This window comes from Leuresthes tenuis, unplaced genomic scaffold, assembly GCF_036924035.1.
Source record: "Leuresthes tenuis unplaced genomic scaffold, fLeuTen1.0.hap1 SCAF_5, whole genome shotgun sequence".
In the NCBI taxonomy this organism is placed as follows: Eukaryota; Metazoa; Chordata; class Actinopteri; order Atheriniformes; family Atherinopsidae; genus Leuresthes; species Leuresthes tenuis.
In genome coordinates, this window is record NW_027325359.1 from 21,874,294 (window position 1) to 21,946,382 (window position 72,089).

The following is a 72,089-nucleotide window of genomic DNA, read 5'->3' on the forward strand; positions in this document are numbered from 1 at the left end:
AAGAAGGTCTGAATGTCCACCAATAATTACTGAAAAATGGGTAAGAAAAGGTATGAATGCCCAACTATACATCATCAAAAGCAGAAGTGGATGTGTTCGGCCACAAGAAGGTTTGAATGTCCGACCATAGTTTGTAAAAGGCGGGTAAGAAAAGGTTCGAATGCCCGAACATACACAATCAAAAGAGGGAGCGGAGGTGTTTCGCTGTAAGAAGGTGTGAATGTCCGACCATAGTTGGTAAAAAGCGGGTAAGAAAAGGTTAAATTACCCGACTCTACACAATCAATAGCAGGAGCGGAGTTGTTCGGCTAAAAGAAGGTGTGAAAGTCCGACCATGGTTTGTAAAAAGCGGGTAAGAAAAGGTTCGAATGCCAAAATATACACCATCAAAAGCGGAAGCCGAGGTGTTCGGCTGCAAGTAGGTGTGAATGTCAGATCATAATTTGCAAAAAGCTGATGAGAAAGGTGTGAATGACCGACAATAATTGCTGAAAAATGTGTTAGAAAAGGTAAGAATGCCGGACAATTCATCATCAAAAGCGGGAGAAGAGGTGTTCGGCTGCAAGAAGCTGTGAATGTCCAGCCATAATTACCTAAAAACGGGTAAGAAAAGGTAGTATTGCCAGACCATAAATGATCAAAACAGGGAGCGGAGGTGTTCCGCCGAAAGAAGGTGTGAATGTCCGACCATAATTGGTAAAAAGCGGGTAAGAAAAGGTTAAAATACCCGACTGTACACAATCAATAGCGGGAGCGGAGTTGTTTGGCTACTAAAAGGTGTGAAAGTCCGACCATGGTTTGTAAAAAGCGGGTAAGAAAAGGTTCGAATGCCAAAATATACACCATCAAAAGAGGGAGCGGAGGTGTTCAGCTGAATGTCCATCAATAATTGTTAGAAAACATGAAAAAAAAATTTCGAATATCCAACCGCACATGATCATAAGTGGGAGAGGAGGTGTTCAGCTGCAAGAAGGTGTGAATGTCCACCCATAATTCCTCAAAAATGGGTAAAAAAAAAGGTGCGAATGCCTAACCATACATCATCGAAAGAGGGAGCGGAGGTGTTCCGCTGTAAGAAGGTGTGAATGTCCGACCATAGATGGTAAAAAGCGGGTAAGAAAAGGTTAAATTACCCGACTGTACACAATCAAAAGAGGGAGCGGAGTTGTTCAGCTAAGAGAAGGTGTGAAAGTCCGACCTTGGTTTGTAAAAAGCGGGTAAGAAAAGTTTCGTATGCCCGAATATACACCATCAAAAGCGGAAGCGGAGGTGTTCGGCTGCAAGATATTGTGAACGTCCGACCAAAGTTTGTAAAAAGCAGTTAAGAAAAGGTTCGAATATCTAACCAAACATAATCAAAAGCGGGAGCAGAGCTGTTCGACTGGAAGTAGGTGTGAATGTCAGATCATAATTTGCAAAAAGCTGATGAGAAAGGGTGAGAGTGCCCGACTATACACCCTCAAATGCGGTAGCGGAGTTGTTCGGCTGTGAGTAGGTGTGAATCTCCAACCATAATTGCTGAAAAATGTGTTAGAAAAGGTAAAAATGCCGGTCCATACATCATCAAAATCGGGAGAGGTGGTGTTCAGCTGCAAGAAGGTCTGAATGTCCATCAATAATTGCTAGAAAACATGAAAGAAAATTTTCGAATATCAAACCACACATCATCATAAGCGGGAGAGGAGGTGTTCAGCTACAAGAAGGTGTGAATGTCCGACCATAGCTTGTAAAAAATGGGTAAGAAAAGGTGCGAATGCTCAACCATACATCATAAAAAGCAGGAGTGGATGTGTTCGGCTAAAAGAAGGTTTGAATGTCCGACCATAGTTCGTAAAATGCGGGTAAGAAAAGGTTCGAATGCCTGAACATACACCATCAAAAGAGGGAGCGGAGGTGATCCGCTGTAAGACGGTGTGAATGTCCAACAATAGTTGGTAAAAAGCGGGTAAGAAAAGGTTAAAATACCCGACTGTACACAATCAATAGCGGGAGCGGAGTTGTTCGGCTACAAGAAGGTGTGAAAGTCCAACCATGGTTTGTAAAAAGCGGGTAAGAAAAGGTTCGAATGCCCGAATATATACCATCAAAAGCGGGAGCAGAGCTGTTCGACTGCAAGTAGGTGTGAATGTCAGATCATAATTTGCAAAAAGCTGATGAGAAATGGTGAGAATGCCCGACTATACACCATCAAATGCGGGAGCGGAAGTGTTCGGCTGTGAGTAGGTGTGAATGTCAAACCATAATTGCTGAAAAATGTGTTAGAAAAGACTAGAATGCCGGACCATACATCATCAAAAGCGGGAAAAGTGGTGTTCGGCTGCAAGTAGGTGTGAATGTCCAGCCATAATTACTCACAAACGGGGGAAGAAAAGGTAGTATTGCCAGACCATACATGATCAAAACAGGGAGCGGAGGTTCAGCTGCAAGGTGTGAATGTCTGACTATAGTTTGTAAAAAGCGGGTAAGACAAGGTGCGAATGCCCAACAATATATGATCAAAAGAGAGAGCGGAGGTGTTCGGCTGCAAGGTCTGAATGTCCAACCATAATTTGTAAAAACCGGGTAAGAAAAGGCTCGAAAGCCCGACTATACATCATCAAAAGCGGGACTTGAGGTCTTCAGCTGCAAGAAGGTGTGAATGTTCGACTAAAATTTGTAAAAAGCTGGTAAGACAAGGAGCGATGTCCCGACATTGTATGATCAAAAGCGGGAGCGGAGGTGTCCAGCTGTGAGTAGGTGTGAATGTCCGACCATAATTGCTGAAAAATGTGTTAGAAAAGGTAACAATACTGGACCATACATCATCAAAATTGGGAGAGGTGGTGTTCGGCTGCAAGAAGGTGTGAAAGTCTGACAATGGTTTGTAAAAAGCGGGTAAAAAAAGGTTCGAATGCCCGAATATACATCATCAAAAGCGGAAGCGGAGGTGTTCGGATGCAAGAAGGTGTGAACGTCCGACCAAAGTTTGTAAAAAGCAGTGAAAAGCGAGAAAAAGCATTTCGTGAGTTCTGCATGATTTGGGATTTTGCTTATAAAATGCATTACTTCACTCAAACTATGTTAAAACTGATTTTTCCTTCATATTTACCATGTCTAGAAATATTTAAACAAGAAAACAACGTTGTCTTTGCAGTAAAAGAAAGAGCAAATCTAAAGTTTCAGGAATCCGAGTATAAGCCTGCTTTCATGAGTTCTGCACGATTTCGGATTTTGCTATAAAATGAATTGCTTTGCTCAAACCAAGTTAAAACTGCTTTGTCCTTCCATATTCATCAATGTCTAGATCGACTTCAACAAAGAAAAACATTGGACTTTGCAGTAGAAGAAGTTGAAATCCATCTACACATTGATAATTATGAAGGACAATGCAGTTCCCACTTGCCCATAAGAAAATAAGCTTATTCTCGGATTCCTGATCCTTCAGTGTTGCTCTTTCTTCTACTGCAAAATACAATGTTGTTCTTTGTTGAAGTCGATCTAGACATTGATAAATATGAAGGAAAAAGCAGTTTTAACTTGGTTTGAGTGAATGAATTCATTTTATACATAAAATCCGAAATCGTGCAGAACTCATGAAAATAAGCTTATTCTCGGATTCCTAAAACTTTTGATTGGCTCTTTCTTTTACTGCAAAGTACAACGTTGTTTTTTTGTTTAAATCTATCGAGACATTGATAAATATGAAGGTAAAAGCCGTTTTAACATAGTTTGAGTGAAGGAATTGATTTTATAGATAAAATCCCAAATCATGCAGAACTCCTCAAAAGGGGCGTATGGCTTAATCACAAGTGTGGTTCTTTCTCATTCAGGGTAGTATGAGGAAGTTTATGCTTGAAATATATGTAGAAATGGGTACATATGAAGGACAAAGCAGTGTTAACTTAGTTTGAGTGAAGGAATTCATTTTATACATAAAATCCCAAATCATGCAGAACGTATGAAAAGAAGCTTATTCTCGGATTCCTGATCCTTCAGTTTTGCTCTTTCTTATACTGCAAAATACAATGTTGTTCTTTGTTGAAGTCGATCTAGACATTGATAAATATGAAGGAAAAAGCAGTTTTAACTTGGTTTGAGTGAATGAATTCATTTTATACATAAAATCCGAAATCGTGCAGAACTCATGAAAATAAGCTTATTCTCGGATTCCTAAAACTTTTGATTTGCTCTTTCTTTTATTGCAAAGTACAACGTTGATTTTTTCTTTAAATCTATCGAGACATTGATAAATATGAAGGTAAAAGCCGTTTTAACATAGTTTGAGTGAAGGAATTAATTTTATAGATAAAATCCCAAATCATGCAGAACTCCTCAAAAGGGAGGTATGGCTTAATCACAAGTGTGGCTCTTTCTCATTCAGGGTAATATGAGGAAGTTTATGCTTGAAATATATGTAGAAATGGGTACATATGAAGGACAAAGCAATGTTAACTTAGTTTGCGTGAAGAAATTCATTTTATACATAAAATCCGAAATCGTGCAGAACTCATGAAAATAAGCTTATTCTCGGATTCCTAAAACTTTTGACTTGCACTTTCTTTTACTGCAAAGTACAACGTTGTTTTTTGTTGAAATCTATCTAGACATTGATAAATACCAGCCGAAACTCTGCTGCCGCTTATGATAATTTATGGTTGGGCATTCTTACCTTTTCTTACCCGCTTTTTACAAATTATGATCTTACATTCACACCTACTTGCAGTCGAACACCTTCTCATCCACTTATGATCATGTGCGGTTGGGCTTTCGCACCTTTTCTTACCCATTTTTCAGTAATTATGGGTGGACATTCAGACCTTCTTGCAGCCGAAAACCTCCGCTCCTCTTTTGATCATACATTGTCGGGCATTCACACCTTGTCTTACCCGCTTTTTACAAACTTTAGTCGGACATTCAAACCTTCTTGCAGCTGAACCACCTCCGCTCCCTGTTTTGATCATATATGGTCTGGCAATAGTACCTTTTCTTACCCGTTTGTGAGTAATTATGGCTGGACATTCACACCTTCTTGCAGCCGAACACAACCTCTCCCGCTTTTGATGATATATGGTCCGGCATTCTTACCTTTTCTAACACATTTTTCAGCAATTATGGTCGGAGATTCACACCTACTCACAGACGAACACCTCCGCTCCCACATTTGATAGTGTATAGTCGGGCATTCTCACCCTTTCTCATCAGCTTTTTGCAAATTATGATCTGATATTCACACCTACTTGCAGTCGAACAGCTCTGCTCCCGCTTTTGATTATGTTTGGTTGGATATTCGAACATTTTCTTAATGCTTTTTACAAACTTTGGTCGGACGTTCACACCGTCTTGCAGCCGAACACCTCCGCTTCCGCTTTTGATGGTGTATAGTCGGGCATTCGAGCCTTTTCTTACCCACCTATTACTTACTATGGTTGGACATTCAAACCTTCTTGTAGCCGAACACATCCGCTCCTGCTTTTGATGATGTATGATTTGGCATTCGCACCTTGTCTTACCCATTTTTCGGTTATTATTGGTCGGACGTTCAGACCTTCTTGCACCTGAACACCTCTGCTCCCGCTTTTGATGGTGTATAGTCGGGCTTTCGAGCCTTTTCTTCCCCGATTTTTACAAATTATGGTTGGACATTCAGACCTTGCAGCCGAAAACCTCCGCTCCCTCTTTTGATCATACATTGTCGGGCATTCGCCCCTTGTCTTACACGGTTTTTACAAACTTTAGTCAGACATTCACACCTTGCAGCTGAACCACCTCCATTCCCTGTTTTGATCATGTGTGGTCTGGAAATACTACCTTTTCTTCCCCCGTTTGTGAGTAATTATGGCTGGACATTCACATCTACTTGCAGCCGAAAAACCACCTCTCCCGCTTTTGATGATGTATTGTCCGGCATTCTAGTCTTTTCTATCACATTTTTCAGCAATTATGATCTGACATTCACACCTACTTGCAGTCGAACAGCTCTGCTCCCGCTTTTGATTATGTTCGGTTGGATATTCAAACCTTTTCTTAACTGCTTTTTACAAACTTTGGTCGGACGTTCACAATATCTTGCAGCCGAACACCTCCGCTTCCGCTTTTGATGGTGTATATTCGGGCATACGAACCTTTTCTTACCCGCTTTTTACAAACCAAGGTTGGACTTTCACACCTTCTCTTAGCTGAACAACTCCGCTCCCTCTTTTGATTGTGTACAGTCGTGTAATTTAACCTTTTCTTACCCGCTTTTTACCATCTATGTTCGGACATTCACACCGTCTTACAGCGGAACACCTCCGCTCCCTCTTTTGATGATGTATGGTTAGGCATTCGCACCTTTTCTTACCCATTTTTCAGTAATTATGGGTAGACATTCACACCTCTTGCAGCTGAACACCTCCTCTCCCGCTTATGATCATGTGCAGTTTGATATTCGAAAATTTTCTTTCATGTTTTCTAGCAGTTATTGATGGACATTCAGACCGTCTTGCAGCTGAACACCTCCGCTCCCACTTTTGATGGTGTATAGTCGGGCTTTTGAGCCTTTTCTTCCCCGGTTTTTACAAATTATGGTTGGACATTCAGACCTTCTTGCAGCCGAAAACCTCCACTCCCTCTTTTGATCATACATTGTCGGGCATTCGCACCTTTTCTTACCCGCTTTTTACAAACCATGGTCGGACTTTCACACCTTTTAGTAGCCGAACAACTCCGCTCCCGCTATTGATTGTGTACAGTCGGGTATTTTAACCTTTTCTTACCCGCTTTTTACCAACTATGGTTGGACATTCACACCTTCTTACAGCAGAACACCTCCGCTCCCTGTTTTGATTATGTATGGTTTGACATTCGCACCTTCTCTCACCCGCCTTTTACTATGGTCGGCCATTCACAGCTTCCTCTCCACCATACTTGTATGGTGGGATATTCACACCCACCTGCATCCGAAGACCTCCGCCCCCACTTTTGTTGATATTTAGTCGGTCATTCGCACCTTACCCGCTTTTGGCAAACTATGGCCTTCTTGCAGCCCAACACCTCTGATCTTGCTTTTGATGATGTAAGGTTGGGCATTCAGACCTTGCTTCACCTGCTTTTCACCAAATATAGTCGGACATTCACACCCACTTGCATCCGAAGACCTCCGCCCCAAATTTTGTTGATATTTAGTCGGACATTCGCACCTTACCCGCTTTTGGCAAACTATGGCCTGCTTGCAGCCAAACACCTCTGATCTCGCTTTTGATGATGTAAGGTTGGGCATTCAGACCTTGCTTCACCTGCTTATCAATCAATAGCGGGAGCGGAGTTGTTTGGCTACTAAAAGGTGTGAAAGTCCGACCATGGTTTGTAAAAAGCGGGTAAGAAAAGGTTCGAATGCCAAAATATACACCATCAAAATAGGGAGCGGAGGTGTTCAGCTGCAAGAAGGTCTGAATGTCCATCAATAATTGCGAGAAAACATGAAAAAAATTTTTCGAATATCCAACCGCACATGATCATAAGTGGGAGAGGAGGTGTTCAGCTGCAAGAAGGTTTGAATGTCCGACCATAGTTTGTAAAAAGCGGGTAAGAAAAGGTTCAAATGCCCGAACATACACCATCAAAAGAGGCAGCGGAGGTGTTCCGCCATAAGAAGGTGTGAATGTCCGACCGTAGTTGGTAAAAAGTGGGTAAGAAAAGGTTAAAAAACCCGACTGTACACAATCAATAGCGGGAGCGGAGTTGTTCGGCTACAAGAAGGTGTGAAAGTCCGACCATAGTTTGTAAAACGCGGGTAAGACAAGGTGCGAATGCCCGACAATGTATGATCAAAAGAGGGAGCGGAGATTTTAGGCTGCAAGGTCTGAATTTCCAACCATAATTTGTAAACACCGTTGAAGAAAAGCCTCCAAAGCCCGACTATACACCATCAAAAGCGGGAGCGGAGGTATTCAGCTGCAAGAAGGTCTGAATGTCCACCAATAATTACTGAAAAATGGGTAAGAAAAGGTATGAATGCCCAACTATACATCATCAAAAGCAGAAGTGGATGTGTTCGGCCACAAGAAGGTTTGAATGTCCGACCATAGTTTGTAAAAGGCGGGTAAGAAAAGGTTCGAATGCCCGAACATACACAATCAAAAGAGGGAGCGGAGGTGTTTCGCTGTAAGAAGGTGTGAATGTCCGACCATAGTTGGTAAAAAGCGGGTAAGAAAAGGTTAAATTACCCGACTCTACACAATCAATAGCAGGAGCGGAGTTGTTCGGCTAAAAGAAGGTGTGAAAGTCCGACCATGGTTTGTAAAAAGCGGGTAAGAAAAGGTTCGAATGCCAAAATATACACCATCAAAAGCGGAAGCCGAGGTGTTCGGCTGCAAGTAGGTGTGAATGTCAGATCATAATTTGCAAAAAGCTGATGAGAAAGGTGTGAATGACCGACAATAATTGCTGAAAAATGTGTTAGAAAAGGTAAGAATGCCGGACAATTCATCATCAAAAGCGGGAGAAGAGGTGTTCGGCTGCAAGAAGCTGTGAATGTCCAGCCATAATTACCTAAAAACGGGTAAGAAAAGGTAGTATTGCCAGACCATAAATGATCAAAACAGGGAGCGGAGGTGTTCCGCCGAAAGAAGGTGTGAATGTCCGACCATAATTGGTAAAAAGCGGGTAAGAAAAGGTTAAAATACCCGACTGTACACAATCAATAGCGGGAGCGGAGTTGTTCGGCTACAAGAAGGTGTGAAAGTCCGACCATGGTTTGTAAAACGCGGGTAAGACAAGGTGCGAATGCCCGACAATGTATGATCAAAAGAGGGAGCAGAGGTGTTCGGCTGCAAGGTCTGAATTTCCAACAATAATTTGTAAACACCGTTGAAGAAAAGCCTCGAAAGCCCGACTATACACCATCAAAAGCGGGAGCAGAGGTGTTCAGCTGCAAGAAGGTCTGAATGTCCACCAATAATTACTGAAAAATGGGTAAGAAAAGGTGTGAATGCCCCACTATACATCATAAAAAGCAGAAGTGGATGTGTTCGGCCACAAGAAGGTTTGAATTTCCAACCATAGTTTGTAAAAGGCGGGTAAGAAAAGGTTTGAATGCCCGAACATACACAATCAAAAGAGGGAGCGGAGGTGTTTCGCTGCAAGAAGGTGTGAATGTCCGAGCATAGTTTATAAAAAGTCGGTAAGAAAAGGTTCGAATGCCAGAACATACACCATCAAAAGAGGGAGCGGAGGTGTTCCGCTGTAAGAAGGTGTGAATGTCCGACCATAGTTGGTAAAAAGCGGGTAAGAAAAGGTTAAAATACCCGACTCTACACAATCAATAGCGGGAGCGGAGTTATTCGGCTAAAAGAAGGTGTGAAAGTCCGACCATGGTTTGTAAAAAGCGGGTAAGAAAAGGTTCGAATGCCAAAATATACACCATCAAAAGCGGAAGCCGAGGTGTTCGGCTGCAAGTAGGTGTGAATGTCAGATCATAATTTGCAAAAAGCTGATGAGAAAGGTGTGAATGCCCGACAATAATTGCTGAAAAATGTGTTAGAAAAGGTAAGAATGCCGGACCATTCATCATCAAAAGCGGGAGAAGAGGTGTTCGGCTGCAAGAAGCTGTGAATGTCCAGCCATAATTACCTAAAAACGGGTAAGAAAAGGTAGTATTGCCAGACCATAAATTATCAAAACAGGGAGCGGAGGTGTTCCGCTGAAAGAAGGTGTGAATGTCCGACCATAATTGGTAAAAAGCGGGTAAGAAAAGGTTAAAATACCCGACTGTACACAATCAATAGCGGGAGCGGAGTTGTTTGGCTACTAAAAGGTGTGAAAGTCCGACCATGGTTTGTAAAAAGCGGGTAAGAAAAGGTTCGAATGCCAAAATATACACCATCAAAATAGGGAGCGGAGGTGTTCAGCTGCAAGAAGGTGTGAATGTCCATCAATAATTGCGAGAAAACATGAAAAAAATTTTTCGAATATCCAACCGCACATGATCATAAGTGGGAGAGGAGGTGTTCAGCTGCAAGAAGGTTTGAATGTCCGACCATAGTTTGTAAAAAGCGGGTAAGAAAAGGTTCAAATGCCCGAACATACACCATCAAAAGAGGCAGCGGAGGTGTTCCGCCATAAGAAGGTGTGAATGTCCGACCGTAGTTGGTAAAAAGTGGGTAAGAAAAGGTTAAAAAACCCGACTGTACACAATCAATAGCGGGAGCGGAGTTGTTCGGCTACAAGAAGGTGTGAAAGTCCGACCATAGTTTGTAAAACGCGGGTAAGACAAGGTGCGAATGCCCGACAATGTATGATCAAAAGAGGGAGCGGAGATTTTAGGCTGCAAGGTCTGAATTTCCAACCATAATTTGTAAACACCGTTGAAGAAAAGCCTCCAAAGCCCGACTATACACCATCAAAAGCGGGAGCGGAGGTATTCAGCTGCAAGAAGGTCTGAATGTCCACCAATAATTACTGAAAAATGGGTAAGAAAAGGTATGAATGCCCAACTATACATCATCAAAAGCAGAAGTGGATGTGTTCGGCCACAAGAAGGTTTGAATGTCCGACCATAGTTTGTAAAAGGCGGGTAAGAAAAGGTTCGAATGCCCGAACATACACAATCAAAAGAGGGAGCGGAGGTGTTTCGCTGTAAGAAGGTGTGAATGTCCGACCATAGTTGGTAAAAAGCGGGTAAGAAAAGGTTAAATTACCCGACTCTACACAATCAATAGCAGGAGCGGAGTTGTTCGGCTAAAAGAAGGTGTGAAAGTCCGACCATGGTTTGTAAAAAGCGGGTAAGAAAAGGTTCGAATGCCAAAATATACACCATCAAAAGCGGAAGCCGAGGTGTTCGGCTGCAAGTAGGTGTGAATGTCAGATCATAATTTGCAAAAAGCTGATGAGAAAGGTGTGAATGACCGACAATAATTGCTGAAAAATGTGTTAGAAAAGGTAAGAATGCCGGACAATTCATCATCAAAAGCGGGAGAAGAGGTGTTCGGCTGCAAGAAGCTGTGAATGTCCAGCCATAATTACCTAAAAACGGGTAAGAAAAGGTAGTATTGCCAGACCATAAATGATCAAAACAGGGAGCGGAGGTGTTCCGCCGAAAGAAGGTGTGAATGTCCGACCATAATTGGTAAAAAGCGGGTAAGAAAAGGTTAAAATACCCGACTGTACACAATCAATAGCGGGAGCGGAGTTGTTTGGCTACTAAAAGGTGTGAAAGTCCGACCATGGTTTGTAAAAAGCGGGTAAGAAAAGGTTCGAATGCCAAAATATACACCATCAAAAGAGGGAGCGGAGGTGTTCAGCTGAATGTCCATCAATAATTGTTAGAAAACATGAAAAAAAAATTTCGAATATCCAACCGCACATGATCATAAGTGGGAGAGGAGGTGTTCAGCTGCAAGAAGGTGTGAATGTCCACCCATAATTCCTCAAAAATGGGTAAAAAAAAAGGTGCGAATGCCTAACCATACATCATCGAAAGAGGGAGCGGAGGTGTTCCGCTGTAAGAAGGTGTGAATGTCCGACCATAGATGGTAAAAAGCGGGTAAGAAAAGGTTAAATTACCCGACTGTACACAATCAAAAGAGGGAGCGGAGTTGTTCAGCTAAGAGAAGGTGTGAAAGTCCGACCTTGGTTTGTAAAAAGCGGGTAAGAAAAGTTTCGTATGCCCGAATATACACCATCAAAAGCGGAAGCGGAGGTGTTCGGCTGCAAGATATTGTGAACGTCCGACCAAAGTTTGTAAAAAGCAGTTAAGAAAAGGTTCGAATATCTAACCAAACATAATCAAAAGCGGGAGCAGAGCTGTTCGACTGGAAGTAGGTGTGAATGTCAGATCATAATTTGCAAAAAGCTGATGAGAAAGGGTGAGAGTGCCCGACTATACACCCTCAAATGCGGTAGCGGAGTTGTTCGGCTGTGAGTAGGTGTGAATCTCCAACCATAATTGCTGAAAAATGTGTTAGAAAAGGTAAAAATGCCGGTCCATACATCATCAAAATCGGGAGAGGTGGTGTTCAGCTGCAAGAAGGTCTGAATGTCCATCAATAATTGCTAGAAAACATGAAAGAAAATTTTCGAATATCAAACCACACATCATCATAAGCGGGAGAGGAGGTGTTCAGCTACAAGAAGGTGTGAATGTCCGACCATAGCTTGTAAAAAATGGGTAAGAAAAGGTGCGAATGCTCAACCATACATCATAAAAAGCAGGAGTGGATGTGTTCGGCTAAAAGAAGGTTTGAATGTCCGACCATAGTTCGTAAAATGCGGGTAAGAAAAGGTTCGAATGCCTGAACATACACCATCAAAAGAGGGAGCGGAGGTGATCCGCTGTAAGACGGTGTGAATGTCCAACAATAGTTGGTAAAAAGCGGGTAAGAAAAGGTTAAAATACCCGACTGTACACAATCAATAGCGGGAGCGGAGTTGTTCGGCTACAAGAAGGTGTGAAAGTCCAACCATGGTTTGTAAAAAGCGGGTAAGAAAAGGTTCGAATGCCCGAATATATACCATCAAAAGCGGGAGCAGAGCTGTTCGACTGCAAGTAGGTGTGAATGTCAGATCATAATTTGCAAAAAGCTGATGAGAAATGGTGAGAATGCCCGACTATACACCATCAAATGCGGGAGCGGAAGTGTTCGGCTGTGAGTAGGTGTGAATGTCAAACCATAATTGCTGAAAAATGTGTTAGAAAAGACTAGAATGCCGGACCATACATCATCAAAAGCGGGAAAAGTGGTGTTCGGCTGCAAGTAGGTGTGAATGTCCAGCCATAATTACTCACAAACGGGGGAAGAAAAGGTAGTATTGCCAGACCATACATGATCAAAACAGGGAGCGGAGGTTCAGCTGCAAGGTGTGAATGTCTGACTATAGTTTGTAAAAAGCGGGTAAGACAAGGTGCGAATGCCCAACAATATATGATCAAAAGAGAGAGCGGAGGTGTTCGGCTGCAAGGTCTGAATGTCCAACCATAATTTGTAAAAACCGGGTAAGAAAAGGCTCGAAAGCCCGACTATACATCATCAAAAGCGGGACTTGAGGTCTTCAGCTGCAAGAAGGTGTGAATGTTCGACTAAAATTTGTAAAAAGCTGGTAAGACAAGGAGCGATGTCCCGACATTGTATGATCAAAAGCGGGAGCGGAGGTGTCCAGCTGTGAGTAGGTGTGAATGTCCGACCATAATTGCTGAAAAATGTGTTAGAAAAGGTAACAATACTGGACCATACATCATCAAAATTGGGAGAGGTGGTGTTCGGCTGCAAGAAGGTGTGAAAGTCTGACAATGGTTTGTAAAAAGCGGGTAAAAAAAGGTTCGAATGCCCGAATATACATCATCAAAAGCGGAAGCGGAGGTGTTCGGATGCAAGAAGGTGTGAACGTCCGACCAAAGTTTGTAAAAAGCAGTGAAAAGCGAGAAAAAGCATTTCGTGAGTTCTGCATGATTTGGGATTTTGCTTATAAAATGCATTACTTCACTCAAACTATGTTAAAACTGATTTTTCCTTCATATTTACCATGTCTAGAAATATTTAAACAAGAAAACAACGTTGTCTTTGCAGTAAAAGAAAGAGCAAATCTAAAGTTTCAGGAATCCGAGTATAAGCCTGCTTTCATGAGTTCTGCACGATTTCGGATTTTGCTATAAAATGAATTGCTTTGCTCAAACCAAGTTAAAACTGCTTTGTCCTTCCATATTCATCAATGTCTAGATCGACTTCAACAAAGAAAAACATTGGACTTTGCAGTAGAAGAAGTTGAAATCCATCTACACATTGATAATTATGAAGGACAATGCAGTTCCCACTTGCCCATAAGAAAATAAGCTTATTCTCGGATTCCTGATCCTTCAGTGTTGCTCTTTCTTCTACTGCAAAATACAATGTTGTTCTTTGTTGAAGTCGATCTAGACATTGATAAATATGAAGGAAAAAGCAGTTTTAACTTGGTTTGAGTGAATGAATTCATTTTATACATAAAATCCGAAATCGTGCAGAACTCATGAAAATAAGCTTATTCTCGGATTCCTAAAACTTTTGATTGGCTCTTTCTTTTACTGCAAAGTACAACGTTGTTTTTTTGTTTAAATCTATCGAGACATTGATAAATATGAAGGTAAAAGCCGTTTTAACATAGTTTGAGTGAAGGAATTGATTTTATAGATAAAATCCCAAATCATGCAGAACTCCTCAAAAGGGGCGTATGGCTTAATCACAAGTGTGGTTCTTTCTCATTCAGGGTAGTATGAGGAAGTTTATGCTTGAAATATATGTAGAAATGGGTACATATGAAGGACAAAGCAGTGTTAACTTAGTTTGAGTGAAGGAATTCATTTTATACATAAAATCCCAAATCATGCAGAACGTATGAAAAGAAGCTTATTCTCGGATTCCTGATCCTTCAGTTTTGCTCTTTCTTATACTGCAAAATACAATGTTGTTCTTTGTTGAAGTCGATCTAGACATTGATAAATATGAAGGAAAAAGCAGTTTTAACTTGGTTTGAGTGAATGAATTCATTTTATACATAAAATCCGAAATCGTGCAGAACTCATGAAAATAAGCTTATTCTCGGATTCCTAAAACTTTTGATTTGCTCTTTCTTTTATTGCAAAGTACAACGTTGATTTTTTCTTTAAATCTATCGAGACATTGATAAATATGAAGGTAAAAGCCGTTTTAACATAGTTTGAGTGAAGGAATTAATTTTATAGATAAAATCCCAAATCATGCAGAACTCCTCAAAAGGGAGGTATGGCTTAATCACAAGTGTGGCTCTTTCTCATTCAGGGTAATATGAGGAAGTTTATGCTTGAAATATATGTAGAAATGGGTACATATGAAGGACAAAGCAATGTTAACTTAGTTTGCGTGAAGAAATTCATTTTATACATAAAATCCGAAATCGTGCAGAACTCATGAAAATAAGCTTATTCTCGGATTCCTAAAACTTTTGACTTGCACTTTCTTTTACTGCAAAGTACAACGTTGTTTTTTGTTGAAATCTATCTAGACATTGATAAATACCAGCCGAAACTCTGCTGCCGCTTATGATAATTTATGGTTGGGCATTCTTACCTTTTCTTACCCGCTTTTTACAAATTATGATCTTACATTCACACCTACTTGCAGTCGAACACCTTCTCATCCACTTATGATCATGTGCGGTTGGGCTTTCGCACCTTTTCTTACCCATTTTTCAGTAATTATGGGTGGACATTCAGACCTTCTTGCAGCCGAAAACCTCCGCTCCTCTTTTGATCATACATTGTCGGGCATTCACACCTTGTCTTACCCGCTTTTTACAAACTTTAGTCGGACATTCAAACCTTCTTGCAGCTGAACCACCTCCGCTCCCTGTTTTGATCATATATGGTCTGGCAATAGTACCTTTTCTTACCCGTTTGTGAGTAATTATGGCTGGACATTCACACCTTCTTGCAGCCGAACACAACCTCTCCCGCTTTTGATGATATATGGTCCGGCATTCTTACCTTTTCTAACACATTTTTCAGCAATTATGGTCGGAGATTCACACCTACTCACAGACGAACACCTCCGCTCCCACATTTGATAGTGTATAGTCGGGCATTCTCACCCTTTCTCATCAGCTTTTTGCAAATTATGATCTGATATTCACACCTACTTGCAGTCGAACAGCTCTGCTCCCGCTTTTGATTATGTTTGGTTGGATATTCGAACATTTTCTTAATGCTTTTTACAAACTTTGGTCGGACGTTCACACCGTCTTGCAGCCGAACACCTCCGCTTCCGCTTTTGATGGTGTATAGTCGGGCATTCGAGCCTTTTCTTACCCACCTATTACTTACTATGGTTGGACATTCAAACCTTCTTGTAGCCGAACACATCCGCTCCTGCTTTTGATGATGTATGATTTGGCATTCGCACCTTGTCTTACCCATTTTTCGGTTATTATTGGTCGGACGTTCAGACCTTCTTGCACCTGAACACCTCTGCTCCCGCTTTTGATGGTGTATAGTCGGGCTTTCGAGCCTTTTCTTCCCCGATTTTTACAAATTATGGTTGGACATTCAGACCTTGCAGCCGAAAACCTCCGCTCCCTCTTTTGATCATACATTGTCGGGCATTCGCCCCTTGTCTTACACGGTTTTTACAAACTTTAGTCAGACATTCACACCTTGCAGCTGAACCACCTCCATTCCCTGTTTTGATCATGTGTGGTCTGGAAATACTACCTTTTCTTCCCCCGTTTGTGAGTAATTATGGCTGGACATTCACATCTACTTGCAGCCGAAAAACCACCTCTCCCGCTTTTGATGATGTATTGTCCGGCATTCTAGTCTTTTCTATCACATTTTTCAGCAATTATGATCTGACATTCACACCTACTTGCAGTCGAACAGCTCTGCTCCCGCTTTTGATTATGTTCGGTTGGATATTCAAACCTTTTCTTAACTGCTTTTTACAAACTTTGGTCGGACGTTCACAATATCTTGCAGCCGAACACCTCCGCTTCCGCTTTTGATGGTGTATATTCGGGCATACGAACCTTTTCTTACCCGCTTTTTACAAACCAAGGTTGGACTTTCACACCTTCTCTTAGCTGAACAACTCCGCTCCCTCTTTTGATTGTGTACAGTCGTGTAATTTAACCTTTTCTTACCCGCTTTTTACCATCTATGTTCGGACATTCACACCGTCTTACAGCGGAACACCTCCGCTCCCTCTTTTGATGATGTATGGTTAGGCATTCGCACCTTTTCTTACCCATTTTTCAGTAATTATGGGTAGACATTCACACCTCTTGCAGCTGAACACCTCCTCTCCCGCTTATGATCATGTGCAGTTTGATATTCGAAAATTTTCTTTCATGTTTTCTAGCAGTTATTGATGGACATTCAGACCGTCTTGCAGCTGAACACCTCCGCTCCCACTTTTGATGGTGTATAGTCGGGCTTTTGAGCCTTTTCTTCCCCGGTTTTTACAAATTATGGTTGGACATTCAGACCTTCTTGCAGCCGAAAACCTCCACTCCCTCTTTTGATCATACATTGTCGGGCATTCGCACCTTTTCTTACCCGCTTTTTACAAACCATGGTCGGACTTTCACACCTTTTAGTAGCCGAACAACTCCGCTCCCGCTATTGATTGTGTACAGTCGGGTATTTTAACCTTTTCTTACCCGCTTTTTACCAACTATGGTTGGACATTCACACCTTCTTACAGCAGAACACCTCCGCTCCCTGTTTTGATTATGTATGGTTTGACATTCGCACCTTCTCTCACCCGCCTTTTACTATGGTCGGCCATTCACAGCTTCCTCTCCACCATACTTGTATGGTGGGATATTCACACCCACCTGCATCCGAAGACCTCCGCCCCCACTTTTGTTGATATTTAGTCGGTCATTCGCACCTTACCCGCTTTTGGCAAACTATGGCCTTCTTGCAGCCCAACACCTCTGATCTTGCTTTTGATGATGTAAGGTTGGGCATTCAGACCTTGCTTCACCTGCTTTTCACCAAATATAGTCGGACATTCACACCCACTTGCATCCGAAGACCTCCGCCCCAAATTTTGTTGATATTTAGTCGGACATTCGCACCTTACCCGCTTTTGGCAAACTATGGCCTGCTTGCAGCCAAACACCTCTGATCTCGCTTTTGATGATGTAAGGTTGGGCATTCAGACCTTGCTTCACCTGCTTTTCACCAAATATAGTCGGACATTCACACCTTCTTGCAGCCGAACACTTCCGCTCCACCTTTTAGTGTTCTATCACACCTTCCTCTTTGTACATGTTACTATAAAAGGTATGTACAGTTTCAATCATCTCTTGTGTGGATTTTGTTAAAAACCCATCTTCTCTTTTTAGATTTTGAATACACTCCTTTTTATTTATAACTTTCTTTCTTTTTCACCTTCCTCAATTTCCTGCTCCCTGCTTCTTACAAAAATTCCTTTACTCTTTATTTCTGCTAAAACTGACATTTCCTTTTTGACATCTTTGATTTCTTCTTTAAAGTCTATGCCACACTGATTTAGTTTAAAGTAGCGCTGTAAGCGTTTATGTAGTCCCATCATACATCTATTCTCTTTCCTTTTTTTACGTTTACCTTGCTGTTTAAAAAAAGTCTGGGTCGTTTCCTTCACCATTTCCCACCATTGTGCATGTGTTTCGTAGAGGTCTTGAAGGGTCTGCCACTCTTTATAACATTCCCTGTACTGACTGACTATGATTTCATCCTCCAACAGGGAACAGTTGAGTTTCCACAGACCACTTCCTACCGTCACACCAGAAGGGGGTGAAAGGGTGCAGGAGAGCATAAGGTGGTCTGAAAAGAAAACAGGGGTTAATCTAACATCAGTGGGTGGGCAATCTCTAGTAAAGAAATAATCAATGCGAGAGGCTCTGGTGCCATCATGACTAAACCAGGTGAAGCCCTCCTCTCTGGGATGCATGGTTTTAAAACAGTCAGTAAGCTTAAAATCCCTGCATATGCCCTGAAGTAAAATCGAAGTCTTATCCACTTTAAAATCTACCCCTGCTCTTTTTCTATCTTTCCTGCTCAAGATACAGTTAAAATCCCCTCCTACAACTAAAGGTACTTGCCCTAGCATGTAAAGCTGTATATCTTCTAAAAGGTCATACCTTTCATTTTTTCCATTGAAACCATAAATATTTAAGAGGTTAAAGTCTTGCCCCATAAAATTCAAGTGTGCTAAAAGTGCCCGTCCGTCTCTCACCACTGTGCTACCTTTCACCAGAACATGCGGATTTTTAATTAGAATGGCCACACCATCATTTTTATTTTGATTTGAGCCACTCCATATCGATAAATGGGGCCACATTTCCTCCCATTGTCTATGGTTTTTTAAAAAAGGTAGTCCACATTCTTGTATTAAAAACACATCTGATTTTATGGAGTCTAAGAAGGATAAAATACTCTGGGCTCTTGTCTTTGATTTCACACTTCTCACATTTAGTGTTGAGATGGTGAGAACCATTAAAAGCATAAAGGAAAGTAGGTATGTCATTTTCGTTTTTCTAAGTTATCAAAACAAATTACACACAGGTTATTTCTTGGGAAACTAGCTCTTCCTTCATTTCTTTAGGTGAAAAGTGAGTAGGGTGATCTATATTTCCTTTTCGGACTCTCGGTGTTGGCCTCTGACGCAATGTTGCATTTAACTTTGAGTCCCTGGGGGTTGATTGCAGAGCTGAAGTTAAAAAGGAGACCTCATTTGGTGAGTCGGAGGGGAAGACTCTAGGTTCTTCCACTGAAGAACTGTCTGAAAGGGACCTAACCCTTCCCCTCTTCTCTGATACCACTGGGGAATCAGAGGCTCAGATGCCGTCCTCTTCGGCTGTTGACCTTCGGGGAGGTGAGTATCTTCACTAGACTCACCTGTCTGCTCTTCCTCCTCATTTAGCGTAGCTCCACCCTCTGCCTGTGAATTCTCACAGACTTCAACACTGAGTGGTGAGGCCTCTACAGGCCCCTCCCCTTTTTGCTCCTCACTTCCAATCCAAGCTTTTGGCGGGAAGTTTGAATTTATTGGGTCAACCTCTTCACTTTGTTCACCAACTGCCACCTTTGGTCCTTCTCTTTGTTGGCTTGACTGTGGCTTTATCGTCTTTAATTTGTTGGCAAAAGATTTAGGGCAATCTCTGAAGAGGTGATTTAATTCTCCACAGAGATTACATTTCCTGCCATTTGGACACTCTCCAAAAGTTTGCCCAATTTCTCTGCTCTTCCCACATAACACCTTGGTACAAGCCTCAACCAGGTGCCCATGCTCACCACACTTGCGGCAGAACGTGGGCTGACCCTGGTAGTGGATGTAACCTCGGTTTTCAAGGTGGCCAGAGTGTCGCCCACCCGCTGCACTGAGCACTCTTCAGCCCTTTTAAATGGTATAACTTTGCACTCCCGCACGCTCCAGCAAGCACCATTCAAGCAACAACTTTGCACTCCAGCTTCGAACATCGGCACAGTCGCAAATAGTAAGGCGACTCTACTCAGAGAAGTCACTCTGCACAGTAAGAAGATTTCTTTTGCACAGACAGAAAGGGCTTCACCCGCAAAGGTAAAGCCTGCCAAAAATAGAAACAACTCATTAGTGCTGCTCTCCACAGAAATCTTTAGTAAAAGGCGAAAGACTTGTACGTTATGAAGAGAAACCAGAGTACGATTATCCGTCACTGCGGGAGCAGGGCATCAGGCTTGTTGGCATAGCCACCTTCCCCATGGTGAGCTTTGCTTGGTTGAGACGCTTGCTCCCCCCCCTTGCTCCTCGGCTGACCAAGTAGGAACAATCACGCCCTATTCGATGGCTGCCTTGTCTTTTACTCTGTGCAAAAGACAAGGCAGCAACAAAAACACCACGAGAATCCCGTATTGAGGCTTTGTTCTGACCGCTCATTCGGGGTCGCGTTTCTTTCAAGCAATTCTCCTGGTTAGCCCACACTCGGCTCGCTCCCATAGCCGTGTTAAAGTCTACTTCGCATTCACTCTCTTTTCTCAGCAGACTCTTGGGATTTTATCTATAAAATGAATTCCTTCACTCAAACTATGTGAAAACTGCTTTGTCCTTAATATTTACCATGTCTAGAAAGATTTAAACAAAAAAAACAACGTTGTACTTTGCAGTAAAAGAAAGAGCAAATCTAAAGTTTCAGGAATCCGAGAATAAGCTTACTTTCATGAGTGCTTCACGATTTCGGATTTTGCTATAAAATGAATTCCTTCACTCAAACTAAATTAAAACTGCTAAACCGCTAATCTGTTATATGTAAGGCAGATGTCAAATTCACCGAAATAGGATCAAAGGGTATTCGGCCAATCGAGCTGTAGCAGCTTCGGTAAAAGAGTATAAGTTGAAGAGTTTGTGAATAAAGGTGTGCGCACACATAGTGTGCTGTACGAAAATAGGCAGGGAGCAATGCCGGCTGGGGTATATGTTCTTGTATGTTGTCTGACTGTTTGATTTGAATGTGTTGTGTAAGTGTCCTGTTGAATGTTACATGTTTGGGCTTTGACACGCTTCACTGTGGTTGTTAACTGTGTGGTGTGTCCTGAAATGTTATATGTTTGGGCTGTGTGACATGCTTAATGCTTGTCAGTAGCTACCCACTTATTCATATATAGCAACTGACAACATAAGAAGTCCGGACATACTTTGATAGTAGTTGTAGAAGTATCCTTATTGATAATAGATCACTAATTCATAGTGATAGAACAGTAGATGAACAGGTGCTTGCACATGTCTCACGAAAATAAAATGGGTGTATGATTGCTGACGGCAGAGCAATACTGCCAAACTTATGAGTTCTTGTGGCAAACTTGATTCAGTGTCTTGACGTGTATACGCTGTTTCGCTGACTTGATTGTCACAAGAAACAAAGTGTGTTTGATAAGATCCGACCATTTTATTACGGGAGGATCAGTATGTATGGATTCTGATGTGACTGATAAACCCATTCGTATCTTAAGCATAATCTAATACATGAGACAACGCCCTGGCACACGATAAAAAAAAAAAAGAGAGAGAGCGGTTTTGTGTCCCACTCTAAAACTGTCAGGCAGTCGGTCGAGTTTTTCAAAATCTTTAAAAACATCTAAAATGTCTGATGATAAAAGGTCCCAATAGGTCAGATAGAATTCTGCAGGAAGCCCGTCTAAACCCGGAGCTCGACTTCTCTTAAAACCTGTTAGGCATTTTTTTAACTCTAAAGCAGTAAAATTCTGTGTCAAGTGTGCATTCTCTTTTACGGTTTTGTCAACGAATTTTAAGATTTCTGCCGATGTTTCCAAGTGCACTGGTTTCTCTTTGTACATGTTACTATAAAAGGTATGTACAGTTTCAATCATCTCTTGTGTGGATTTTGTTAAAAACCCATCTTCTCTTTTTAGATTTTGAATACACTCCTTTTTATTTATAACTTTCTTTCTTTTTCACCTTCCTCAATTTCCTGCTCCCTGCTTCTTACAAAAATTCCTTTACTCTTTATTTCTGCTAAAACTGACATTTCCTTTTTGACATCTTTGATTTCTTCTTTAAAGTCTATGCCACACTGATTTAGTTTAAAGTAGCGCTGTAAGCGTTTATGTAGTCCCATCATACATCTATTCTCTTTCCTTTTTTTACGTTTACCTTGCTGTTTAAAAAAAGTCTGGGTCGTTTCCTTCACCATTTCCCACCATTGTGCATGTGTTTCGTAGAGGTCTTGAAGGGTCTGCCACTCTTTATAACATTCCCTGTACTGACTGACTATGATTTCATCCTCCAACAGGGAACAGTTGAGTTTCCACAGACCACTTCCTACCGTCACACCAGAAGGGGGTGAAAGGGTGCAGGAGAGCATAAGGTGGTCTGAAAAGAAAACAGGGGTTAATCTAACATCAGTGGGTGGGCAATCTCTAGTAAAGAAATAATCAATGCGAGAGGCTCTGGTGCCATTATGACTAAACCAGGTGAAGCCCTCCTCTCTGGGATGCATGGTTTTAAAACAGTCAGTAAGCTTAAAATCCCTGCATATGCCCTGAAGTAAAATCGAAGTCTTATCCACTTTAAAATCTACCCCTGCTCTTTTTCTATCTTTCCTGCTCAAGATACAGTTAAAATCCCCTCCTACAACTAAAGGTACTTGCCCTAGCATGTAAAGCTGTATATCTTCTAAAAGGTCATACCTTTCATTTTTTCCATTGAAACCATAAATATTTAAGAGGTTAAAGTCTTGCCCCATAAAATTCAAGTGTGCTAAAAGTGCCCGTCCGTCTCTCACCACTGTGCTACCTTTCACCAGAACATGCGGATTTTTAATTAGAATGGCCACACCATCATTTTTATTTTGATTTGAGCCACTCCATATCGATAAATGGGGCCACATTTCCTCCCATTGTCTATGGTTTTTTAAAAAAGGTAGTCCACATTCTTGTATTAAAAACACATCTGATTTTATGGAGTCTAAGAAGGATAAAATACTCTGGGCTCTTGTCTTTGATTTCACACTTCTCACATTTAGTGTTGAGATGGTGAGAACCATTAAAAGCATAAAGGAAAGTAGGTATGTCATTTTCGTTTTTCTAAGTTATCAAAACAAATTACACACAGGTTATTTCTTGGGAAACTAGCTCTTCCTTCATTTCTTTAGGTGAAAAGTGAGTAGGGTGATCTATATTTCCTTTTCGGACTCTCGGTGTTGGCCTCTGACGCAATGTTGCATTTAACTTTGAGTCCCTGGGGGTTGATTGCAGAGCTGAAGTTAAAAAGGAGACCTCATTTGGTGAGTCGGAGGGGAAGACTCTAGGTTCTTCCACTGAAGAACTGTCTGAAAGGGACCTAACCCTTCCCCTCTTCTCTGATACCACTGGGGAATCAGAGGCTCAGATGCCGTCCTCTTCGGCTGTTGACCTTCGGGGAGGTGAGTATCTTCACTAGACTCACCTGTCTGCTCTTCCTCCTCATTTAGCGTAGCTCCACCCTCTGCCTGTGAATTCTCACAGACTTCAACACTGAGTGGTGAGGCCTCTACAGGCCCCTCCCCTTTTTGCTCCTCACTTCCAATCCAAGCTTTTGGCGGGAAGTTTGAATTTATTGGGTCAACCTCTTCACTTTGTTCACCAACTGCCACCTTTGGTCCTTCTCTTTGTTGGCTTGACTGTGGCTTTACCGTCTTTAATTTGTTGGCAAAAGATTTAGGGCAATCTCTGAAGAGGTGATTTAATTCTCCACAGAGATTACATTTCCTGCCATTTGGACACTCTCCAAAAGTTTGCCCAATTTCTCTGCTCTTCCCACATAACACCTTGGTACAAGCCTCAACCAGGTGCCCATGCTCACCACACTTGCGGCAGAACGTGGGCTGACCCTGGTAGTGGATGTAACCTCGGTTTTCAAGGTGGCCAGAGTGTCTCTCCCACCCGCTGCACTGAGCACTCTTCAGCCCTTTTAAATGGTATAACTTTGCACTCCCGCACGCTCCAGCAAGCACCATTCAAGCAACAACTTTGCACTCCAGCTTCGAACATCGGCACAGTCGCAAATAGTAAGGCGACTCTACTCAGAGAAGTCACTCTGCACAGTAAGAAGATTTCTTTTGCACAGACAGAAAGGGCTTCACCCGCAAAGGTAAAGCCTGCCAAAAATAGAAACAACTCATTAGTGCTGCTCTCCACAGAAATCTTTAGTAAAAGGCGAAAGACTTGTACGTTATGAAGAGAAACCAGAGTACGATTATCCGTCACTGCGGGAGCAGGGCATCAGGCTTGTTGGCATAGCCACCTTCCCCATGGTGAGCTTTGCTTGGTTGAGACGCTTGCTCCCCCACCTTGCTCCTCGGCTGACCAAGTAGGAACAATCACGCCCTATTCGATGGCTGCCTTGTCTTTTACTCTGTGCAAAAGACAAGGCAGCAACAAAAACACCACGAGAATCCCGTATTGAGGCTTTGTTCTGACCGCTCATTCGGGGTCGCGTTTCTTTCAAGCAATTCTCCTGGTTAGCCCACACTCGGCTCGCTCCCATAGCCGTGTTAAAGTCTACTTCGCATTCACTCTCTTTTCTCAGCAGACTCTTGGGATTTTATCTATAAAATGAATTCCTTCACTCAAACTATGTGAAAACTGCTTTGTCCTTAATATTTACCATGTCTAGAAAGATTTAAACAAAAAAAACAACGTTGTACTTTGCAGTAAAAGAAAGAGCAAATCTAAAGTTTCAGGAATCCGAGAATAAGCTTACTTTCATGAGTTCTTCACGATTTCGGATTTTGCTATAAAATGAATTCCTTCACTCAAACTAAATTAAAACTGCTAAACCGCTAATCTGTTATATGTAAGGCAGATGTCAAATTCACCGAAATAGGATCAAAGGGTATTCGGCCAATCGAGCTGTAGCAGCTTCGGTAAAAGAGTATAAGTTGAAGAGTTTGTGAATAAAGGTGTGCGCACACATAGTGTGCTGTACGAAAATAGGCAGGGAGCAATGCCGGCTGGGGTATATGTTCTTGTATGTTGTCTGACTGTTTGATTTGAATGTGTTGTGTAAGTGTCCTGTTGAATGTTACATGTTTGGGCTTTGACACGCTTCACTGTGGTTGTTAACTGTGTGGTGTGTCCTGAAATGTTATATGTTTGGGCTGTGTGACATGCTTAATGCTTGTCAGTAGCTACCCACTTATTCATATATAGCAACTGACAACATAAGAAGTCCGGACATACTTTGATAGTAGTTGTAGAAGTATCCTTATTGATAATAGATCACTAATTCATAGTGATAGAACAGTAGATGAACAGGTGCTTGCACATGTCTCACGAAAATAAAATGGGTGTATGATTGCTGACGGCAGAGCAATACTGCCAAACTTATGAGTTCTTGTGGCAAACTTGATTCAGTGTCTTGACGTGTATACGCTGTTTCGCTGACTTGATTGTCACAAGAAACAAAGTGTGTTTGATAAGATCCGACCATTTTATTACGGGAGGATCAGTATGTATGGATTCTGATGTGACTGATAAACCCATTCGTATCTTAAGCATAATCTAATACATGAGACAACGCCCTGGCACACGATAAAAAAAAAAAGAGAGAGAGCGGTTTTGTGTCCCACTCTAAAACTGTCAGGCAGTCGGTCGAGTTTTTCAAAATCTTTAAAAACATCTAAAATGTCTGATGATAAAAGGTCCCAATAGGTCAGATAGAATTCTGCAGGAAGCCCGTCTAAACCCGGAGCTCGACTTCTCTTAAAACCTGTTAGGCATTTTTTTAACTCTAAAGCAGTAAAATTCTGTGTCAAGTGTGCATTCTCTTTTACGGTTTTGTCAACGAATTTTAAGATTTCTGCCGATGTTTCCAAGTGCACTGGTTTCTCTTTGTACATGTTACTATAAAAGGTATGTACAGTTTCAATCATCTCTTGTGTGGATTTTGTTAAAAACCCATCTTCTCTTTTTAGATTTTGAATACACTCCTTTTTATTTATAACTTTCTTTCTTTTTCACCTTCCTCAATTTCCTGCTCCCTGCTTCTTACAAAAATTCCTTTACTCTTTATTTCTGCTAAAACTGACATTTCCTTTTTGACATCTTTGATTTCTTCTTTAAAGTCTATGCCACACTGATTTAGTTTAAAGTAGCGCTGTAAGCGTTTATGTAGTCCCATCATACATCTATTCTCTTTCCTTTTTTTACGTTTACCTTGCTGTTTAAAAAAAGTCTGGGTCGTTTCCTTCACCATTTCCCACCATTGTGCATGTGTTTCGTAGAGGTCTTGAAGGGTCTGCCACTCTTTATAACATTCCCTGTACTGACTGACTATGATTTCATCCTCCAACAGGGAACAGTTGAGTTTCCACAGACCACTTCCTACCGTCACACCAGAAGGGGGTGAAAGGGTGCAGGAGAGCATAAGGTGGTCTGAAAAGAAAACAGGGGTTAATCTAACATCAGTGGGTGGGCAATCTCTAGTAAAGAAATAATCAATGCGAGAGGCTCTGGTGCCATCATGACTAAACCAGGTGAAGCCCTCCTCTCTGGGATGCATGGTTTTAAAACAGTCAGTAAGCTTAAAATCCCTGCATATGCCCTGAAGTAAAATCGAAGTCTTATCCACTTTAAAATCTACCCCTGCTCTTTTTCTATCTTTCCTGCTCAAGATACAGTTAAAATCCCCTCCTACAACTAAAGGTACTTGCCCTAGCATGTAAAGCTGTATATCTTCTAAAAGGTCATACCTTTCATTTTTTCCATTGAAACCATAAATATTTAAGAGGTTAAAGTCTTGCCCCATAAAATTCAAGTGTGCTAAAAGTGCCCGTCCGTCTCTCACCACTGTGCTACCTTTCACCAGAACATGCGGATTTTTAATTAGAATGGCCACACCATCATTTTTATTTTGATTTGAGCCACTCCATATCGATAAATGGGGCCACATTTCCTCCCATTGTCTATGGTTTTTTAAAAAAGGTAGTCCACATTCTTGTATTAAAAACACATCTGATTTTATGGAGTCTAAGAAGGATAAAATACTCTGGGCTCTTGTCTTTGATTTCACACTTCTCACATTTAGTGTTGAGATGGTGAGAACCATTAAAAGCATAAAGGAAAGTAGGTATGTCATTTTCGTTTTTCTAAGTTATCAAAACAAATTACACACAGGTTATTTCTTGGGAAACTAGCTCTTCCTTCATTTCTTTAGGTGAAAAGTAAGTAGGGTGATCTATATTTCCTTTTCGGACTCTCGGTGTTGGCCTCTGACGCAATGTTGCATTTAACTTTGAGTCCCTGGGGGTTGATTGCAGAGCTGAAGTTAAAAAGGAGACCTCATTTGGTGAGTCGGAGGGGAAGACTCTAGGTTCTTCCACTGAAGAACTGTCTGAAAGGGACCTAACCCTTCCCCTCTTCTCTGATACCACTGGGGAATCAGAGGCTCAGATGCCGTCCTCTTCGGCTGTTGACCTTCGGGGAGGTGAGTATCTTCACTAGACTCACCTGTCTGCTCTTCCTCCTCATTTAGCGTAGCTCCACCCTCTGCCTGTGAATTCTCACAGACTTCAACACTGAGTGGTGAGGCCTCTACAGGCCCCTCCCCTTTTTGCTCCTCACTTCCAATCCAAGCTTTTGGCGGGAAGTTTGAATTTATTGGGTCAACCTCTTCACTTTGTTCACCAACTGCCACCTTTGGTCCTTCTCTTTGTTGGCTTGACTGTGGCTTTACCGTCTTTAATTTGTTGGCAAAAGATTTAGGGCAATCTCTGAAGAGGTGATTTAATTCTCCACAGAGATTACATTTGCTGCCATTTGGACACTCTCCAAAAGTTTGCCCAATTTCTCTGCTCTTCCCACATAACACCTTGGTACAAGCCTCAACCAGGTGTCCATGCTCACCACACTTGCGGCAGAACTTGGGCTGCCCCTGGTAGTGGATGTAACCTCGGTTTTCAAGGTGGCCAGAGTGTCGCCCACCCGCTGCACTGAGCACTCTTCAGCCCTTTTAAATGGTATAACTTTGCACTCCCGCACGCTCCAGCAAGCACCATTCAAGCAACAACTTTGCACTCCAGCTTCGAACATCGGCACAGTCGCAACAAGTAAGCCGACTCTACTCAGAGAAGTCACTCTGCACAGTAAGAAGATTTCTTTTGCACAGACAGAAAGGGCTTCACCCGCAAAGGTAAAGCCTGCCAAAAATAGAAACAACTCATTAGTGCTGCTCTCCACAGAAATCTTTAGTAAAAGGCGAAAGACTTATGAGAAAGAGTTATGAAGAGAAACCAGAGTACGATTATCCGTCACTGCGGGAGCAGGGCATCAGGCTAGTTGGCATAGCCACCTTCCCCATGGTGAGCTTTGCTTGGTTGAGACGCTTGCCCCCCCCCCCCCCCCCCCCCCCTTGCTCCTCGGCTGACCAAGTAGGAACAATCGGGCCCTATTCGATGGCTGCCTTGTCTTTTACTCTGTGCAAAAGACAAGGCAGCAACAAAAACACCACGAGAATCCCGTATTGAGGCTTTGTTCTGATCGCTCATTCGGTGTCGCGTTTCTTTCAAGCAATTCTCCCGGTTAGCCCACACTCGGCTCGCTCCCATAGCCGTGTTAAAGTCTACTTCGCATTCACTCTCTTTTCTCAGCAGACTCTTGGGATTTTATCTATAAAATGAATTCCTTCACTCAAACTATGTGAAAACTGCTTTGTCCTTAATATTTACCATGTCTAGAAAGATTTAAACAAAAAAAACAACGTTGTACTTTGCAGTAAAAGAAAGAGCAAATCTAAAGTTTCAGGAATCCGAGAATAAGCTTACTTTCATGAGTGCTTCACGATTTCGGATTTTGCTATAAAATGAATTCCTTCACTCATACTAAATTAAAACTGCTAAAACGCTAATCTGTTATATGTAAGGCAGATGTCAAATTCACCGAAATAGGATCAAAGGGTATTCGGCCAATCGAGCTGTAGCAGCTTCGGTAAAAGAGTATAAGTTGAAGAGTTTGTGAATAAAGGTGTGCGCACACATAGTGTGCTGTACGAAAATAGGCAGGGAGCAATGCCGGCTGGGGTATATGTTCTTGTATGTTGTCTGACTGTTTGATTTGAATGTGTTGTGTAAGTGTCCTGTTGAATGTTACATGTTTGGGCTTTGACACGCTTCACTGTGGTTGTTAACTGTGTGGTGTGTCCTGAAATGTTATATGTTTGGGCTGTGTGACATGCTTAATGCTTGTCAGTAGCTACCCACTTATTCATATATAGCAACTGACAACATAAGAAGTCCGGACATACTTTGATAGTAGTTGTAGAAGTATCCTTATTGATAATAGATCACTAATTCATAGTGATAGAACAGTAGATGAACAGGTGCTTGCACATGTCTCACGAAAATAAAATGGGTGTATGATTGCTGACGGCAGAGCAATACTGCCAAACTTATGAGTTCTTGTGGCAAACTTGATTCAGTGTCTTGACGTGTATACGCTGTTTCGCTGACTTGATTGTCACAAGAAACAAAGTGTGTTTGATAAGATCCGACCATTTTATTACGGGAGGATCAGTATGTATGGATTCTGATGTGACTGATAAACCCATTCGTATCTTAAGCATAATCTAATACGTGAGACAACGCCCTGGCACACGATAAAAAAAAAAAAAGAGAGAGAGCGGTTTTGTGTCCCCACAGTCCATAATGTAGAAAAGAGAGAAAAAAGCCTTTCTGATTTGGTGTGTGTGCTCATAGTGCAGAGTGTAGAGAAAAGAAAGCCGTTTTGGTGTCACGGGTGTTGTGACTTACACACACACATTTCTAAATTGAGAAAGGAAATTATTTTAGAGGAAGCAGTAGAGTTTAGATCCCACATTTGTTGATAGGCATTCATTTATTTCTTCACTTCTGATGAAGTTTCAACAATAAACAACAAACTTTGTATTATGAGAAAGAACCAGACTCATTCTTCAGGAATCCGAAAATAAGCTCTATTTTATGAGTTATGCACGAATTCGGATTCTCCTATAAAACGAATTCATTAACTCAAACCAAGTTAAGACTGCTTTGTCCTTCATATTTATTCATGTCTAATCAAGTTTCAACGATAAACAACGTTGTACTTTGTAGAATGAGAAAGAACTTCTTCAGCAATAATCATCTCTCGACATATGACGAAATACAGATTTTGCTATAAAATTAATTCCTTCTATCTGCCTGACTTAAAACTGTTTGTCCTCCTTATTTATCCACTTCAAATCAAGTTTCAACAATTAAAAAAAAATTGTAGTTTGAGAAAGAACAACTTAATCTTCAGCAATCAGATTAAAAAGAATTGCAAATGCCAACCATACATACCTAAAAGGTGGAGCGGAAGTATTCAGCTGCAAGTAGGTGTGAATGTTCGACCATAATTTGTAAAAAGCGGGTAAGAAAAGGTTCGAATGTCCGACTATATATTAACAAAAGCGGGAGGAGAGGTCTTCGGATGAGAGTGGGTGAGAATTTCCAACCATAATCTATAAAATACGGTGAAAAAAAATATGTGAATGCCTCATAGAACACTAAAAGCGGAAGTGTTCGGCTGCAAGAAGGTGTGAATGTCCGACTATATTTGGTGAAAAGCAGGTGAAGCAAGGTCTGAATGCCCAACCTTACATTATCAAAAGCGAGATCAGAGGTGTTTGGCTGCAAGAAGGCCATAGTTTGCCAAAAGCGGGTAAGGTGCGAATGTCCGACTAAATATAAAACAAAATTTGGGGCGGAGGTCTTCGGATGCAAGTGGGTGTGAATATCCCACCATACAAGTATGGTGGAGAGGAAGCTGTGAATAGCCGACTATAGTTTGGAAAAAGCGGGTAAGAAAAGGTTTGAATGCCCGAACATACACCATCAAAAGAGGGAGCGGAGGTGTTCCGCTGTACGAAGGTGTGAATGTCCGACCATACTTGGTAAAAAGCGGGTAAGAAAAGGTTAAAATACCCGACTGTACACAATCAATAGCGGGAGCGGATGTGTTCGGCTACAAGAAGGTGTGACAGTCCGACCATGGTTTGTAAAAAGCGGGTAAGAAAAGGTGCGAATGTCCGACAATGTATGATCAAAAGAGAGAGCGGAGGTTTTCGGATACACGAAGGTTTGAATGTCCTACCATAGTTTGTAAATAGCGGGTAAGAAAAGGTTCGAATGCCCGACTATACACCATAAAGAGCGGGAGCGGAGGTGTTCGGCTACAAGAAGGTGTGAAAGTCCGACCATGGTTTGTAAAAAGCAGTTAAGAAAAGGTTCGAATATCCAACCAAACATAATCAAAAGCGGGAGCAGAGCTGTTCGACTGCAAGTAGGTGTGAATGTCCAGCCATAATTACTCACAAACGGGGGAAGAAAAGGTAGTATTGCCAGACCATACATGATCAAAACAGGGAGCGGAGGTTCAGCTGCAAGGTGTTAATGTCTGACTATAGTTTGTAAAAAGCGGGTAAGACAAGGTGCGAATGCCCAACAATGTATGATCAAAAGAGAGAGCGGAGGTATTCGGCTGCAAGGTCTGAATGTCCAACCATAATTTGTAAAAACCGAGTAAGAAAAGGCTCGAAAGCCCGACTATACACCATCAAAAGCGGGAGCGGAAGTGTTCAGCTGCAAGAAGGTGTGAATGTTCGACTAAAGTTTGTAAAAAGCTGGTAAGACAAGGAGCGATGTCCCGACATTGTATGATCAAAAGCGGGAGCGGAGGTGTCCAGCTGTGAGTAGGTGTGAATGTCCGACCATAATTGCTGAAAAATGTGTTAGAAAAGGTAACAATACTGGACCATACATCATCAAAAGCGGGAGAGGTGGTGTTCGGCTGCAAGAAGGTGTGAAAGTCCGACAATGGTTTGTAAAAAGCGGGTAATAAAAGGTTCGAATGCCCGAATATACATCATCAAAAGCGGAAGCGGAGGTGTTCGGATGCAAGAAGGTGTGAACGTCCGACCAAAGTTTGTAAAAAGCAGTGAAAAGCGAGAAAAAGCTTTTCGTGAGCTCTGCATGATTTGGGATTTTGCTTATAAAATGCATTACTTCACTCAAACTATGTTAAAACTGATTTGTCCTTCATATTTACCATGTCTAGAAAGATTTAAACAAAAAAACAACGTTGTACTTTGCAGTAAAAGAAAGAGCAAATCTAAAGTTTCAGGAATCCGAGTATAAGCCTGCTTTCATGAGTTCTGCACGATTTCGGATTTTGCTATAAAATGAATTGCTTTGCTCAAACCAAGTTAAAACTGCTTTGTCCTTCCATATTCATCAATGTCTAGATCGACTTCAACAAAGAAAAACATTGGACTTTGCAGTAGAAGAAGTTGAAATCCATCTACACATTGATAAATATGAAGGACAAAGCAGTTCCCACTTGCCCATAAGAAAATAAGCTTATTCTCGGATTCCTGATCCTTCAGTTTTGCTCTTTCTTCTATTGCAAAATACAATGTTGTTCTTTGTTGAAGTCGATCTAGACATTGATAAATATGAATGAAAAAGCAGTTTTAACTAGGTTTGAGTGAATGAATTCATTTTATACATAAAATCCGAAATCGTGCAGAACTCATGAAAATAAGCTTATTCTCGGATTCCTAAAACTTTTGATTGGCTCTTTCTTTTACTGCAAAGTACAACGTTGTTTTTTTGTTTAAATCTATCGAGACATTGATAAATATGAAGGTAAAAGCCGTTTTAACATAGTTTGAGTGAAGGAATTGATTTTATAGATAAAATCCCAAATCATGCAGAACTCCTCAAAAGGGGTGTATGGCTTAATCACAAGTGTGGCTCTTTCTCATTCAGGGTAGTATGAGGAAGTTTATGCTTGAAATATATGTAGAAATGGGTACATATGAAGGACAAAGCAGTGTTAACTTAGTTTGAGTGAAGGAATTCATTTTATACATAAAATCCCAAATCGTGCAGAACTCATGAAAATAAGCTTATTCTCGGATTCCTAAAACTTTTGATTTGCACTTTCTTTTACTGCAAAGTACAACGTTGTTTTTTGTTGAAATCTATCTAGACATTGATAAATACCAGCTGAAACTCTGCTGCCGCTTTTGATAATTTATGGTTGGGCATTCTTACCTTTTCTTACCCGCTTTTTACAAATTATGATCTTACATTCACACCTACTTGCAGTCGAACACCTTCTCATCCACTTATGATCATGTGCGGTTGGGCTTTCGCACCTTTTCTTACCCATTTTTCAGTAATTATGGGTGGACATTCAGACCTTCTTGCAGCCGAAAACCTCCGCTCCTCTTTTGATCATGCATTGTCGGGCATTCACACCTTGTCTTACCCGCTTTTTACAAACTTTAGTCGGACATTCAAACATTCTTGCAGCTGAACCACCTCCGCTCCCTGTTTTGATCTTATGGTCTGGCAATAGTACCTTTTCTTACCCGTTTGTGAGTAATTATGGCTGGACATTCACACCTACTTGCAGCCGAACACAACCTCTCCCGCTTTTGATGATATATGGTCCGGCATTCTTACCTTTTCTAACACATTTTTCAGCAATTATGGTCGGACATTCACACCTACTCACAGACGAACACCTCCGCTCCCACATTTGATAGTGTATAGTCGGGCATTCTCACCCTTTCTCAACAGCTTTTTGCAAATTATGATCTGATATTCACACCTACTTGCAGTCGAACAGCTCTGCTCCCGCTTTTGATTATGTTTGGTTGGATATTCGAACATTTTCTTAACTGCTTTTTACAAACTTTGGTCGGACATTCACACCGTCTTGCAGCCGAACACCTCCGCTTCCGCTTTTGATGGTATATAGTCGGGCATTCGAGCCTTTTCTTACCCGACTATTACTTACTATGGTTGGACATTCAAACCTTCTTGTAGCCGAACACACCCGCTCCTGCTTTTGATGATGTATGATTTGGCATTCGCACCTTTTCTTACCCATTTTTCAGTAATTTTTGGTCGGACATTCAGACCTTCTTGCACCTGAACACCTCTGCTCCCGGTTTTGATGGTGTATAGTCGGGCTTTCGAGCCTTTTCTTCCCCGATTTTAACAAATTGTGGTTGGACATTCAGACCTTGCAGCCGAAAACCTCCGCTCCCTCTTTTGATCATACATTGTCGGGCATTCGCCCCTTGTCTTACACGGTTTTTACAAACTTTAGTGAGACATTCACACCTTGCAGCTGAACCACCTCCATTCCCTGTTTTGATCATGTGTGGTCTGGAAATACTACCTTTTCTTCCCCCGTTTGTGAGTAATTATGGCTGGACATTCACACCTACTTGCAGCCGAAAAACCACCTCTCCCGCTTTTGATGATGTATTGTCCGGCATTCTAGTCTTTTCTATCACATTTTTCAGCAATTATGATCTGACATTCACACCTACTTGCAGTCGAACAGCTCTGCTCCCGCTTTTGATTATGTTTGGTTGGATATTCGAACCTTTTCTTAACTGCTTTTTACAAACTTTGGTTGGACGTTCACACCTTCTCGTAGCCGAACACATCCACAGCTGCTTTTGATGATGTATGGTTGGGCATTCGCACCTTTTCTTAACCATTTTTCAGTAATTATTGGTGGACATTCAGACCTTCTTGCAGCTGAACACCTCCGCTCTGCTTTTGATGGTGTATAGTCGGGCTTTTGAGCCTTTTCTTCCCCGGTTTTTACAAATTATGGTTGGACATTCAGACCTTGCAGCCGAAAACCTCCGCTCCCTCTTTTGATCATACATTGTCGGGCATTCGCACCTTTTCGCTTTTGATGATGTATGGTCCGGCATTCTTACCTTTTCTAACACATTTTTCAGCACTTATGGTCGGACATTCACACCTACTCAGAGCCGAACAGCTCCGCTCCCGCATTTGATGGTGTATAGTCGGGCATTCTCACCCTTTCTCATCAGCTTTTTGCAAATTATGATCTGACATTCACACCTGCTTTAAATAATGTATGGTTGGGCATTCGCACCTTTTTTTACCCATTTTTTAGGAATTATGGGTGGACATTCACACCGTCTTGCAGCTGAACACCTCCTCTCCCGCTTATGATCATGTGCGGTTTGATATTCGAAAATTTTCTTTCATGTTTTAAAGAAATTATTGATGGACATTCAGACCTTCTTGCAGCTGAACCCCTCTGCTCGCGCTTTTGATGGTGTATAGTCGGGCTTTCAAGCCTTTTCTTCCCAGTTTTTACAATTTATGGTTGGACATTCAAGACCTTCTTGCAACCTAACACCTCCGCTCCCTCTTTTGATCATACATTGTTGGGCATTCGCACCTTGTCTTAACCGCTTTTTACAAACTTTAGTCGGACATTCAGACCTTCTTGCAGCTGAACCACCTCTGCTCCCTGTTTTGATCATGTATGTTCTGGAGATACTACCTTTTCTTACCCGTTTGTGAGCAATTTTGGCTGGACATTCACACCTACTCACAGCTGAACAAATCCGCTACCGCATTTGATGGTGTATAGTCGGGCATTATCACCCTTTCTCATCAGCTTTTTGCAAATTATGATCTGACATTCACACCTACTTGCAGTCGAACAGCTCTGCTCTCGCTTTTGATTATGTTTGGTTGGATATTCGAACCTTTTCTTAACTGCTTTTTACAAACTTTGTTCGGAGGTACACGTCTTCTTGAAGCCGAACACCTCTGCTTCCGCTTTTGATGGTGTATAGTCGGGCTTTCGAGCCTTTTATTACCCGGGTTTTAGAAATTATGGTTGGACATTCAGACCTTGCAGCCGAACACCTCCGCTCCCTCTTTTGATCATACATTGTCGGGCATTCGCACCTTGTCTTACCCGCTTTTTACAAACTATAGTCAAACGTTCACACGTTGCAGCTGAACCACCTCCGCTCCCTGTTTTGATCATGTATGGTCTGGCAATACTACCTTTTCTTACCCGTTTGTGAGTAATTATGGCTGGACATTCACACCTACTTTCAGCCGAACACCACCTCTCTCGCTTTTGATGGTGTATGTTCGGGCATTCGAACCTTTTCTTACCCGCTTTTTACAAACTATGCTCGGACATTCAAACCTTCTTGTAGCCGAACACATCCTCTCCTGCTTTTGATGATGTGTGGTTGGGCATTCGAACTTACTTCTTGCCCGCTTTTCATTAATTATGGGTGGACATTCACACCTTGTCCCAGCCAAACACCTCCGCTCCCTGTTTTGATCATGTATGGTTGGACATTCGCACCTTTTCTCAACCACTTCTTGCAAACTATGGTCAGCAATTCACAGCTTCCTCTCCACCATACTTGTATGGTGGGATATTCACACCCACTTGCATCCGAAGACCTCCGCCCCCACTTTTGTTGATATTTAGTTGGTCATTCGCACCTTACCCGCTTTTGGCAAACTATGGCCTTCTTGCAGCCAAACACCTCTGATCTCGCTTTTGATGATGTAAGGTTGGGCATTCAGACCTTGCTTCACCTGCTTTTCACCAAATATAGTCGGACATTCACACCTTCTTGCAGCCGAACACTTCCGCTCCACCTTTTAGTGTTCTATCACACCTTTTTTTCACCGCATTTTATAGATTATGGTTGGAAATTCTCAACCACTCTCATCCGAAGACCTCTCCTCCCGCTTTTGTTAATATATTTGAACTTTAGTCGGACATTCACACCTTCTTGCAGCTGAACCACCTCCGCTCCCTGTTTTGATCATGTATGGTCTGGCAATACTACCTTTTCTTACCCGTTTGTGAGTAATTATGGCTGGACATTCACACCTACTTTCAGCAGAACACCACCTCTCTCGCTTTTGATGATGTATGGTCCGGCATTCTTACCTTTTCTAACACATTTTTCAGCAATTATGGTTGGAAATTCACACCTACTCACAGACGAACAACTCCGCTCCCGCATTTGATGGTGTATAGTTGGGCATTCTCAACCTTTCTAATCAGCTTTTTGCAAATTATGATCTGACATTCACACCTACTTGCAGTCGAACAGTTCTGCTCCCGCTTTTGATTATGTTTGGTTGGATATTCGAACCTTTTCTTAACTGCTTTTTACAAACTTTGGTTGGACGTTCACACCTTCTCGTAGCCGAACACATCCACAGCTGCTTTTGATGATGTATGGTTGGGCATTCGCACCTTTTCTTAACCATTTTTCAGTAATTATTGGTGGACATTCAGACCTTCTTGCAGCTGAACACCTCCGCTCTGCTTTTGATGGTGTATAGTCGGGCTTTTGAGCCTTTTCTTCCCCGGTTTTTACAAATTATGGTTGGACATTCAGACCTTGCAGCCGAAAACCTCCGCTCCCTCTTTTGATCATACATTGTCGGGCATTCGCACCTTTTCGCTTTTGATGATGTATGGTCCGGCATTCTTACCTTTTCTAACACATTTTTCAGCACTTATGGTCGGACATTCACACCTACTCAGAGCCGAACAGCTCCGCTCCCGCATTTGATGGTGTATAGTCGGGCATTCTCACCCTTTCTCATCAGCTTTTTGCAAATTATGATCTGACATTCACACCTGCTTTAAATAATGTATGGTTGGGCATTCGCACCTTTTTTTACCCATTTTTTAGGAATTATGGGTGGACATTCACACCGTCTTGTAGCTGAACACCTCCTCTCCCGCTTATGATCATGTGCGGTTTGATATTCGAAAATTTTCTTTCATGTTTTAAAGAAATTATTGATGGACATTCAGACCTTCTTGCAGCTGAACCCCTCTGCTCGCGCTTTTGATGGTGTATAGTCGGGCTTTCAAGCCTTTTCTTCCCGGTTTTTACAATTTATGGTTGGACATTCAAGACCTTCTTGCAACCTAACACCTCCGCTCCCTCTTTTGATCATACATTGTTGGGCATTCGCACCTTGTCTTAACCGCTTTTTACAAACTTTAGTCGGACATTCAGACCTTCTTGCAGCTGAACCACCTCTGCTCCCTGTTTTGATCATGTATGTTCTGGAGATACTACCTTTTCTTACCCGTTTGTGAGCAATTTTGGCTGGACATTCACACCTACTCACAGCTGAACAAATCCGCTACCGCATTTGATGGTGTATAGTCGGGCATTATCACCCTTTCTCATCAGCTTTTTGCAAATTATGATATGACATTCACACCTACTTGCAGTCGAACAGCTCTGCTCTCGCTTTTGATTATGTTTGGTTGGATATTCGAACCTTTTCTTAACTGCTTTTTACAAACTTTGTTCGGAGGTACACGTCTTCTTGAAGCCGAACACCTCTGCTTCCGCTTTTGATGGTGTATAGTCGGGCTTTCGAGCCTTTTATTACCCGGGTTTTAGAAATTATGGTTGGACATTCAGACCTTGCAGCCGAACACCTCCGCTCCCTCTTTTGATCATACATTGTCGGGCATTCGCACCTTGTCTTACCCGCTTTTTACAAACTATAGTCAAACATTCACACGTTGCAGCTGAACCACCTCCGCTCCCTGTTTTGATCATGTATGGTCTGGCAATACTACCTTTTCTTACCCGTTTGTGAGTAATTATGGCTGGACATTCAAACCCACTTGCAGTCGAACAGCTCTGCTCCCGCTTTTGATTTTGTTTGGTTGGATATTCGAACCTTTTCTTAACTGCTTTTTACAAACTTTGGTCGGACGTTCACACCTTCTTGCAGCCGAACACCTCCGCTTCCGCTTTTGATGGTATATATTCGGGAATTCGAACCTTTTCTTACCCGCTTTTTACAAACCATGGTCGGACTTTCACACCTTCTTGTAGCCGAACAACTCCACTCCCGCTATTGATTGTGTACAGTCGGGTAGTTTAACCTTTTCTTACCCGCTTTTTACCAACTATGGTCGGACATTCACCCCGTCTTACAGCGGAACACCTCCGCTTCCGCTTTTTCCCATCAAATGCGGGAGCGGAAGTGTTCGGCTGTGAATAGGTGTGAATATCCGACCATAATTGCTGAAAAATGTGTTAGAAAAGGTAAGAATGCCGGACCATACATCATCAAAAGCGAAAAGGTGCGAATGCCCGACAATGTATGATCAAAAGAGGGAGCGGAGGTGTTCGGCTGCAAGGTCTGATTGTCCAACAATAATTTCTAAAAACCGGGTAAGAAAAGGCTCGAAAGCCCGAGTATACACCATCAAAAGCGGGAGCGGAGGTGTTCGGCTGCAAGAAGGTGTGAACGTCCAACCAAATTTTGTAAAAAGCAGTTAAGAAAAGGTTCGAATATCCAACCAAACAAAATCAAAAGCGGGAGCAGAGCTGTTCGACTGCAAGTAGGTGTGAATGTCCAGCCATAATTACTCACAAACGGGTAAGAATAGTTAGTATTGCCAGACCATACATGATCAAAACAGGGAGCGGAGGTGTTCAGCTGCAAGAAGGTGTGAATGTTCGACTAAAGTTTGTAAAAAGCTGGTAAGACAAGGTGCGAATGCCCGACAATGTATGATCAAAAGTGGGAGCGGAGGTGTTCAGCTGTGAGAAGGTCTGAATGTCCATCAATAATTGCTAGAAAACATGTAAGTAAAAATTTCGAAAATCAAACCGCACATGATCATAAGTGGGAGAGAAGGTGTTCAGCTGCAAGAAGGTGTGAATGTCCACCCATAATTCCTGAAAAATGGGTAAAAAAAAGGTGCGAATGCCCAACCATACATCATCAAAAGCAGCTCTGGATGTATTCGGCTACAAGAAGGTGTGAACGTCCAACCAAAGTTTGTAAAAAGCAGTTAAGAAAAGGTTCGAATATCCAACCAAACATAATCAAAAGCGGGAGCAGAACTGTTCGACTGCAAGTAGGTGTGAATGTCAGATCATAATTTGCAAAAAGCTGATGAGAAAGGGTGAGAATGCCCAACTATACACCATCAAATGCGGGAGCGGAGTTGTTCGGCTGTGAGTAGTTTTGAATCTCCGACCATAATTGCTGAAAAATGTGTTAGAAAAGGTAAGAATGCCGGTCCATACATCATCAAAAGCGAGAGAGGTGGTGTTCTGCTGAAAGTAGGTGTGAATGTCCAGCCATAATTACTCACAAACGGAGAGGTCTTCGGATGAGAGTGGTTGAGAATTTCCAACCATAATCTTTAAAATGCGGTAAAAAAAAGGTGAGATAGAACACTAAAAGGTGGAGCGGAAGTGTGAAGAAGGTGTGAATGTCCGACTATATTTGGTGAAAAGCAGGTGAAGCAAGGTCTGAATGCCCAACCTTACATCATCAAAAGCAAGATCAGAGGTGTTTGGCTGCAAGAAGGCCATAGTTTGCCAAAAGCGGGTAAGGTGCGAATGACCAACTAAATATCAACAAAAGTGGGGGCGGTGGTCTTCGGATGCAAGTGGGTGTGAATATCCCACCACACAAGTATGGTGGAGAGGAAGCTATGAATTGCTGACCATAGTTTGCAAAAAGCGGGTGATAAAAGGTGCGAATGTCCAACCATACATGATCAAAACAGGGAGCGGAGGTGTTTGGCTGCGACAAGGTTTTAATGTCCACCCATAATTAATGAAAAGCGGGCAACAAGTAGGTTCCAATGCCCAACCATACATCATCAAAAGCAGGATTGGATGTGTTCGGCTACAAGAAGGTTTGAATGTCCGAGCATAGTTTGTAAAAAGCGGGTAAGAAAAGCTTCGAATGCCCAAAAATACACCATCAAAACAGGGAGAGGACGTGTTCCGCTACAAGAAGGTGTGAAAGTCCGACCATGGTTTGTAAAAAGTGGGTAAGAAAAGGTGCGAATGCCCGACAATGTATGATTAAAAGAGGGAGCGGAGGTTTTCGGCTACAAGAAGGTTTGAATGTCCGACCATAGTTTGTAAAAAGCGGGTAAGAAAAGGTTTGAATGCCCTACTATACACCATCAAATGCGGGAGCGGAGGTGTTTGTCTGTGAGTAGGTGTGAATGTCCGACCATAATTGCTGAAAAACGTGTTAGAAAAGGTAAGAATACCGGTCCATACATCATCAAAAGCGAGAGAGGTGGTGTTCTGCTGAAAGTAGGTGTGAATGTCCAGCCATAATTACTCACAAACGGGTAAGAAAAGGTAGTATTGCCAGACCATACATGATCAAAACAGGGAGCGGAGGTGGTTCGGCTGTAGGAAGGTCTGAATGTCCACCCATAAATACTGAAAAATGGGTAAGAAAAGGTGCGAATGCCCAACCATACATCATCAAAAGCAGGAGTGGATGTGTTCGGCTACAAGAAGGTTTGAATGTCCGACTATAGTTTGTAAAAAGCGGGTAAGGAAAGGTTCGAATGCACGGACATACACCATCAAAAGAGGGAGCGGATTAGCTCCGCTGGAAGACGGTCTGAATGTCCATCAATAATTGCTAGAAAACATGAAAGAAAATTTTCGAATATCAAACTGCACATGATCATAAGCGGGAGAGGTGTTCGACTGCAAGTAGGTGTGAATGTCAGATCATAATTTGTAAAAAGCGGGTAAGAAAAGGTAAGAATGCCCAACCATAAATTATCAAAAGCGGCAGCAGATATGTTCGGCTGGTATTTATAAATGTCTAGATAGATTTGAACAAAAAACAACGTTGTATTTTGCAGTAAAAGAAAGAAAGGTTCAGAAATCCGAGAAAAAGCTTTTCATGAGTTCTGCATGATTTGGGATTTGGCTTATAAAAAACACTCCTTCAATCAAACTATGTTAAAACGGCTTTTACCTTCATATTTATCAATGTCTAGATCGACTTCAACAAAGAAGAAACATTGGATTTTGCAGTAGAAGAAAGAGCATCACTGAAGGATCAGGAATCCGAGAATAAGCTTATTTTCATACGTTCTGCATGATTTGGGATTTTATGTATAAAATGAATTCCTTCACTCAAACCAAGTTAAAACTGCTTTGTCCTTCATATTTATCAATGTCTAGATCGACTTCAACAAAGAACAACATTGTATATTGCAGTAGAAGAAAGAGAGACACTGAGGGATCAGGAATCCGAGAATAAGCTTCTTTTCATACGTTCTGCATGATTTGGGATTTTGCTATAAAATGAATTCCTTCACTCAAACTATGTTAAAACTGCTTTTAACTTCATATTTATCAATGTCTAGATCGACTTCAACAAAGAAGAAAATTGGATTTTGCAGTAGAAGAAAGAGCATCACTGAAGGATCAGGAATCCGAGAATAAGCTTATTTTCATACGTTCTGCATGATTTGGGATTTTATGTATAAAATTAATTCCTTCACTCAAACCAAGTGGAAACTGCTTTGTCCTTCATATTTATCAAGATCAATTTCAACAAAGAACGAGGTTGTATTTTGCATTATAGGAAAGAGCAACACTGGGGGATCAGGAATCCGAGAAAAAGCTTACTTTCATGAGTTCTACACGATTTCGGATTTTCCTATAAAATGAATTGCTTTGCTCAAACCAAGTTAAAATTTCTTTGTCCTTCATAGTTATCCATGTCTAAAAATGTATCAAGAATAAAGTTCCTCATATTACCCTGAATGAGAAAGAAGCATCCCTTTGGTTTAGCAATACGTTCCTTTTGAGGAGTTATGCATGATTTCGGATTTTGCTATAAAATTCATTCCTTCACTCAAACCAAGTGGAAACTGCTTTGTCCTTCATATCTATCAATGTCAACGCAGTTTTAACATAGTTTGAGTGAAGGAATTCATTTAAAAACAAAATCTTATTCTCGGATTCCTGATCCTTCAGTGTTGCTATTTGTTATATTGCAAAGTACAATGTGTTTTTTTGTTTTGTTTAAATCTATCTCGACATTGATAAATATGAAATATACGAAATCGGGCAGAACTCACGAAAAGCTTTTTCTCGCTTTTCACTGCTTTTTACAAACTTTGGTCGGACGTTCACACCTTCTTGCAGCAGAACACATCCGCTTCCACTTTTGATGGTGTCTATTCGGGCAATTCAAACCTTTTCTTACCCGCTTTTTACAAACCATGGTCGGACTTTCACACCTTCTTGCAGCCGAACACCACCTCTCCCGCTTTTGATCATACATTGTCGGGCATTCGCACCTTGTCTTAACAGATTTTTACAAACTTTAGTCGAACATTCACACCTTCTTGCAGCTGAACACCTCCGCTCCAGCTTTTGATGGGGTAAAGTCGTGCTTTCGAGCCTTTTCTTACCCGGTTTTTAGAAATTATGGTTGGATATTCAGACCTTGCAGCCGAACACCTCTGCTCCCTCTTTTGATCATACATTGTCGGGCATTTGCACCTTGTCTTACCCGCTTTTTACAAACTATAGTCAGACATTCACACATTGCAGCTGAACCACCTCCGCTCCCTGTTTTGATCATGTATGGTCTGGCAATACTACCTTTTCTTACCCGTTTGTGAGTAATTATGGCTGGACATTCACACCTACTTGCAGTCGAACAGCACTGCTCCCGCTTTTGATTTTGTTTGGTTGGATATTCGACGCTTTTCTTAACTGCTTTTTACAATCTTTGGTCGGACGTTCACACCTTCTTGCAACCAAACACCTCCGCTTCCGCTTTTGATGGTATATAGTCGGGCATTCGAACCTTTTCTTACCCGCTTTTTACAAACTATGGTCGGACATTCAAACCTTCTTGTAGCCGAAAACCTCCGCCCCCTCTTTTGATCATACATTGTCGGGCATTCGCACCTTTTCTTACCCGCTTTTTACAAACCATGGTCGGACTGTCAAACCTTCTTGTAGCCGAACACATCCGCTCCCGCTATTGATTGTGTACAGTCGGGTTTTTTAACCTTTTCTTACCCGCTTCTTACCATCTCTGGTCGGACATTCACACCTTCTTGCAGCCGAACACGTCCGCTCCCTCTTTTGATGGTGTATGTTCGGGCATTCGAACCTTTTCTTACCCGCTTTTTACAAACTATGCTCGGACATTCAAACCTTCTTGTAGCCGAACACATCCTCTCCTGCTTTTGATGATGTATGGTTGGGCATTCGAACTTACTTCTTGCCCGCTTTTCATTAATTATGGGTGGACATTCACACCTTGTCGCAGCCAAACACCTCCGCTCCCTGTTTTGATCATGTATGGTTGGACATTCGCACCTTTTCTCAACCGCTTCTTGCAAACTATGGTCAGCAATTCACAGCTTCCTCTCCACCATACTTGTATGGTGGGATATTCACACCCACTTGCATCCGAAGACCTCCGCCCCCACTTTTGTTGATATTTAGTTGGTCATTCGCACCTTACCCGCTTTTGGCAAACTATGGCCTTCTTGCAGCCAAACACCTCTGATCTCGCTTTTGATGATGTAAGGTTGGGCATTCAGACCTTGCTTCACCTGCTTTTCACCAAATATAGTCGGACATTCACACCTTCTTGCAGCCGAACACTTCCGCTCCACCTTTTAGTGTTCTATCACACCTTTTTTTCACCGCATTTTATAGATTATGGTTGGAAATTCTCAACCACTCTCATCCGAAGACCTCTCCTTCCGCTTTTGTTAATATATTTGAACTTTAGTCGGACATTCACACCTTGATGATGTATGGTCCGGCATTCTTACCTTTTCTAACACATTTTTCAGCAATTATGGTTGGAAATTCACACCTACTCACAGACGAACAACTCCGCTCCCGCATTTGATGGTGTATAGTTGGGCATTCTCACCCTTTCTCATCAGCTTTTTGCAAATTATGATCTGACATTCACACCTACTTGCAGTCGAACAGTTCTGCTCCCGCTTTTGATTATATTTGGTTGGATATTCGAACCTTTTCTTAACTGCATTTTACAAACTTTGGTTGGACGTTCACACCTTCTCGTAGCCGAACACATCCACAGCTGCTTTTGATGATGTATGGTTGGGCATTCGCACCTTTTCTTAACCATTTTTCAGTAATTATTGGTGGACATTCAGACCTTCTTGCAGCTGAACACCTCCGCTCCACTTTTGATGGTGTATAGTCGGGTTTTCGAGCCTTTTCTTCCCCGGTTTTTACAAATTATGTTTGGACATTCAGACCTTGCATCCGAAAACCTCCGCTCCCTCTTTTGATCATACATTGTCGGGCATTCGCACCTTTTCGCTTTTGATGATGTATGGTCCGGCATTCTTACCTTTTCTAACACATTTTTCAGCACTTATGGTCGGACATTCACACCTACTCAGAGCCGAACAGCTCCGCTCCCGCATTTGATTGTGTATAGTCGGGCATTCTCACCCTTTCTCATCAGCTTTTTGCAAATTATGATCTGACATTCACACCTGCTTTAGATAATGTATGGTTGGGCATTCGCACCTTTTTTTACCCATTTTTCAGGAATTATGGGTGGACATTCACACCGTCTTGCAGCTGAACACCTCCTCTCCCGCTTATGATCATGTGCGGTTTGATATTCGAAAATTTTCTTTCATGTTTAAAAGAAATTATTGATGGAAATTCAGACCTTCTTGCAGCTGAACCCCTCTGCTCGCGCTTTTGATGGTGTATAGTCGGGCTTTCAAGCCTTTTCTTCCCGGTTTTTACAATTTATGGTTGGACATTCAAGACCTTCTTGCAACCTAACACCTCCGCTCCCTCTTTTGATCATGTATGTTCTGGAGATACTACCTTTTCTTACCCGTTTGTGAGCAATTTTGGCTGGACATTCACACCTACTCACAGCTGAACAAATCCGCTACCGCATTTGATGGTGTATAGTCGGGCATTATCACCCTTTCTCATCAGCTTTTTGCAAATTATGATCTGACATTCACACCTACTTGCAGTCGAACAGCTCTGCTCTCGCTTTTGATTATGTTTGGTTGGATATTCGAACCTTTTCTTAACTGCTTTTTACAAACTTTGTTCGGAGGTAAACGTCTTCTTGAAGCCGAACACCTCCGCTTCCGCTTTTGATGGTGTATAGTCGGGCTTTCGAGCCTTTTATTACCCGGGTTTTAGAAATTATGGTTGGACATTCAGACCTTGCAGCCGAACACCTCCGCTCCCTCTTTTGATCATACATTGTCGGGCATTCGCACCTTGTCTTACCCGCTTTTTACAAACTATAGTCAGACATTCACACGTTGCAGCTGAACCACCTCCGCTCCCTGTTTTGATCATGTATGGTCTTTCAATACTACCTTTTCTTACCCGTTTGTGAGTAATTATGGCTGGACATTCAAACCTACTTGCAGTCGAACAGCTCTGCTCCCGCTTTTGATTTTGTTTGGTTGGATATTCGAACCTTTTCTTAACTGCTTTTTACAAACTTTGGTCGGACGTTCACACCTTCTTGCAGCCGAACACCTCCGCTTCCGCTTTTGATGGTATATATTCGGGAATTCGAACCTTTTCTTACCCGCTTTTTACAAACCATGGTCGGACTTTCACACCTTCTTGTAGCCGAACAACTCCACTCCCGCTATTGATTGTGTACAGTCGGGTAGTTTAACCTTTTCTTACCCGCTTTTTACCAACTATGGTCGGACATTCACCCCGTCTTACAGCGGAACACCTCCGCTTCCGCTTTTTCCCATCAAATGCGGGAGCGGAAGTGTTCGGCTGTGAATAGGTGTGAATATCCGACCATAATTGCTGAAAAATTTGTTAGAAAAGGTAAGAATGCCGGACCATACATCATCAAAAGCGAAAAGGTGCGAATGCCCGACAATGTATGATCAAAAGAGGGAGCGGAGGTGTTCGGCTGCAAGGTCTGATTGTCCAACAATAATTTCTAAAAACCGGGTAAGAAAAGGATCGAAAGCCCGAGTATACACCATCAAAAGCGGGAGCGGAGGTGTTCAGCTGCAAGAAGGTGTGACTGTTCAACTAAAGTTTGTAAAAAGCTGGTAAGACAAGGTGCGAATGCCCGACAATGTATGATCAAAAGCGGGAGCGGAGGTGTTCAGCTGCAAGAAGGTCTGAATGTCCATCAATAATTGCTAGAAAAAATGAAAGTAAAAATTTCGAAAATCAAACCGCACATGATCATAAGTGGGAGAGGAGGTGTTCAGCTGCAAGAAGGTGTGAATGTCCACCCATAATTCCTGAAAAATGGGTAAAAAAAAGGTGCGAATGCCCAACCATACATCATCAAAAGCAGCTGTGGATGTGTTCGGCTACAAGAAGGTGTGAACGTCCAACCAAAATTTGTAAAAAGCAGTTAAGAAAAGGTTCGAATATCCAACCAAACATAATCAAAAGCGGGAGCTGAACTGTTCGACTTCAAGAAGGTGTGAATGTCAGATCATAATTTGCAAAAAGCTGATGAGAAAGGGTGAGAATGCCCAACTATACACCATCAAATGCAGGAGCGGAGTTGTTCGTCTGTGAGTAGGTGTGAATCTCCGACCATAATTGCTGAAAAATGTGTTAGAAAAGGTAAGAATGCCGGTCCATACATCATCAAAAGCGAGAGAGGTGGTGTTCTGCTGAAAGTAGGTGTGAATGTCCAGCCATAATTACTCACATACGGGTAAGAAAAGGTAGAATTGCCAGACCATACATGATCAAAACAGGGAGCGGAGGTGGTTCAGCTGCAAGAAGGTGTGAATGTCCGACTAAAGTTCAAATATATTAACAAAAGCGGGAGGAGAGGTCTTCGGATGAGAGTTGTTGAGAATTTCCAACCATAATCTATAAAATGCGGTGAAAAAAAGGTGTGATAGAACACTAAAAGGTGGAGCGGAAGTGTGAAGAAGTTGTGAATGTCCGACTATATTTGGTGAAAAGCAGGTGAATAATCAAAATCGAGATCAGAGGTGTTATGCTGCAAGAAGGCCATAGTTTGCCAAAAGCGGGTAAGGTGCGAATGACCGACTAAATATCAACAAAAGTGGGGGCGGAGGTCTTCGGATGCAAGTGGGTGTGAATATCCCACCATACAAGTATGGTGGAGAGGAAGCTGTGAATTGCTGACCATAGTTTGCAAAAAGCGGTTGAGAAAAGGTGCGAATGTCCAACCATACATGATCAAAACAGGGAGCGGAGGAGTTTGGCTGCGACAAGGTGTGAATGTCCACCCATAATTAATGAAAAGCGGGCAAGAAGTAGGTTCGAATGCCCAACCACACATCATCAAAAGCAGGAGTGGATGTGTTCGGCTACAAGAAGGTTTGAATGTCCGAGCATAGTTTGTAAAAAGCGGGTAAGAAAAGGTTCGAATGCCCGAACATACACCATCAAAAGAGGGAGCGGAGGTGTTCCGCTGTAAGAAGGTGTGAATGTCCGACCAGAGTTGGTAAAAAGCGGGTAAGAAAAGGTTAAAAAACCCGACTGTAAACAATCAATAACGGGAGCGGATGTGTTTGGCTACAAGAAGGTGTGACAGTCCGACCATGGTTTGTAAAAAACGGGTAAGAAAAGGTTAAACTACCCGACTGTACACAATCAATAGCGGGAGTGGAGTTGTTTGGCTACAAGAAGGTGTGAAAGTCCGACCATGGTTTGTAAAAAGCGGGTAAGAAAAGTTTTGAATTCCCGAATATATACCATCAAAAGCGGAAGCGGAGGTGTTCGGTTGCAAGAAGGTGTGAACGTCCGACCAAAGTTTGTAAAAAGCAGCTAAGAAAAGGTTCGAATATCCAACCAAACAAAATCAAAAGCGGGAGCTGAGCTGTTCGACTGCAAGTAGGTGTGAATGTCCAGCCATAATTACTCACAAACGTGTAAGAAAAGGTAGTATTGCCAGACTATACATGATCAAAACAGGGAGCGGAGGTGGTTCAGCTGCAACGTGTGAATGTCCGACCATAGTTTTTAAAAAGCGGGTAAGAAAAGGTTCGAATGCCCGACTATACACCATCAAAAGCGGAAGCGGAGGTGTTGCGCTGTAAGACGATGTGAATGTCCGACCATAGTTGGTAAAAAGCGGGTAAGAAAAGGTTAAACTACCCGACTGTACACAATCAATAGCGGGACTGGAGTGTTTCGGCTACAAGAAGGTGTGAAAGTCCGACCATGGTTTGTAAAAATCGGGTAAGAAAAGGTTCAAATTCCCGAATATATACCATAAAAAGCGGAAGCGGAGGTGTTCGGCTGCAAGAAGGTGTGAACGTCCGACTAAAGTTTGTAAAAAGCAGTTAAGAAAAGTTTCGAATATCCAACCAAACAAAATCAAAAGCGGGAGCAGAGCTGTTCGACTGCAAGTAGGTGTGAATGTCCAGCCATAATTACTCACAAACGGGTAAGAAAAGGTAGTATTGCCAGACCATACATGATCAAAACAGGGAGCGGAGGTGGTTCAGCTGCAACGTGTGAATGTCTGACTATAGTTTGTAAAAAGTGGGTAAGAGAAGGTGCGAATGCCCGACAATGTATGATCAAAAGAGGGAACAGAGGTGTTCGGCTGCAAGGTCTGAATGTCCAACCATAATTTCTAAAAACCGGGTAAGAAAAGGCTCGAAAGCCCGACTATACACCATCAAAAGTGGGAGCGGAGGTGTTCAGCTGCAAAAAGGTGTGAATGCTCGACTAAAGTTTGTAAAAAGCTGGTAAAACAAGGTGCGAATGCCCGACAATGTATGATCAAAAGCGGGAGCAGAGGTGGTTCACCTGCAAGAAGGTGTGAATGTCCGACTAAAGTTCAAATATATTAACAAAAGCGGGAGGAGAGGTCTTCGGGTGAGAGTGGTTGAGAATTTCCAACCATAATCTATAAAATGCGGTGAAAAAAGGTGTGATAGAACACTAAAAGGTGGAGCGGAAGTGTGAAGAAGGTGTGAATGTCCGACTATATTTGGTGAAAAGCAGGTGAAGCAAGGTCTGAATGCCCAACCTTAAAACATCAAAAGCGAGATCAGAGGTGTTTGGCTGCAAGAAGGCCATAGTTTGCCAAAAGCGGGTAAGGTGCAAATGACCGACTAAATATCAACAAAAGTGGGGGCGGAGGTCTTCGGATGCAAGTGGGTGTGAATATCCCACCATACAAGTATGGTGGAGAGGAAGCTGTGAATTGCTGACCATAGTTTGCAAAAAGCGGGTGAGAAAAGGTGCGAATGTCCAACCATACATGATCAAAACAGGGAGCGGAGGTGTTTGGCTGCGACAAGGTGTGAATGTCCACCCATAATTAATGAAAAGCGGGCAAGAAGTAGGTTTGAATGCCCAACCATACATCATCAAAAGCAGGAGTGGATGAGTTCGGCTACAAGAAGATTTGAATGTCCGAGCATAGTTTGTAAAAAGCGGGTAAGAAAATGTTCGAATGCCCGAACATACACCATCAAAAGAGGGAGCGGAGATGTTCGGCTACAAGAAGGTGTGAAAGTCCGACCATGGTTTGTAAAAAGCGGGTAAGAAAAGGTTCGAATGCACAAAAATACACCATCAAGAGAGGGAGCGGATGTGTTCGGCTGCAAGAAGGTGTGAACGTCCGACCAAAGTTTGTAAAAAGCAGTGAAAAGCAAGAAAAAGCTTTTCGTGAGTTTTGCATGATTTGGGATTTTGCTTATAAAATTCATTCCTTCACTCAAACTATGTTAAAACTAATTTGTCCTTCATATTTACCATGTCTAGAAAGATTTAATAAAAAAAAAGAACGTTGTACTTTGCAGTAAAAGAAAGAGCAAATCTAAATTTCAGGAATCCGAGTATAAGCTTGCTTTCATGAGTTCTGCACGATTTCGGATTTTGCTATAAAATGAATTGCTTTGCTCAAACCAAGTTAAAACTGCTTTGTCCTTCCATATTTATCAATGTCGAGATAGATTTAAACAAAACAAAAAAACACGTTGTACTTTGGAATATAACAAATAGCAACACTGAAGGATCAGGAATCCGAGAATAAGCTTTTCATGTGTTGTGCATGTTTTGGGATTTTGTTTTAAAATGAATTCCTTCACTTAAAACTATGTTAAAACTGCTTTGAAATTGATAAATATGAAGGACAAAGCAGTTTCCACTTGGTTTGAGTGAAGGAATGAATTTTATAGCAAAATCCGAAATCATGCATAACTCCTCAAAAGGAACGTATTGCTCAACCAAAGGGATGCTTCTTTCTCATTCAGGGTAATATGAGGAACTTTAGTCTTGATACATTTTTAGACATGAATAACTATGAAGGACAAAGCAATTTTAACTTGGTTTGAGCAAAGCAATTCATTTTTAGGAAAATCCGAAATCGTGCAGAACTCATGAAAGTAAGCTTTTTCTCGGATTCCTGATCATTCAGTGTTGCTCTTTCTTCTACTGCAAAATCCAATGTTTCTTCTTTGTTGAAGTCGATCTAGACATTGATAAATATGAAGTTAAAAGCAGTTTTAACATAGTTTGAGTGAAGGAATTCATTTTATAGCAAAATCCCAAATCATGCAGAACGTATGAAAATAAGCTTATTCTCGGATTCCTGATCCTTCAGTGTTGCTCTTTCTTCTACTGCAAAATCCAATGTTGTTCTTTGTTGAAGTCGATCTAGACATTGATAAATATGAAGTTAAAAGCAGTTTTAACATAGTTTGATTGAAGGAGTGTTTTTTATAAGCAAAATCCCAAATCATGCAGAACTCCTGAAAAGCTTTTTCTCGGATTTCTGAACCTTTCTTTCTTTTACTGCGAAATACAACGTTGTTTTTTGTTCAAATCTATCTAGACATTTATAAATACCAGCCGAACATATCTGCTGCCGCTTTTGATAATTTATGGTTGGGCATTCTTACCTTTTCTTACCCGCTTTTTACAAATTATGATCTGACATTCACACCTATTTGCAGTCGAACACCTCTCCCGCTTATGATCATGTGCAGTTTGATATTCAAAAATTTTCTTTCATGTTTTCTAGCAATTATTGATGGACATTCAGATCGTCTTCCAGCGGAGCTCCTCCGAGAGGGAGCCTCTTTTGATGGTGTATGTCCGGGCATTCGAACCTTTCCCTACCCGCTTTTTACAAACTATAGTCGGACATTCAAACCTTCTTGTAGCCGAACACATCCACTCCTGCTTTTGATGATGTATGGTTGGGCATTCGCACCTTTTTTTACCCATTTTTCAGTATTTATGGGTGGACATTCAGACCTTCCTACAGCCGAACCACCTCCGCTCCCTGTTTTGATCATGTATGGTCTGGCAATACTACCTTTTCTTACCCGTTTGTGAGTAATTATGGCTGGACATTCACACCTACTTTCAGCAGAACACCACCTCTCTCGCTTTTGATGATGTATGGACCGGCATTCTTACCTTTTCTAACACATTTTTCAGCAATTATGGTCGGAGATTCACACCTACTCACAGCCGAACAACTCCACTCCCGCATTTGATGGTGTATAGTCGGGCATTCTCACCCTTTCTCATCAGCTTTTTGCAAATTATGATCTGACATTCACACCTACTTGCAGTCGAACAGTTCTGCTCCCGCTTTTGATTATGTTTGGTTGGATATTCGAACCTTTTCTTAACTGCTTTTTACAAACTTTGGTTGGACGTTCACACCTTCTTGTAGCCGAACACATCCAGAGCTGCTTTTGATGATGTATGGTTGGGCATTCGCACCTTTTTTTTACCCATTTTTCAAGAATTATGGGTGGACATTCAAACCTTCTTGCAGCTGAACACCTCTTCTCCCACTTATGATCATGTGCGGTTTGATTTTCGAAAATTTTCTTTCATGTTTTCTAGCAATAATTGATGGATATTTAGACTTTCTTGCAGCTGAACACCTCCGCTCCTGCTGTTGATCATACATTGTCGGGCATTCTCACCGTCTTGCAGCTGAACACCTCCTCTCCCGCTTATGATTGTGTGCAGTTTGATATTCGAAAATTTTCTTTCATGTTTTAAAGAAATTATTGATGGACATTCAGACCTTCTTGCAGCTGAACCCCTCTGTTCGCACTTTTGATGGTGTATAGTCGGGCTTTCGAGCCTTTTCTTCCCGGTTTTTACAAATTATGGTTGCACATTCAGACCTTCTTGCAACCGAACAACTCCGCTCCCTCTTTTGATCATACATTGTTGGGCATTCGCACCTTGTCTTACCCGCTTTTTACAAACTTTAGTAGGACATTCACACCTTCTTGAAGCTGAACCACCTCCGCGCCCTGTTTTGATCATGTATGGTCTGGCAATACTACCTTTTCTTACCCGTTTGTGAGTAATTTTGGCTGGACATTCACACCTACTCACAGCCGAACAACTCCGCTACAGCATTTGATGGTGTATAGTCGGGCATTCTCACCCTTTCTCATCAGCTTTTTGCAAATTATGATCTGACATTCACACCTACTTGCAGTCGAACAGCTCTGCTCCCGCTTTTGATTATATTTGGTTGGATATTCGAACCTTTTCTTAACTGCTTTTTATAAACTTTGTTCGGATGTTCACGTCTTCTTGAAGCCAAACACCTCCGCTTCCGCTTTTGATGGTGTACAGTCAGGTATTTCAACCTTTTCTTACCCGCTTTTTACCAACTATGGTCGGACATTCACACCTTACAGCGGAACACGTCCGCTCCCTCTTTTGATGGTGTATGTTCGGGCATTCGAACCTTTTCTTACCCGCCTTTTACAAACTATGGACGGACATTCAAACCTTCTTGTAGCCGAACACATCCACTCCCGCTTTTGATGATGTATGGTTGGGCATTCGTACCTTTTCTTAACCATTTTTCAGTAATTATTGGTGGACATTCAGACCTTCTTGCAGCTGAACACCTCCGCTCCCGCTTTTGATGGTGTATAGTCGGGCTTTCGAGCCTTTTCTTCCCTGGTTTTTATAAATTATGGTTGGCAATTCAGACCTTGCAGCCAAAAACCTCCGCTCCCTCTTTTAATCATACATTGTCGGGCATTCGCACCTTGTCTTACCCGCTTTTCACAAACTTTAGTCAGAAATTCACACCTTGCAGCTGAATCACCTCCGCTCCCTGTTTTGATCATGTATTGTCTGGCAATACTACCTTTTCTTACCCGTTTGTGAGTAATTATGGCTGGACATTCACACATACTTGCAGCCGAACACCACTTCTCCCGCTTTTGATGATGAATGGTCCGGCATTCTAGTCTTTTCTAACACATTTTTCAGCAATTATGGTCGGACATTCACACCTACTCACAGCCGAACACTTCTGCTTCCGCATTTGATGATGTATAGTCGGGCATTCTCACCTTTTCTCATCAGCTTTTTGCAAATTATGATTTGACATTCGCACCTACTTGCAGTCGAACAGCTCTGCTCCCGCTTTTGATTATGTTTGGTTTGATATTCGAACCTTTTCTTAACTGTCTTCTTGAAGCCAATACCTCCGCTTCCGCTTTTGATGGTGTATATTCGGGCATACGAACCTTTTCTTACCCACTTTTTACAAACCATGGTCGTACTTTCACACCTTCTTGTAGCCGAACAACTCCGGTCCCTCTTTTGATTGTGTACAGTCGGGTATTTTAATCTTTTCTTACCCGCTTTTTACAAACTATGGTCGGACTTTCACACCTTTTAGTAGCCGAACAACTCCGCTCCCGCTATTGATTGTGTACAGTCGGGTATTTTAACCTTTTCTTACCCGCTTTTTACCAACTATGGTCGGATATTCAAACCTTCTTGTAGTCGAACATATCCACTCCTGCTTTTGATGATGTATGGTTGGGCATTCGAACCTACTTGTTGCCCGCTTTTCATTAATTATGGGTGGACATTCACAACTTGTTGCAGCCAAACACCTCCGCTCCCTGTTGTGATCATGTATGGTTTGACATTCGCACCTTTTCTCACCCACTTTTTACTATGGTCGGCCATTCACAGCTTCCTCTCCACCATACTTGTATGGTGGGATATTCACACCCATTTGCATCCGAAGACCTCCGCCCCCTCTTTTGTTGATATTTAGTCGGTCATTCGCACCTTTTCTTACCCGCTTTTTACAAATTATGGTCGAACATTCACACCTACTTGCAGCCGAATACTTCCGCTCCACCTTTTAGTGATGTATGGTTGGCATTTGCACCTTTTCTTACCCTCTTTTTATACTGATTGCTGACGATTAAGTTGTTCTTTCTCAAACTATAAAATTTTTTTAATTGTTGAAACTTGATTTGAAGTGGATAAATAAGGAGGAGAAACAGTTTTAAGTCAGGATGATAGAAGGAATTAATTTTATAGCAAAATCTGTACTTCGTCATATGTCGAGAGATGCTTATTGCTGAAGAAGTTCTTTCTCATTCTACAAAGTACAACGTTGTTTATCGTTGAAACTTGATTAGACATGAATAAATATGAAAGACAAAGCAGTCTTAACTTGGTTTGAGTTAAGGAATTCGTTTTATAGGAGAATCCGAATTCGTGCATAACTTGTAAAATAGAGCTTATTTTCGGATTCCTGAAGAATGAGTCTGGTTCTTTCTCATAAAACAAAGTATGTTGTTTTTTGTTGAAACTTCATCAGAAGTGAAGAAATAAATGAATGCCTATCAACAAATGTGGGATCTAAACTCTAGACTTCCTCTAAAATAATTTCCTTTCTCAATTCAGAAATGGGTGTGGGTAAGTCACAACACCCGTGACACCAAAACGGCTTTCTTTTCTCTCTTTTCTCTACACTCTACACTGTGAGCACACACACCAAATCAGAAAGGCTTTTTTCTCTCTTTTCTACATTATGGACTGTGGGGACACAAAACCGCTCTCTCTTTTTTTTTTTTTTGATTGTGTGCCAGGGCGTTGTCTCACGTATTAGATTATGCTTAAGATACGAATGGGTTTATCAGTCACATCAGAATCCATACATACTGATCCTCCCGTAATAAAATGGTCGGATCTTATCAAACACACTTTGTTTCTTGTGACAATCAAGTCAGCGAAACAGGGAACAATCGGGCCCTATTCGATGGCTGCCTTGTCTTATACTCTGTGCAAAAGACAAGGCAGCAACAAAAACACCACGGGAACACCGTATTGAGGCTTTGTTCTGACCGCTCATTCGGTGTCGCGTTTCTTTCAAGCAATTCTCCCGGTTAGCCCGCACTCGGCTCGCTCCCAGAGCCGTGTTAAGATCTACTTCGCATTCACTCTCTTTTCTCAGCAGACTCTTGGGATTTTATCTATAAAATTAATTCCTTCACTCAAACTATGTTAAAACTGCTTTGTCCTTCATATTTACCATGTCTAGAAAGATTTAAACAAAAAAAACCAACGTTGTACTTTGCAGTAAAAGAAAGAGCAAATCTAAAGTTTCAGGAATCCGAGAATAAGCTTACTTTCATGAGTTCTTCACGATTTGGGATTTTGCTATAAAATGAATTCCTTCACTCAAACTAAATTAAAACTGCTAAACCGCTAATCTGTTACATGTAAGGCAGATGTCAAATTCACCGAAATAGGATCTAAGGGTATTTGGCCAATCGAGCTGTAGCAGCTTCGGTAAAAGAGTATAAGTTGAAGAGTTTGTGAATAAAGGTGTGCGCACACATAGTAAGCTGTAGGAAAATAGGCAGGTAGCAATGCCGGCTGGGGTATATATTCTTGTATGTTGTCTGACAGTTTGATTTGAATGTGTTGTGTAAGTGTCCTGTTGAATGTTACATATTTGGGCTTTGACACGCTTCGCTGTGGTTGTTAACTGTGTGGTGTGTCCTGAAATGTTATATGTTTGGGCTGTGTGACATGCTTAATGCTTGTCAGTAGCTACCCACTTATTCATATATAGCAACTGACAACATAAGAAGTCCGGACATACTTTGATAGTAGTTGTAGAAGTATCCTTATTGATAATAGATAAACTAATTCATAGTGATAGAACAGTAGATGAACAGGTGCCTGCACATGTCTCACGAAAATAAAATGGTTGCTGACGGCAGAGCAATACTGCCAAACTTATGAGTTCTTGTGGCAAACTTGATTCAGTGTCTTGACGTGTATACGCTGTTTCGCTGACTTGATTGTCACAAGAAACAAAGTGTGTTTGATAAGATCCGACCATTTTATTACGGGAGGATCAGTATGTATGGATTCTGATGTGACTGATAAACCCATTCGTATCTGAAGCATAATCTAATACGTGAGACAACGCCCTGGCACACAATCAAAAAAAAAAAGAAAGAGAGTGCGGTTTTGTGTCCCCACAGTCCATAATGTAGAAAAGAGAGAAAAAAGCCTTTCTGATTTGGTGTGTGTGCTCACAGTGCAGAGTGTAGAGAAAAGAGAGAAAAGAAAGCTGTTTTGGTGTCACGGGTGTTGTGACTTACACACACACATTTCTGAATTGAGAAAGGAAATTATTTTAGAGGAACCACTAGAGTTTAGATCCCACATTTGTTGATAGGCATTAATTTATTTTTTCTTTTAATCAGTTTTAAAGTGACTCAGCTGATCATAAAGTGGTTTATGATCAGCTGAGTCTCTAAATAGAACAGCAAAGGGCTTCATCGAACATTTAAAAAAGATTCAGATTGTTAGAATATCCAGAATTTATAGGAATGGTTGTGATTACTCTTATTTTCTAGAATGGAAATAACTGCACCATGTCTGTTTTATGAATTAAAGGGGCTAAAAAGTTTTGTTCTCGTTTTTTTATGATTAACCGAATGTATGTGAGAGTCCAAACAGACAGAAGGGTTACGGCCGAGTGCTGGACCTTCCAAAAAAGATGAGACAGGCTGGACCCGTGCCATACTAGTTAAGACCTGCCTGTGGATAACAGGTTCTTTAAACTCTCACACACACAAACTCACACACACGTTCGCACACATACACCCATACACACAGACATTCTTGAGCTTGCTGCAAGATTAAACCTTTGCATTAACTGACTACAGCAACTCTGAGTCTCATTGAAAGAATATTCTCAACAATTGGGTCCTCAAACTAGATCTTGACGTTTTTTCCGCCGTCTAGGGTCGGAGCTGAAACTGTTTACGGGGGAATCCAGTACTCCTAATGAAAGACCCCCTGCTGAATTGCGGTAATTAGGGGCCAGTGTCCACTTAAAGGGGGAAAAAATGACGTGATCGTATTTTTGAATCAATGGCCAGAAGTGTGGCAGTGCAGGCATCAACAATTATGGTGTTATTTCACCCATTAACACTTAAGGTACCTCATGCAGTGGCTGTGATATGGTTACTTAACAAAATATCTTTACCAGACATCTCTCCTACATAACTGTTCTTCTTTCACAGCCACACGTTGTCGAGAGATGTGCTACACTTAATCCATCCACACTGCTAAATACCCCACAGATGGAAAGCCTCATGATTGCATGTCAGAAATAACCATCAGTGTTTTACCCAGGCCAGACTTAACTGATATACGTTATGAAAATGCAGAAATAACTATATTTATTCAACAGGTCAAGCAAAAAACCCTGATGGCACAAATGCTACAGGATTTGCAGTAGTAACAGAAACTGAAGTTTTCTTAAAACAACCACTACCAAAAAATGACTCTGTTCAAGCAGTCAAATTGGTAGCTTTAACTGAAGCTTGTAAATTAAATAACAAAAAGGTTGTTAACGTTTACACTGACAGTCAGTATGCCTTCTCAACTGTACATGTGTTAACACAGCATTGGAAAAACAGGTCTGTTGACATCCACAGCTAAATGTATAAACTACAAATATTTTAGCATTATTAGATGTTATTCAATTGCCATCTACCATAGACTCGTATGAATGACCGGAAGGAAAACCATACTGCCAAAGAATTTGTATAAATATGCTGCAGTATTGACCCATGGACCATGTCATGTCTCAACAGGAGGGATGGAAGCAATAATGAACAAGGTTTTTACAGCATATGGTTTTACTAATTATTGAAATTTTTTTTTAGAATAAATAAATGAATAAAGTTTTGTCTAGCAGGTCAAATATGTGCAAAATACAATCCACAGGGCAATCTAAGACCAAAACGAAGATAATTCCCTAAGCCAGTGTATCTTTTTCAACATATTTGTTTGGATTTCATTATTTCATTAATGTGTAGATTTCTTTGAACTAAATTAATGTTAAGGGAAACTCAGTGACAACAGAGGTTTTTACCAAATGGACTGAAATATTTCCATGTGCACAAGCAGATGCACTCTCAGTAGCAAAAGCACGGGTAAAATAAATCATTTCTAGATTTGAAATTCCTGAAAAGATCTTCAGTGATAATTTGACACACTTTGTAAACAATGTCATCTCACATGGCAAAGAACTTAAAATAGACCTTAGAAACCACTGTGCATATCATCCACAATCAGCAGGTTTCGTGGAGAGACACAATGGAATAATTAAGTCAAGACTGAAAAAAATCATGGAAGAAATGGGAAATATTGGGTTTACTGTTTACCATCCTAAAAATGCATCCTCCAACTAGCACAAGATGAACTCCATTTGAGAAAAGGTATTTCCAGACCATTTGTACTCCCACAGTCAAAACACAGTCATCAACTGACATGATGAAGAAAAAAAGAAAAAGAGAAGAAACCTTAGCAGAATACAAATATTAACAAGTAGAGAGATCTCTTCTGTTTAGTCTGTTCCAGGTGAACCGGTGAAGGAATCTCTGAAGACAATAAAACCCGGGGACTGGATCATCATCAAAGTGATAAAGAAAAAGAACTGGTCCAGCCCAAGGGGGGAAGGTCCATTTCAGGTACTACTTACATCACCCACAGCAGCTGAAGGACTTCTTGGATTCACTTATCACATTGTACCACGACCTTCAGAAGTAGGGAAAGGTTAGTTACCCACCGCTGTTTTCTGAGGCAAAAGTCTGACTACAAAGGGGAATTCTCTCAACAGGAGGGGGTTCATCTCAACCTCAGTGAAGAAAATAACGGCTAACATGAGAACATAGGGTGTGACAAAAAATAAGACAGGGAAAATGGATGGACAAAGGCCGTGGCATCCATTCAGATTACCAGGATTTTGTGGGTTAAGAGGAACCAGCTGTGTATTATTAATCATTACTCTTATTATAGTATTCCCAATTTTATGGTATGAAGCATGGATTAGCAGAAATAAAGATGATGCAGGACAGAGTACCACCACTGTCCCCTTGACATAGAAAGTGCCACACTAGTAATAACATTTATTTAAACTTGGAGATAAATGGAGAATATAATCTCATATACAATAGCTGAGACAGAAAAAACAAAAAACTTTTGAAGACACGATTAAAACAACATTTAGAACATACAATAAGCTTAAAAGGAGTGACAAAGCTGCGACTGCGAAGGCATAGAAGTCTAATTAAAAACAGGAGCAGTAGGACAGACTTTTGTGAAATCTGAGTAAACTCTGGGAATCAAATTTAGATAATGATCAGACTTGGCCTTTCTTATTTCTGCTGTACATTTATTTCTAAGCTTCCTAACAGAAAGGCAATGACCCGGGTCCCTCATATGCCCAGCTAGCATCCAAGGTTTATTTATTTTTTAAGTAAAGAAGACAGCAGCTGATGTGAGAGAGAGTGAGGCGATGTGAGAGAGAGTGGGAGATGTGAGAGAGAGTGATGCTGTAGTGTCGCGAGATTGTGTGAGACTATCGGCAGATTCAAACAAGGCGCGCCTCAAATAGAGCAAACAATATAGTAAGATTATAATTACACCAATAACTACTGTTTAAATAAATATATTATCGGGTGAAACAAAAACAAAACACTGGAGTACAGTGAAGAAAGCCTGGAGAGCCTCACGGATTTCATCAATGAGTGTTTTGACAGGATCGTCATGGGGACGACGTCATGTGTTCCGCTGTAAGACGGTGTGATTGTCCGACCATAGTTGGTAAAAAGCGGGTAAGAAAAGGTTAAAATACCCGACTGTACACAATCAATAGCGTGAGTGGAGTTGTTCGGCTACAAGAAGGTGTGAAAGTCCGACCATGGTTTGTAAAAAGCTGGTAAGAAAAGGTTCGAATTCCCGAATATATACCATCAAAAGCGGAAGCGGAGGTGTTCGGTTGCAAGAAGGTGTGAACGTCCGACCAAAGATTGTAAAAAGCAGTTATGAAATGCGTCGAATATCCAACCAAACAAAATAAAAAACGGGAGCAGAGCTGTTCGACTGCAAGTAGGTGTGAATGTCCAGCCATAATTACTCACAAAACGGGTAAGAAAAGGTAGTATTGCCAGACCATACATGATCAAAACAGGGAGCGGAGGTGGTTCAGCTGCAACGTGTGAATATCCAACCATAATTTCTAAAAACCGGGTAAGAAAAGGCTCGAAAGCCCGACTATACACCATCAAAAGCGGGAGCGGAGGTGTTCAGCTGCAAGAAGGTGTGAATGTTCGACTAAAGTTTGTAAAAATCTGTTAAGACAAGGTGCGAATGCCCGACAATGTATGATCAAAAGCGGGAGCGGAGGTGTTCAGCTGCAACAAGGTGTGAATGTCCACCCATAATTCCTGAAAAATGGGTAAAAAAAAGGTGCGAATGCCCAACCATACATCATCAAAAGCAGCTCTGGATGTGTTCGGCTACAAGAAGGTGTGAACGTCCAACCAAAGTTTGTAAAAAGCAGTTAAGAAAAGGTTCGAATATCCAACCAAACATAATCAAAAGCGGGAGCAGAACTGTTCGACTGCAAGTAGGTGTGAATGTCCAACCATAGTTTGTAAAACGTGGGCAAGAAAAGGTTCGAATGCCCGAATATATACCATCAAAAGTGGAAGCGGAGGTGTTCAGCTGCAAGAAGGTGTGAACGTCCGACCAAAGTTTGTAAAAAGTAGCTAAGAAAAGGTTCAAATATTGCTGAAAAATGTGTTATAAAAGGTAAGAATGCTGGTCCATACTTCTGAAAGTAGGTGTGAATGTCCAGCCATAATTACTCACAAACGGGTAAGAAAAGGTAGTATTGCCAGACCATACATGATCAAAACAGGGAGCGGAGGTGGTTCAGCTGCAAGAAGGTGTGAATGTCCGACTAAATTTCAAATATATTAACAAAAGCGGGAGGAGAGGTCTTCGGATGAGAGTGGTTGAGAATTTCCAACCATAATCTATAAAGTGCGTTGAAAAAAAGGTGTGATAGAACACAAAAAGGTGGAGCAGAAGTGTGAAGAAGGTGTGAATGTCCGACTACATTTGGTGAAAAGCAGGTGAAGCAAGGTCTGAATGCCCAACCTTACATCATCAAAAGCGAGATCAGAGGTGTTTGGCTGCAAGAAGGCCATAGTTTGCCAAAAGCGGGTAAGGTGCGAATGACCGACTAAATATCAACAAAAGTGGGGGCGGAGGTCTTCGGATGCAAGTGGGTGTGAATATCCCACCATACAAGTATGGTGGAGAGGAAGCTATGAATTGCTGACCATAGTTTGCAAAAAGCGGGTGAGAAAAGGTGCGAATGTCCAACCATACATGATCAAAACAGGGAGCGGAGGTGTTTGGCAATGACAAGGTGTGAATGTCCACCCATAATTAATGAAAAGCGGGCAAGAAGTAGGTTTGAATGCCCAACCATACCTCATCAAAAGCAGGAGTGGATGTGTTCGGCTACAAGAAGGTTTGAATGTCCGAGCATAGTTTGTAAAAAGCGGGTAAGAAAAGGTTCGAATGCCCGAACATACACCATTAAAACAGGGAGCGGAGATGTTCCGCTGTAAGAAGGTGTGAATGTCCGACCAGAGTTGGTGAAAAGCGGGTAAGAAAAGGTTAAAATACCCGACTGTACACAATCAATAGCGGTAGCGGAGTTGTTCGGATACAAGAAGGTGTGAGAGTCCGACCATGGTTTGTAATAAGCTGGTAAGAAAAGGTTCGAATGCCCGAACATACACCATCAAAAGAGGGAGCGGACGTGTTCCGCTGTAAGAAGGTGTGAATGTCCGACCATAGTTGGTAAAAAGCGGGTAAGAAAAGGTTAAAATACCCGACTGTACACAATTTATAGCGGTAGCGGAGTTGTTCGGCTACAAGAAGGTGTGAAAGTCCGACCATGGTTTGTAAAAAGCGGGTAAGAAAAGGTTCGAATACCCGAACATACACCATCAAAAGCGGAAGCGGAGGTGTTCGACTGCAAGTAGGTGTGAAAGTCCGACCATGGTTTGTAAAAAGCGGGTAAGAAAAGGTTCGAATGCCCAAACATACACCATCAAAAGAGGGAGCGGACATGTTCCGCTGTAAGAAGGTGTGAATGTCCGACCATAGATGGTAAAATGCGGGAAAGAAAAAGGTTAAAATACCCGACTGTACACAATCAATAGCGGGAGCAGAGTTCTTCGGCTACAAGAAGGTGTGAAAGTCCACCCATGGTTCGTAAAAAGCGGGTAACAAAAGGTTCGAATGCCCGAATATATACCATCAAAAGCGGAAGCGGAGGTGTTCGACTGCAAGTAGGTGTGAATGTCAGATCATAATATGCAAAAAGCTGATGAGAAAGGGTGAGAATGCCTGACTATACACCATCAAAAGCGGGAGAGGTGGTGTTCGGCTGCAAGAAGGTGTGAAAGTCCGACCATGGTTTGTAAAAAGCGGGTAAGAAAAGGTTTGAATTGCCCGAATAGACACCATCAAAAGTGGAAGCGGATGTGTTCGGCTGCAAGAAGGTGTGAACGTCCGACCAAAGTTTGTAAAAAGCAGTGAAAAGCGAGAAAAAGCTTTTCGTGAGATTTGCATGATTTGGGATTTTGCTTATAAAATGCATTCCTTCACTCAAACTATGTTAAAACTGATTTGTCCTTCATATTTACCATGTCTAGAAAGATAAAAAAAAAAAGAAAGAGCAAATCTAAAGTTTCAGGAATCCGAGTATAAGCTTGCTTTCATGAGTTCTGCACGATTTCGGATTTTGCTATAAAATGAATTGCTTTGCTCAAACCAAGTTAAAACTGCTTTGTCCTTCCATATTTATCAATGTCGAGATAGATTTAAACAAAACAAAAAAACACGTTGTACTTTGCAATATAACAAATAGCAACACTGAAGGATCAGGAATCCGAGAATAAGATTTTGTTTTAAAATGAATTCCTTCACTCAAACTATGTTAAAACTTCTTTTACATTGATAAAAATGAAGGACAAAGCAGTTTCCACTTGGTTTGAGTGAAGGAATGAATTTTATAGCAAAATTCGAAATCATGCATAACTCCTCAAAAGGAACGTATTGCTAAACCAAAGGGATGCTTCTTTCTCATTCGGGGTAATATGAGGAACTTTATTCTTGATACATTTTTAGACATGGATAACTATGAAGGACAAAGCAATTTTAACTTGGTTTGAGCAAACCAATTCATTTTATAGGAAAATCCGAAATCGTGCAGAACTCATGAAAGTAAGCTTTTTCTCGGATTCCTGATCCTCCAGTGTTGCTCTTTCCTATAATGCAAAATACAACCTCGTTCTTTGTTGAAATTGATCTTGATAAATATGAAGGACAAAGCAGTTTTAACATAGTTTGAGTGAAGGAATTCATTTTATAGCAAAATCCCAAATCATGCAGAACGTATGAAAATAAGTTATTCTCGGATTCCTGATCCTTCAGTGATGCTCTTTCTTCTACTGCAAAATCCAATGTTTCTTCTTTGTTGAAGTCGATCTAGACATTGATAAATATGAAGTTAAAAGCAGTTTTAACATAGTTTGAGTGAAGGAATTCATTTTATAGCAAAATCCCAAATCATGCAGAACGTATGAAAAGAAGCTTATTCTCGGATTCCTGATCCTTCAGTGTCTCTCTTTCTTCTACTGCAATATACAATGTTGTTCTTTGTTGAAGTCGATCTAGACATTGATAAATATGAAGGACAAAGCAGTTTTCACTTGGTTTGAGTGAAGGAATTCATTTTATACATAAAATCCCAAATCATGCAGAACGTATGAAAATAAGCTTATTCTCGGATTCCTGATCCTTCAGTGTTGCCCTTTCTTCTACTGCAAAATCCAATGTTTCTTCTTTGTTGAAGTCGATCTAGACATTGATAAATATGAAGTTAAAAGCAGTTTTAACATAGTTTGAGTGAAGGAATTCATTTTATAGCAAAATCCCAAATCATGCAGAACGTATGAAAAGAAGCTTATTTTCGGATTCCTGATCCTTCAGTGTCTCTCTTTCTTCTACTGCAATATACAATGTTGTTCTTTGTTGAAGTCAATCTAGACATTGATAAATATGAAGGACAAAGCAGTTTTAACTTGGTTTGAGTGAAGGAATTCATTTTATACATAAAATCCCAAATCATGCAGAACGTATGAAAATAAGCTTATTCTCGGATTCCTGATCCTTCAGTGTCTCTCTTTCTTCTACTGCAATATACAATGTTGTTCTTTGTTGAAGTCAATCTAGACATTGATAAATATGAAGGACAAAGCAGTTTTAACTTGGTTTGAGTGAAGGAATTCATTTTATACATAAAATCCCAAATCATGCAGAACGTATGAAAATAAGCTTATTCTCGGATTCCTGATCCTTCAGTGTTGCTCTTTCTTCTACTGCAAAATCCAATGTTGTTCTTTGTTGAAGTCGATCTAGACATTGATAAATATGAAGGTAAAAGCCGTTTTAACATAGTTTGATTGAAGGAGTGTTTTTTATAAGCCAAATCCCAAATCATGCAGAACTCATGAAAAGCTTTTTCTCGGATTTCTGAACCTTTCTTTCTTTTACTGCAAAATACAACGTTGTTTTTTGTTCAAATCTATCTAGACATTTATAAATACCAGCCGAACATATCTGCTGCCACTTTTGATTATTTATGGTTGGGCATACTTACCTTTTCTTACCCGCTTTTTACAAATTATGATCTGACATTCACACCTACTTGCAGTCGAACACCTCTCCCGCTTATGATCATGTGCAGTTTGATATTCGAAAATTTTCTTTCATGTTTTCTAGCAATTATTGATGGACATTCAGACCGTCTTCCAGCGGAGCTCCTCCGCTCCCTCTTTTGATGGTGTATGTCCGGGCATTCGAACCTTTCCCTACCCGCTTTTTACAAACTATAGTCGGACATTCAAACCTTCTTGTAGCCGAACACATCCACTCCTGCTTTTGATGATGTGTGGTTGGGCATTCGCACTCACAGCCGAACAACTCCGCTCCCGCATTTGATGGTGTATAGTCGGGCATTCTCACCCTTTCTCATCAGCTTTTTGCAAATTATGATCTGACATTCACACCTTCTTGCAGTCGAACAGTTCTGCTCCCGCTTTTGATTATGTTTGGTTGGCTATTCGAACCTTTTCTTAACTGCTTTTTACAAACTTTGGTTGGACGTTCACACCTTCTTGTAGCCGAACACATCCACAGCTGCTTTTGATGATGTATGGTTGGGCATTCGCACCTTTTTTTACCCATTTTTCAGGAATTATTGGTGGACATTCACACCTTCTTGCAGCTGAACACCTCCTCTCCCACTTATGATCATGTGCGGTTTGATTTTCGAAATTTTTACTTTAATTTTTTCTAGCAATTATTGATGGACATTCAGACCTTGCAGCTGAACACCTCCGCTCCCGCTTTTGATCATACATTGTCGGGCATTCGCACCTTGTCTTACCAGCTTTGTACAAACTTTAGTCGAACATTCACACCTTCTTGCAGCTGAACACCTCCGCTCCCGCTTTTGATGGTGTATAGTCGGGCTTTCGAGCCTTTTCTTACCCGGTTTTTAGAAATTATGGTTGGATATTCAGACCTTGCAGCCGAACACCTCCGCTCCCTCTTTTGATCATACATTGTCGGGCATTCAAACCTTGTCTTACCCACTTTTTACAAACTATAGTCAGACATTCACACGTTGCAGCTGAACCACCTCCGCTCCCTGTTTTGATCATGTATGGTCTGGCAATACTACCTTTTCTTACCCGTTTGTGAGTAATTATGGCTGGACATTCACACCTACTTGCAGTCGAACAGCTCAGCTCCCGCTTTTGATTTTGTTTGGTTGGATATACGAACCTTTTCTTAACTGCTTTTTACAAACTTTGGTCGGACGTTCACACCTTCTTGCAACCGAACACCTCCGCTTCCGCTTTTTATGGTATATATTTGGGAATTCGAACCTTTTCTTACCCGCTTTTTACAAACCATGGTCGGACTTTCACACCTTCTTGTAGCCGAACAACTCCACTCCCGCTATTGATTGTGTACAGTCGGGTAGTTTAACCTTTTCTTACCCGCTTTTTACCAACTATGGTCGGACATTCACACCGTCTTACAGCTGAACACCTCCGCTTCCGTTTTTGATGGTGTATAGTCGGGCATTCGAACCTTTTCTTACCCGCTTTTTACAAACTATGGGTGGACAATCAAACCTTCTTGTAGCCGAAAACCTCCGCTCCCTCTTTTGATCATACATTGTCGGGCATTCAAACCTTTTCTTACCCGCTTTTTACAAACCACGGTCGGACTGTCACACCTTCTTGTAGCCGAACACATCCGCTCCAGTTATTGATTGTGTACAGTCGGGTTTTTTAACCTTTTCTTACCCGCTTTTTACCAACTCTGGTCGGACATTCACTCCTTCTTACAGCGGAACACCTCCGCTCCCTCTTTTGATGGTGTATGTTCGGGCATTCGAACCTTTTCTTACCCGCTTTTTACAAACTATGCTCGGACATTCAAACCTTCTTGTAGCCGAACACATCCACTCCTGCTTTTGATGATGTGTGGTTGGGCATTCGAACCTACTTCTTGCCCGCTTTTCATTAATTATGGGTGGACATTCACACCTTGTCGCAGCCAAACACCTCCGCTCCCTGTTTTGATCATGTATAGTTGGACATTCGCACCTTTTCTCAACCGCTTTTTGCAAACTATGGTCAGCAATTCACAGCTTCCTCTCCACCATACTTGTATGGTGGGATATTCACACCCACTTGCATCCAAAGACCTCCGCCCCCACTTTTGTTGATATTTAGTCGGTCATTCGCACCTTACCCGCTTTTGGCAAACTATGGCCTTCTTGCAGCCAAACACCTCTGATCTCGATTTTGATGATTCAACTGCTTTTCACCAAATATAGTCGGACATTTACACCTTCTTGCAGCCGAACACTTCCGCTCCACCTTTTAGTGTTCTATCACACCTTTTTTTCACCGCATTTTATAGATTATGGTTGGAAATTCTCAACCACTCTCATCCGAAGACCTCTCCTCCCGCTTTTGTTAATATATTTGAACTTTAGTCGGACATTCACACCTTCTTGCAGCTGAACCACCTCCGCTCCCTGTTTTGATCATGTATGGTCTGGCAATACTACCTTTTCTTACCCGTTTGTGAGTAATTATGGCTGGACATTCACACCTACTTTCAGCAGAACACCACCTCTCTCGCTTTTGATGATGTATGGACCGGCATTCTTACCTTTTCTAACACATTTTTCAGCAATTATGGTCGGAAATTCACACCGTCTTGCAGCCGAACACCTCCGCTTCCGCTTTTTATGGTGTATATTCGGGAATTCGAACCTTTTCTTACCCGCTTTTTACAAACCATGGTCGGCCTTTCACACCTTCTTGTAGCCAAAACACTCCACTCCCGCTATTGATTGTGTACAGTCGGGTAGTTTAACCTTTTCTTACCCGCTTTTTACCAACTATGGTCGGACATTCACACCGTCTTACAGCGCAACACCTCCGCTTCCGCTTTTGATGGTGTATAGTCGGGCATTCGAACCTTTTCTTACCCGCTTTTTACAATCTATGGTCGGACATTCAAACCTTCTTGTAGCCGAAAACCTCTGCTCCCTCTTTTGATCATACATTGTCGGGCATTCGCACCTTTTTGCTTTTGATGATGTGTGGTCCGGCATTCTTACCTTTTCTAATACATTTTTCAGCACTTATGGTCAGACATTCAAACCTACTCAGAGCCGAACAGCTCCGCTCCCGCATTTGATGGTGTATAGTCGGGCATTCTCACCCTTTCTCATCAGCTTTTTGCAAATTATGATCTGACATTCACAGCTGCTTTAGATAATGTATGGTTGGGCATTCGCACCTTTTTTTACCCATTTTTCAGGAATTATGGGTGGACATTCACACCATCTTGCAGCTGAACACCTCCTCTCCCGCTTATGATCATGTGCGGTTTGATATTCGAAAATTTTCTTTCATGTTTTAAAGAAATTATTGATGGACATTCAGACCTTCTTGCAGCTGAACCCCTCTGCTCGCGCTTTTGATGGTGTATAGTCGGGCTTTCGAGCCTTTTCTTCCCGGTTTTTACAAATTATGATTGGAATTTCAGACCTTCTTGCAACCTAACACCTCCACTCCCTCTTTTGATCATACATTGTCGGGCATTCGCACCTTGTCTTACCCGCTTTTTACAAACTTTAGTCGGACATTCAGACCTTCTTGCAGCTGAACCACCTCCGCTCCCTGTTTTGATCATGTATGGTCTGGCAATACTACCTTTTCTTACCCGTTTGTGAGTAATTTTGGCTGGACATTCACACCTACTCACAGCTGAACAAATCCGCTACCGCATTTGATGGTGTATAGTCGGGCATTCTCACCCTTTCTCATCAGCTTTTTGCAAATTATCATCTGACATTCACACCTACTTGCAGTCGAACAGCTCTGCTCCCGCTTTTGATTATGTTTGGTTGGATATTCGAACCTTTTCTTAACTGCTTTTTACAAACTTTGTTCGGAGGTACACGTCTTCTTGAAGCCGAACACCTCCGCTTCCGCTTTTGATGGTGTATAGTCGGGCTTTCGAGCCTTTTATTACCCGGGTTTTAGAAATTATGGTTGGACATTCAGACCTTGCAGCCGAACACCTCCGCTCCCTCTTTTGATCATACATTGTCGGGCATTCGCACCTTGTCTTACCCGCTTTTTACAAACTATAGTCAGACATTCACACGTTGCAGCTGAACCACCTCCGCTCCCTGTTTTGATCATGTATGGTCTGGCAATACTACCTTTTCTTACCCGTTTGTGAGTAATTATGGTCGGACATTCAAACCTACTTGCAGTTGAACAGCTCTGCTCCCGCTTTTGATTTTGTTTGGTTGGATATTCGAACCTTTTCTTAACTGCTTTTTACAAACTTTGGTCGGACGTTCACACCTTCTTGCAGCCGAACACCTCCGCTTCCGCTTTTGATGGTATATATTTGGGAATTCGAACCTTTTCTTACCCGCTTTTTACAAACCATGGTCGGACTTTCACACCTTCTTGTAGCCGAACAACTCCACTCCCGCTATTGATTGTGTACAGTCGGGTAGTTTAACCTTTTCTTACCCGCTTTTTACCAACTATGGTCGGACATTCACCCGGTCTTACAGCGGAACACCTCCGCTTCTGCTTTTTCCCATCAAATGCGGGAGCGGAAGTGTTCGGCTTTGAATAGGTGTGAATATCCGACCATAATTGCTGAAAAATGTGTTAGAAAAGGTAAGAATGCCGGACCATACATCATCAAAAGCGAAAAGGTGCGAATGCCCGACAATGTATGATCAAAAGAGGGAGCGGAGGTGTTCGGCTGCAAGGTCTGATTGTCCAACAATAATTTCTAAAAACCGGGTAAGAAAAGGCTCGAAAGCCCGAGTATACACCATCAAAAGCGGGAGCGGAGGTGTTCAGCTGCAAGAAGGTGTGAACGTCCAACCAAATTTTGTAAAAAGCAGTTAAGAAAAGGTTCGAATATCCAACCAAACAAAATCAAAAGCGGGAGCAGAGCTGTTCGACTGCAAGTAGGTGTGAATGTCCAGCCATAATTACTCACAAACGGGTAAGAATAGTTAGTATTGCCAGACCATACATGATCAAAACAGGGAGCGGAGGTGTTCAGCTGCAAGAAGGTGTGAATGTTCGACTAAAGTTTGTAAAAAGCTGGTAAGACAAGGTGCGAATGCCCGACAATGTATGATCAAAAGTGGGAGCGGAGGTGTTCAGCTGTGAGAAGGTCTGAATGTCCGTCAATAATTGCTAGAAAACATGTAAGTAAAAATTTCGAAAATCAAACCGCACATGATCATAAGTGGGAGAGGAGGTGTTCAGCTGCAAGAAGGTGTGAATGTCCACCCATAATTCCTGAAAAATGGGTAAAAAAAAGGTGCGAATGCCCAACCATACATCATCAAAAGCAGCTCTGGATGTATTCGGCTACAAGAAGGTGTGAACGTCCAACCAAAGTTTGTAAAAAGCAGTTAAGAAAAGGTTCAAATATCCAACCAAACATAATCAAAAGCGGGAGCAGAACTGTTCGACTGCAAGTAGGTGTGAATGTCAGATCATAATTTGCAAAAACCTGATGAGAAAGGGTGAGAATGCCCAACTATACACCATCAAATGCGGGAGCGGAGTTGTTCGGCTGTGAGTAGTTTTGAATCTCCGACCATAATTGCTGAAAAATGTGTTAGAAAAGGTAAGAATGCCGGTCCATACATCATCAAAAGCGAGAGAGGTGGTGTTCTGCTGAAAGTAGGTGTGAATGTCCAGCCATAATTACTCACAAACGGGTAAGAAAAGGTAGTATTGCCAGACCATACATAATCAAAACAGGGAGCTGAGGTGGTTCAGCTGCAAGAAGGTGTGAATGTCCGACTAAAGTTCAAATATATTAACAAAAGTGGGAGGAGAGGTCTTCGGATGAGAGTGGTTGAGAATTTCCAACCATAATCTTTAAAATGCGGTGAAAAAAAGGTGAGATAGAACACTAAAAGGTGGAGCGGAAGTGTGAAGAAGGTGTGAATGTCCGACTATATTTGGTGAAAAGCAGGTGAAGCAAGGTCTGAATGCCCAACCTTACATCATCAAAAGCAAGATCAGAGGTGTTTGGCTGCAAGAAGGCCATAGTTTGCCAAAAGCGGGTAAGGTTCAAATGACCGACTAAATATCAACAAAAGTGGGGGCGGAGGTCTTCGGAAGCAAGTGGGTGTGAATATCCCACCATACAAGTATGGTGGAGAAGAAGCTATGAATTGCTGACCATAGTTTGCAAAAAGCGGGTGATAAAAGGTGCGAATGTCCAACCATACATGATCAAAACAGGGAGCGGAGGTGTTTGGCTGTGACAAGGTTTTAATGTCCACCCATAATTAATGAAAAGCGGGCAACAAGTAGGTTCCAATGCCCAACCATACATCATCAAAAGCAGGAGTGGATGTGTTCGGCTACAAGAAGGTTTGAATGTCCGACCATAGTTTGTAAAAAGCGGGTAAGAAAAGCTTCGAATGCCCAAAAATACACCATCAAAACAGGGAGCGGACGTGTTCCGCTACAAGAAGGTGTGAAAGTCCGACCATGGTTTGTAAAAAGCGGGTCAGAAAAGGTGCGAATGCCCGACAATGTATGATCAAAAGAGGGAGCGGAGGTTTTCGGCTACAAGGTTTGAATGTCCGACCATAGTTTGTAA

At 41.6% G+C, this 72,089-nt stretch overlaps 3 non-coding genes across 3 annotated transcripts; all 3 read right to left on the bottom strand.

Annotated features, from left to right (window-relative positions):
- Positions 1-20,019: 20,019 nt before the first annotated feature.
- Positions 20,020-20,133, bottom strand: LOC140308390 (U5 spliceosomal RNA). Its single transcript, XR_011916341.1, has one exon. It is a non-coding gene; the product is annotated as a U5 spliceosomal RNA (small nuclear RNA).
- Positions 20,134-24,063: 3,930 nt separating this feature from the next.
- On the bottom strand, positions 24,064-24,177 carry LOC140308391 (U5 spliceosomal RNA). The gene has a single exon (XR_011916342.1). It is a non-coding gene; the product is annotated as a U5 spliceosomal RNA (small nuclear RNA).
- A 3,927-nt stretch (positions 24,178-28,104) lies between these two features.
- On the bottom strand, positions 28,105-28,224 carry LOC140307821 (U5 spliceosomal RNA). Its single transcript, XR_011915851.1, has one exon. It is a non-coding gene; the product is annotated as a U5 spliceosomal RNA (small nuclear RNA).
- Positions 28,225-72,089: the final 43,865 nt, after the last annotated feature.